The sequence below is a fragment of the Pogona vitticeps genome, chromosome 10 (genome assembly GCF_051106095.1).
Source record: "Pogona vitticeps strain Pit_001003342236 chromosome 10, PviZW2.1, whole genome shotgun sequence".
Taxonomy (NCBI): Eukaryota; Metazoa; Chordata; class Lepidosauria; order Squamata; family Agamidae; genus Pogona; species Pogona vitticeps.
The window spans coordinates 13,072,169-13,144,257 of NC_135792.1; the positions used below are offsets into that span (position 1 = coordinate 13,072,169).

General features: G+C 43.1%; 2 long non-coding RNA genes across 2 annotated transcripts; one reads left to right on the plus strand and one right to left on the minus strand.

Annotated features, from left to right (window-relative positions):
- Nucleotides 1-23,821: 23,821 nt before the first annotated feature.
- Nucleotides 23,822-52,695, plus strand: LOC140702179 (uncharacterized). The gene is made up of 2 exons (XR_013538545.1): nucleotides 23,822-23,981; nucleotides 51,506-52,695. It is a non-coding gene; the product is annotated as an uncharacterized LOC140702179 (long non-coding RNA).
- A 1,977-nt stretch (nucleotides 52,696-54,672) lies between these two features.
- On the minus strand, nucleotides 54,673-56,237 carry LOC144584350 (uncharacterized). The gene is made up of 2 exons (XR_013538546.1): nucleotides 55,693-56,237; nucleotides 54,673-55,548 (listed from the first exon to the last, which is right to left on the minus strand). It is a non-coding gene; the product is annotated as an uncharacterized LOC144584350 (long non-coding RNA).
- Nucleotides 56,238-72,089: the final 15,852 nt, after the last annotated feature.

The window sequence follows — 72,089 nt, forward strand, 5'->3', positions numbered from 1 at the left end:
GGAGGAGGCAATGACGACTCTTTGTTAGTACTGCACAGTAGGTGGCAATGGTAAACCCCTGCTGAACTTTCTGAAGTTTCTCTACTTTATGATGAGACAGTTGAAAACAAGGGATAGTGCTGAAAACAAGGGATAGGGCTGAAAGATGAGACGTCTAGGTTGGAAAGCACTTAATCAGCTGCAAAGGCTGAGCAGAGCTGTTGAGGCCAGGACACTCGGGAGATTGTAAATTCATAGGATCACCATAAGTTAGAGGCAATTTGACAGCATGAAACAACAATGGCTATAAGCAGAACAGAAATGGTGGAACTGAAAAACAATTGATGGATCAAAGTTCCAAAAGTGGGGTGCCACCACCAAGAAACCCCTGCTTTTCTGGGAATGAAACAACTGCTTTAGGCAACAGATTCCAGCAGACAGCAAAATATCTTGACTTGGCCCTTGCTCATTCCTTTTCCCCTCCCCCCAAAACCTTCCAAACAGAGGAAGTAAAGAAGAAGTTTACAAGTTTGCAAGTTCTGCCAGAAGATGAAAAACCTTCTAAATGGAGGAGCAGTACTGCCACCTCATTGCCATCACCTGTCATCTAGGTTAAGCCTAGATTCATCATCACATGTCCATTTTTAAAGTGGACAGTCCTCCACTTGAAAGATTGGCCAGAGGACTATTCCCCTTTGGAAAGTGCTCTCCATTTCATGGGCTGTCCAGATCAAGTCTGATTTAAAGGTAAGGAATCATAAGGGACCTTGACAATACTCAATCACATTGAACACCTGGACAGCAGATCCATCAGACATATAGGTTAAGGAATTCATTAGAGGCCTGTAAAATGATCTCCTCCTTTTGGATTTGTAGGGTGAACCCATTTGTAGAGTGAACCAGTCTGGTAAGATATGTGGCATCAGGGTACTTTACAGCTTATGTTCATAGTCACCCATCAAGCATTCCATGCCAATGCATAAGCTGGGAAGCACAGAAAATGAACCTTCATGCAATTAAGATTAGAATATGAATAATTTATTGCTTTTTATTAAAACCAATGGGAGGATAACTCAAAGAATACCAGAGGAACTCTGTTGGGGTGCATCCAAAGTCAATCTAGGCCACAGGAGATCGAAGTGTGAGTCTCTCTTAGCTACCCTTCTGTGCAGTGCCACTTGCAAAAAAAAAGGCCCCAAACTACAAATTCCTGTTCCTGGAAGCCTCCAAGATATGTGATTTTACTGGAATATAAAGTGCCACCCCTGCTTGAGGCTTATTTTGCCCACCCCACACAATGTGAACGGTAGACATGGGTTTTATGTGTGTCAGAACCTGGTTTGTTCCAAAGAAGAAAAGGGAAACAAGGAGCCATCTTATGTTTCTGGTCTTCAGGTCCCACCATTCCTCATCTTTAGCTCTGCACGCAAACACTGCTGGAAGTTGCAATCCGACAAGTATTTGGAGGGCTGCAATTTGCACAACCCAAGCTATACAAGAGGCTTTCAAAGGTCCGTCCTGTATTGGAAGGTCCTCTTTGGAGGGCTGGTCTATCCACATTCAGTTTTGAAGCAAGGAACTCCACAAAAGAACCTTAACATTGCCCTAGACAGCAGGGACACTAGGCTGAGACGTGATGTACTTCTATTTCAGTGATAGCCCTCTCTTCCAATTTCACATTCATACAAAAAGGTTGTGACATGCACATTTTATTCGAACCTGTATCCCCATTTGTCTTTTTAGGTCATTTATTTCCACTTCTTTGCTGACTTGTAAGTAGCCATCCTCTTTGGAGGGCACAGAAGGGGCCAGAGTGCTAGAACTAATGGCAGGCATGGCCAACCACAGGCTTCACAATTGTTGGAGGGATTTGGAACATATTTGTAGTGCAAACAAAAAACTCTTCACATCCCTTTCCTTGGGAAAGGAAAAATGATCAGCCTGGATGCTTTTTTGGTTAAAGGAAACAAATAAATTTTAACTTACATATGGCTTCGTTCATTTATATATTCATATCTATTTTTGAAAACAAAAAAATTCAATTTTTGTAAATGTGGGATATTGTCCTTCTCTATCCATGATTCGAAATGCCAGGAAATGACCCATTAATGGTGAAAAATGTCATGCCTATGTTGCCTTTAGAAAAAGAGATGCCAAGCTTCACATAGCAAAGGGCAGCCTGAATGTTGACAACACCAGTGGCACTTGGACTTCAACTCCCAGAAATCCTGCCCAGCAGAAGTGGTGGTGAAGGCTTCTGGGAGCTGTAGTCCAAGAACATCTGGAGGCCCAAGGTTGGGGACCACTGCTCTACAGGATACCCTCTTCTGCTCATGACCATTCACTCTAACTAACAACAAGCAAGGGGAAATCCCAAAAGCTGATTTCTTTTTTCATCAGTTAACCACCAGATTGGCTGTCCCACAGATAGGATCTCGTTCAATGCAGTTGGGGTGAAAAACAAAAGGAACATAGTAGCTGGAGTCCACAACTGACCACAAAATCAAGGAGAAGATGCAGATAAAACTTTTGAAAAACAAACTGCAAGCCGCCCCGAGTAGACATGGTCTAGAGGGGCGGGGTATAAATTTAATAAATAAATAAATAAATAAGCATTTCAAAGGACATGATACAGTAATGATGGGAGATATCAATTATCCTAGTATCAGTTGGGAGGCAAATTCTGCCAAGTATGATCCTTCCTAGAAAGAAACTAGAAGACTAGCTATCCTGGACTTGATTCTAACCAATAGAGATGACTTGGTGGAGGAAGTGGGTGTAAGGGGAACTCTGGGCGAGAGTAACCATGTTACTAGAATTCTTGATTTCAAAGAAAACCAAAGCAGAGTGTAGCCACACATATATGCTGGATTTTTAAAAAGCCACTTTTTAATGAACTCAGAACAAGGATAAGTAAGTTCTCATGGCAGGAGATTCTAATAAGAAAAGGAGTCCAAGAAGGGCGGATGCTTTTAAAAAAGGAAATTCTAAAGACACAACTACAAATAATTCCAATGAGCAACAAAGGCGGAAGACAGCAAAAAAATAATAATAAAAAAAAAACAGGAGCAGCTTCAGAAAAAGCTCAGAGAGGACCTGAGAATCAAAAAAGGACACTTATAGGAAGTGGAAGGAAGTCCAGGCCATCAAGGAGGAGTACAAATAAGTAGCAAGAAATTGCAGGGATGGCATTAGAAAGGCAAAAGCTGAGAATAAGCTAAGGTTAGCTAGAGGCACTAAAAGCAATAAAAAAGCAAAAGAGAAAGAAAATAAACAGTGGCTCAGCTACACAATGGAGATGGGGAAAGGATAACAGATTACAAAGAAAAGACAGAAGTGCTCAATTCCTATTTTAGCTCAATCCTTTCCCATAGGACAGACTATGAACCTCCAAACAAATGTGAAGTTCAAGTGGAGGGGACAGGACTGAACCTGGACATTGATGAACAAATAATCAAGGAATACCTTACCACCTTGAACGAGCTCAGATCTCCAGGAACATGAGAGGAACTGCTTCCAAGAATATTGAAGAAGCTGGCTGAAAAGCTCTCAGAATCATTATCCATTATTTTCTTGAAATCATGGGATATGGGGAGGTACCAGATCACTGGAGAAGAGCTAATGGTTTCCTATCTTCAAAAAGGGCAAAAAGGAGGCAACTGGGAACTATAGACCAGTCAGCCTGGCATCAATCCCAGGGAAAATTCTGGAACAGAATTAGAAAACAATGCATTAATAAGTAGAAGCCTAAATAGAGTTGTCAAAAACAAATCTTGACAGCCAAATCTGATTTCATTTTTTATCAGGTAACCTCCCTGATAGACAGAGGGAATGCTGTGGACATTGTACATTTTGACTTCAGCAAAGTTTTTTTACAAAGTGCCCCATGATATTCTGATTAGCAAGCTAACTAGGTGTGGGATGCTTAAAATAACTGTCAGTTGGTTACAGAATCGTACTCAGAGGGTGATGATTAATTAAAGGAGATAACAAATGGGGTACCCCAGGGCTCAGTCCTGGGTCCAGTGTTCTTCGACATTTTTATTAATGACTTGGATCAGGGGGTACAGGAAATGCAAATCAAATTTGCAGATGACACAAAATTGGGTAGAATAGCTAATATCCCAGAAGACAAAAACAAAATTCAAAATGATCTAGGCAGGCTCGAACACTACGCTGAAAAGAACAGAATGAGATTCAACAGGGATAAATGCAAAATACTGCACCTAGAAAAAAGAAACCAAGCCCAGAGTTACAAGACGAGGGATACCCGGCTCAGCAACACTATAAGAGAGAATTATCTTGGAATCATCATACAACACAAGCTGAATATAAGCCAACAGTGTGATGTGGCTACAAATAAATGCTATTTTAGATTGCATTAAAAGAAGCAGTCTCCAAATCCTGCAAGGTACTAGTTCCTCTCTGTTTAGCACTGGTTAGGCCTCTGTGTCCAGTTTTGGACACCACACTTCAAGAAGGATGCTGAGAAACTGGAACAAGTTCAGAGGAGTGCAACAAGAATGATTAGAGGGCTGGAAACCAAGCCCTATGAGGAAAGACTGGAAGAACTGGGCATATATAACCTTGAGAAAAGAAGCCAGAAGGGAGATAAGATACCACTTTTCAAATATTTGAAAGGCTGTCATACAGAGGAGGGCCTGGATCTGTTGTTGATCATCCCAGAGTGCAGGACAGAAAGTACAGAAAGCCAGATTTCAGTTGAATATCAAGATAAACTTCCGAAATGCTGGAGCAGTATGACAATGGAGTCAATTACCTCCAGTGTTGGTGACTGTTCCAACACTGGAGGGATTCAAGAGAAATTTAGACATCCATCTGGCAGATATCCTTTGATTTGTATTCCTGCCCTGAGCAAGAGGTTGGACTCGATGGCCTTATTAATCCCTTCCAATTCTATGATTCTATAATTCTCACCCAAACACAAAGCAACTGTCATGGCTATTTTTTGACAACTGTGATGGTAGTTTCACACAATTCTGAGGCCACCCAGATTGACCATACCTTCAACTGCCATTTGTTCCTCTGCAGGTTAATTGGTGTCCCTTCATTTATTTCCCTTTGCAAACATGCCAGTACGAATATTTTTTTCTTCCCACAGCCCTGCAAGTTCACTCCAAAATCACTGTTAGAAAAACAACAGACTGAGCTACAACAGTGAACAAACAGGGGACAGGAAAGAGCTGTTCACATTTTAATTGGATCAATTAATGTCTCTGAAAGGAAACAGTATGGGGGGGATTTTGCTTTGAGGCTAAGCAGCCTTCAGAGGTTGGGCTCTTCCCAACATAGAGCATATTTCTCGTGTCTGTGCATGTACCATCCTGTGCCATGCGGAACCTTGAATCTGTTTTGTTTGTTTGTTTGTTTCTTTGTTTGTTTGCAAACTATCTTGGTTAGTTGTTTTGGGGGAAAACAATTTCTGATAATGGCACAGAACACTCTGGAAAAATGATGGTGGCTTCAATCAGCAGCTGAAGCTCTTTAGAAGGTCCTCCAGTCACCAAGTAGTGACTCATGACTATCCCAACCAACTTCCTTTCTCACCTGCTTCATCCCATTGCTTATTCTTTCCTGAAAAGACATTTGTTCCTTTACTCGTTACAGTGTTTGAAAACTACCTTGATTTTGTTAATCACAGCATTCAACCTCTCCTATCATCCTCATCTACGAGAACCAGGAACTGAAGAATTATTCTTATCCAAGAGCAGGAGAAAATGTTTTGTCATTTCAACAAGGCAAGAGAACAAGAATGAGAAAGATTATTTGTGCAAGCTAAGCAAAATTCTGTTTGCTTTTTGTTTGCTGACTCCTAACAGAGCACAGAAGAGGAATATAACTGAGACAGACCCCCGGGAGCAAGTGGCCAGAGCAAATGAACAGGGAGAGCTAACAGGAGTTTGGCAGGGGAGACCGGGGGGGGGGGGCAACATGTTTGGTTTCTGGATATAGTTACATATTAGCGGAGTTTTCCAGCATCTTTCGAGGCAAAGAAGACAAAAGAAAAGGTACTCAAAGAAAAGCACAAGAAATAAAAAGGGAACAGGAATTAAGGAGTAAAGAGGTGCTTCACAGTTGGTGATCTGCAAAATGTGTGTAACATCTGTCATCATGCCTGAGAACAACACAAGCCGCAAGTACAAACTGGTAGCACACGTGAAAGAAAAAGTGAATAAAAACTGGGCCAGCCATTGCCCATGCTTGCTGTGAGAGAAGATGAAGAGTACATAGACAGAACTCTTGAGTAGCAGCAACCAAGATATGTACTGAACGTGGAAGAACAGCATGACAAAACAGAGGAGGAGAGTGCCGAAGACAGAAGAAACTTTGTGGAGGATACACCTTGGAAAAGTTGGTCACAGTTAGGAGCCAAAGAAGGAGATGACATTCTTCACCAGTAGAATTGCAAAACCGCTTGCAGATTCTTGAAGAGGGGTCAGGTAGACAGCATGCAAAAGGAGACCTGCAGGAAACCCTGCAGGAGGACATGGGAGGGGGTGAACGTCAAGTCGAGTAGAGTCACTGAACCCACACTTTCCAAAAAGAAGAAGAGAAGAGTAGCTGCAGTAGGAGACTCTCTAATGCTGGGATAGAAACTGAAATACACTAGCAAGAAGTTGGACCCACCAGGTACATTATCTCCTATAGATTCAGGATGTGGCAGAAGGATTGCCAGTGCTCATAAAAAGCACAAATACATATCCTTTTCTTCTCATCACGTGGGAACAAATGACACAGCCAAGAGGAAGTACAAATAAATCACATCAGACTTTGAACCTCTGGGAAAGAAACTCAAAGACCTTGGGGCCCAAATAGTCTTTTCGTCCATCCTGCCAATATTCAGATGAGAAAAAGAAAGGGAAAGGGAAACACTCCAGGTGAATGAGTTGCATCTCACAAGGACTGGGAAGAATGTGTTTAGCCACAGCATGAAGAACTACATCAGGAGGGTTTTAAACTGAATTGGAAGGTGCAAGCTCAGAGATGAGGATCGATGAAGGCTTATGCACAATAAGAGAAATAGACCAAGCAGTTCAATCATCATTTTCAGAAAAAAAGTACAAAAGAAAGCAGGCCACTAATTATACACTCTCTGGTGTCTCCCGCACAGAAATACAGGAGATTGAGCTTCACTGTCCCATCAAGAGCATCTAGATTAATATAATCAGCCCAAAAAACAAAAGGAACATTGTAGTTGGAGTCTACTACTGACTGCCCAATCAAGGAGAAGATGTGGATGAAATCTTTGAAAAATAAATTACAAGAATTTCAAGAGAGACCATGTAGTAGTATTGGGGGATTTCAGTTATCCTGATATCTGTTGGAAGAAAATTCAGCCAAACATGGCCCTTCTAAGAAATTGTTAGATTGTGGATAATTTTCTCCTACAAAAAGTGGATGAAGAAACTAGATGATTAGCTTTCACTTGATTCTAATCAATAGGCATGACTTAGTGGAAGAAGTGGCTGTAAGTAAGGGGAACGCAGGTGGAAAGTGTCTGTGTTCTACTTCAAAGAAAACAGAAGCAGAGTGTAGCTGTACGTGTACACTGAATTTTAGGAAAGCAATTTCCAATATAAACAATGATATGTTAAGTCCCATGGAAGGAGAGCCTAACAGGAAAAGAAAATTCTAAACAACTGCAAAACAATGCCAACAAGAAAAAAAGGTGAAATATAGCAAAGACGAATCTGACTGCACAAAAAGCTCAAACAGAACCTGACAACAAAAAAGGACACGTATAGGAAGAAAGGCAAGGCCACAAAGGAAAAGTAGCTAAGAATTTCAGGGATGAAATTAGGAATGCAAAAGCTGAGAATGAGCTAAGGTTGGCAAGAGAAACCTTCTTCAGGTACGTGCACAGCGAAAGACAGAGAAAAGAAATAGTGGTTCAGCTACTCAGTGGGGATGGTAAAATGATAACAGATAACAAAGAAAAGGTAGAAGTGCTCAATTCCTACTTTAGCTCAGCCTTCAGTCTATGACTAGACAAATGGGAAGTACAATCGGAGGGGACAGGATTACAGCTTTAGACTGATACACAAATAGTCAAGGAATATCTTATTATTTTGAATGAGTTCAAATCTCCAGGGCCCAGTGAACTGCATAAAAATGAAGAATTTAGTTACTATTTTTTATACTTGTCATCAGTATGTTGAAAAAGAAATAAATTGAATTACTAGTTATGTACTACATTACCAGTTATACTAGTTGCAATGCTAGTTCTCTTCTGGATTCTACTACTTAAGACAAATCTTTAGAGCTGATGTGAAGGGAAAACTTGAAAACTTCCTATTAAGATTCTTCTTTATAATGCCTTGTATTCCCGCTTCAAATATAGGTTTGAAAAGTAACTAGAGAATGCTATTAAGTACCCCAGTAACTGGATGTTGTTCCTGCTGCACTGGAGCATCAGGGCACAGTGGCTAAACTGCAGTACTGCAGCCAAAACTCTGCTCACAATCTGGGTTCAATCCCAGGTAGCCAGCTCGAAAGTGACTCAGGCTTCCATCCTTCCAAGGTTGGTAAATTGAATACCCAGTGTATTGGGGGGGGGGCAATGTGTAGCCTGCATAATAAAAGTGTAAACTTCCCAGAGAGTGTATATAGGGCAGTATATAAGCCACTATATGCCACTACAGGACAGTATATAAGCACCACACTTTGCTTTACTTATGTTTCTTGTGAAATGTAGCTTTGTGACACACCTAATAATCTCCCCAAAATTAGTTATAATATTGCCTGTAACTCTGTACTTTCTTACAATTCTTCAATATCCTTCCTAATCCTACATGTTCTTTTCCACTCCTATCTTTTCCCTATTTTTATAATAATCATGGATCATTAAACCGTAAATAGTAGCTTCAATTCAAGATGTCACTCAAGCTCATTTACTGGTCTTTCCTAAGATTAAAATGGTGTGTGTGTATTATGTGCCAGCAAGTCAATTCATAATGACTCCTTCAGGGTTTTCAAAGTTCATGAGAGATTTTTCTTTCTTTCTTTCTTTCTTTCTTTCTTTCTTTCTTTCTTTCTTTCTTTCTTTCTTTCTTTCTTTCTTTCTTTCTTTCTTTCTTTCTTTCTTTCTTTCTTTCTTTCTTCATATCAGTGTTACAAAATTTTAAATCATGCATATATACCATGAAATACAGGTAAAATTAAAACTGAATTAAAATGTTAAGATAATTAAACTAGCTTTGACCTGAAATAGGCTCTTTTAATAGTGTTATCTCAGCCATTTGCTAGATTGTCTTTTATACATGTATGTGGTAGGGCATAAATAACATGTACACAAATGCTGCATTGATTGATTTTCTCCAGTCACAGAAAATTTGTCCTGTATCTAAGTAGCTGCATTTTACTTAATTGTTATTTGATCCTTCAGCATAGACTAAAGCATACTCATAGTACCCATTTTTAAAAACGAGACCCACACATCCCAGGAAATTACCATCCAATTAATCTGCCGTCTATCGTGTGGAAACTCTGCGTAAGGCATTTATCAGACAATTGTCAGCCTGGATGGACAATCAAAAGATCCTTGGACCGGAACAGATCGGCTTTTGTAAAAACAAACACCCACTGTGTGGTATTAGCACATCTGGCAGAGAAGTACAACACCATCGGTAGGAGAAGACTGTTTGCAGCTTTCTTTGACCTGAAAGGGGCCTTTGATTCAATTCCAAAGAAATTACTGTGGGTCAAACTGGAAAAGTCCCCAATAGATAGGAGACTCCTGTCTCTTATTCAAAAGCTATACCTACATACAAGCTGTCGGGTCCATTATGGTCCTGCAGATGAACTGATCTGGAGTAACAAGGGAGTCAAGCAGGGATGTATCTTGGCTCCCTCTCTATTCATTAATGATTTGGGTAATTCCTTGAAACAAGCTTAGGGCCATTTCCCCCCCCCCCCAAGCTTGGCTCCCACCAAATTCCATTACTGCTATACGCAGATGATGCTGCAGTCCTATCTTTAACTCTACTGGGACTAAAGAGGTTCTTAGCTGCCTTTGTTACCAACTGTGATAACAACTGTCTGCCCAAAAGCCAAAGATCCTAGTATTTTCCAAGAGGTGGAAAAGACTGTGTTGGTCCTTACAGAATGACGTTTTGGAATAGGTCAAAGAATACAGTGGTGCCTCGCATAGCGAGGTTAATCCGTTCCGGATTAACCTTCGCTATGCGAAAACATCGCTGTACGGATCAAAAAAAGCCATTGGAACGCATTAAACATTGTTTAATGCGTTCCAAATTGGCAGAAAACTCACCGTACAGCGATGTTTTCCGGGTCCGGCAGCCATTTTCGCGCCCTCATTAAGCGAGGGGAGGGCGCAAAAACGCTGCGCGTGGCCATTTTGGCCGCAGCGAGACCGTGGATCAGCTGTTCGGCGGGTCCAAAATGGCCGCCGGAACACCCGAAATGGCCGCGCACAGCATTTTCGCACCCTCCCCTCGCTTACCAAGGGTGCGAAAATGCTGCCCGTGGCCATTTCGGGTGTTCCAGTGGCCATTTTTGACCCGCTGAACAGCTGATCCGCGGGTCGCAAAGCGAAGGTCGGTAAGCGAAAGGCTTACCGATCTTCGCTATGCGAATTTCGCCCATTGGGGACAACGCGATGCCTTCGCATTAGCGATCCCAGAAAAGGGATCGCTATGCGAATTCATCGCTGTACGGGGCGCTCGTTAAGCGAGGCACCACTGTATAAGTATCTGGGGATAAGCTTCAGATATAACATGAGTTGGGTTGCCCACTGTAAATATGCTCTTAATCTTGCCAAATGCAGTTCACTAGCGGTGGCCTGGTTTTTCTACAGAACCTGTGGCTATCATATCCCTTCAGCCACCCATGTCTCCCAAGCAAAAACAAGGGCACAAGTATTATATGGCACCCCCATCTGGATCACTGCATATAATCCCAAAGTTGAAAGAATACAATCCATGTTTTGCGCCGTATTTTGGTAGTCCCCAGTTGTGTAGCTTATGCAGCCCTATGCCCTGAAGGTAGGGGTAGGCTGACTGGAAACAAACACTTGTAGTCAGACCCTAAAGTATTGGCTTAGTTTACTTTTTTCAGCAGATCAACTGGGATATGTGCACTATATGCTACTTGATTCCCACCACAATCGGTGGCAATCTTTCATCCAACAAAAAATAAAGTCCACAGGTATCCCCCTTGCACATATTCTGACACTTAGGTAGAAACAGGCCCTAAGAGTTCTCACCCAGAAGCTACACGACATACCGTGTTTCCCCGAAAATAAGACAGGGTCTTATATTATTTTTTGCTTTAAAAAATGCATTAGGGCTTATTTTGGGGAGATGTTTTATTTTTTTCAAGAACAACAATCTGCATTTATTCAATTACCATCATTTATTTTTATTTATTATTATTAATTTATCCCCGTTCTCCTTCCCCTTCTTTAAATGTACCTGATGCCACTTCCTCCAGAGGTGCCTCTGCCAGGAGGTGCCACAGTGGTGGCGTGGGTTCCTCCAGTGGCAGTGCCCAGGCTGAGGCTCCCGTTGGGGCTGGCGGGGGCTGGGTTTGTTTTGAGGGAAACAATGGCAGCAGTGAAGGGGGAGGTGTTGGTGTGGAAGGGGGGCGGGGTCCGAAGCCCGCGAGCCCAGTTGAGGAAAGGGTGGCGGCTGCTTCAACATGTGGCCCTGCCAGCAGCACCCAGCACCGAAGAGGTCGCTGAACAAGGGGATGGTTAAAAGAGTTATGATAGGAGAAAGAGGGGAGGGGGGAAATAAAGGCAAGGTGGGGGCAGGCGGGCGGGTGGGGGCTGGAGCTCCGAAATCGCCTCCCCCTCTCCAACCTTGTGCTTTGTTAGCCTCATCTGGGTGCACACTGGGGGGGGAGTGCGCGCACTGCAAAGGTGTGAGCCCCAAGAGCCGTTTGGGAACTTAGCAGCCAAGAAGCAAGTTCCTGGCAGTGCGCAGCTCCTTCCTCCCTGGCTGCGCAGCCCCTCTGTGAGCGAGGGAAGTGGGAGAGGAGGGGAAGAAGTTTTAAGTCCCTCTTGAGGGCTTGGGAGGATCCCGGTGAGTCCCCGATGGAGGGCAGGGTTTCACTTAACTAGGGTTTATTTTTGGGGTAGGGCTTATATTAAAATCATCTTGAAAAATCATACTAGGGCTTATTTTCAGGGTAGAGCTTATTTTCGGGGAAACATAGTAGAAAAGCAGGAACTCTTTTCCCAGGCAAACAGAACATGCTCCCCTTTTTCACATGGTGTTTTGCCCCACCATATAGAACCCCTGTGGGCTACCTAACCTCATTCTGCTCACTGCAGGCCTGCACAGCATTCATGCTGGCCAGACTGAATGTGCTCTCCCCAGCCCTTCTTCAAGGCAGACTTAAGAGAATCCCACACCAAGAAAGATTCTGCCCATGTAGAAAAGGGTCCCCTGAATTTCTTGCACGTACGCTTTTATATTGCCCATTTTATGAACAAATCAGGAATAACCTAATCTCCCTATTGTTGAACATGTTCCAAGGCTACCCTTCTAGTTGGTTGGTAAAATACACCCTGTTAGACCATAAACCTTATACCACAGCACAGGTAGCAAAGTTTTTCCAAGCTGCAATGCACAAGAAGGTGGAGCTTGTCCCGATTACCAAATCTCTCAATGCACCTATCTCCCTGTCGTCCCTCTCATTGTTTTTACTGTATGGGTCATATAACCGCAATAAACTTCTTTGTATTTGTATTATTCTTTGATCTTCCTGCTTTGCTTTGAAGTCTATTAAGTGACTTCCAGATGATCCAGCTGGTCTTGTCCTGGTGGAAGGCACTCTTTAGAGTTCATCCATTCGGCAAAGTGTATTGTTTTTGTGCTCCAGCAGTAAGTACTTCTAGAAGTGAGATGTTTAAGGAGTGATTTTACCAGCTCCGCTACCACCACATGTTTCCATGGCCACGGAAGGGATTCAAACAAATGTCTCCTTCACTCTACCCATAACCCCACATTTGGCATACAATTTAAAAAGTGTATGTGAAATTTAAGAATCACTAAACCAGCACAATTATCCTATTTATTTATTTATTTATTTATTTATTTGTTTGTTTGTTTGTTTGTTTGTTTGTTTGTTTGTTTGTGTATGTGTGTGTATGTATGTATATATAGTGGAATGCCCCTCTCAGAGAGGCTCACCATCTCCCTAGATTATGTTTTTTCAGTTACAAGTGAGCAATTTTTAGCATCTCAAGCACGTTGGGAATCTTTTCTTCTTCTTCCTGAGGTTTAATTATTGTATATTGGATCTAACCAGTGTATAGGTGTAGCTGGTTGGAGGTGTTCATGTAATCTCCCTCAGAGAAACCAGTGATGGAGATTGTGTTAGAACACAGAGGTGGCAACCCTAGATTTTCTTTTGTTCACATCATCATATTTCCAATATGCATATATTTTGTGTGCAGACCAGTCCATCCAATTTCTGCATTGGCTTGTGAATGGTTAAAACCTAAACCATAGCTTCTGCTCAAGTTTATTCACGTGTGAAACCCAAAAACTGTTAAAATGACATGATTGCTTACTTTTATACTCCACATTTGTCCCTCCATGTAAAGTTTCTTCTCTGCTTAAAACTGCTTACAAACTTAAATTTTAGTTTCATATTTGCATAATAACTGGTCAGAAAGAATTACAAATAACTAGTTAATATGCCAAGAGGTGTTAATTTGAACCCTGCCCAAAAGCGTTTGTAAATTTGTTTTAGTAGTAGATGTGAAAATGTAATGCAGTGTAAATTAGAGAGATTAAACCATTTTTTTAAGTTTACAGGAAATTACTGAAAAGAAGGAGTCCCTCACCACCTTGAACATGCCTGGAATCTCGAGGCTGGTACTGAAACTTAAAAGCAAGAACATGTTTTCATGGACACATAAGAAAATGTCAAGAATGAAAACAAGGGAAACTGAGCAGCATAAATGTTTGCTCTGCCACTGAAGTCTCTGTTTTCTATCTTTACAGTGGTGCCCCGCATGACGACAATAATCCATTCCGTTAAAATCACTGTACAGCAAAATTGTCATCATGCGAAAAAAACCCCATTGAAATGCACTGAAAACCAGTTAATGCATTCCAATGGGGGAAATATCTGATTGTCCTGTGAAGATCCTCCATAGGGTGGCCATTTTGCGATCACTGTCTTGTGAAAATCGGTCCAGAAAACAGCAGGGAGCCATTTTGCGAACCACCAATCAGCTGTTTTAAATAATCATCTTGTGAACAATTGGTTCACGAAGCACGGACCTAACTGTCATTAAATGAAAATCCCCCATAGGAAGCATCGTTTTGTGATCGCTATAGCGATTGCAAAAAAGTCATCATCAAGCAATTTCGTCATCATGCGGGGTAAGCATCTTGCGAGGCACCACTGTAATGGCTTGGCAAATCTGTCTAGGGCCTGCAGGTTGTCCTCCAAGCATATCTGCTCAAAGTGGCTTGGGAGACTTGTAAGAGAAAGGGTCTTTTCGGTGGTGGCACCCCACCAGTGATATGGTCATCCCAGAGAGGCTCAGCTGGTTCTTCAAATATGGTCTTTCTGGCACCAGGTGAAAATACAGTGGTGCCTCGACTTACAAACGTCCCTACTTATGACCACTTTGAGTTACGACCGGCTCCGGCGGCGAAATTTTGCTTCTACTTGCGATTGGAGCTTCCACTTATGAACAGAAAAAGGCAGGGGGGGAAAGGCAGGAAATTCAAATTTCTAACTATAGGTCATGATGAGGCTGCTTCTTTGTAGCTCTTTCACCCCAGCAGTTAGAGAATGTGCGCCGTCGTTGGAGGCTTGGGACTGCCTCCTTCTGCTTCTGAGTGTGTGTGTGTGTATTTGCAGGGAGGCTTTGGGCTGCCTTGTAAGGTAAGGTGCTGTTTTCTGCTTTTAAAAAACTGTTCCAGGTGTTTTTGCAGCATGGTTTTGAGCTGGGGAATTATGTTTCTGTGCTGTGATGGGTCTTGGGGGGTTTGTTTGTTGGTTGGTTGGTTGGTTTTTTTTCCCCCCATTTCCGATGGGTCTTGGAGGGTTTTGTTGCTTTTTGGAGTGTTTTTCCCCCATTTCTGATGGGTCTTGGGGGGTTTGCTGGTTTTTTGGTCCCCCCTGTGACAAACCCAGACCTACTGGGATCTGCCACACATTAACTAAGCTGCCACCAACCATTCCCTATAAGAAGTCACACAGACCAGGGATGGATTTTTAAACAAATAAAAGAACAAGGTTTATTTAAATCACACACAGGGAAAATAAAATGATCAGGTGAATAAGATATAGTAACGTGGCTTAATCTCATTCATACATGCATACAGTTTGGTTCACACAGAACCCTTAACTTGAAGCACAGACCCTGAACCTATCAGTTCTGGCTAACCATACAGACACCTGAACCTATCAGGTTGGTACTCTGACACACAGTAGTACCCTGTCTGACACACAGACTCCCACACCAGCTTCTTCTTCCCAGCTGCTGCTTCTTCACATCCCAGCGTCTCCTGAACTTCACCACACAGGCTTCACATATATATACAGTACAGCCCCTCCTCCTGATGTCCCGCCTTCCACTCCCCATAGGATGGAACTTTCCCTCCAAACCCATGACAGACAGGTAACATCAGTGCTGTATGTAACACCTCCCCTCTTTATAAGTTGTTTTGTAGGGGGAAAGCTAAGGTGCTTTTTCCCAAAAAAACAACCTGGATAAAACACACAACAACAGTTATACATACCATATCATACATACTTATACTTACATTCTAAGTTAACCATAGCAATTAGGCATTTAAACATTTACCATATACATTACATCAAGTTACCTTTATTCATACAAACCAAATTCAAAAAACAGATACATTTAACTTTTTGTCATCAATATATATACATAGTCCATGTTTCTTTCGCCGTCTTCATTCTTCAGGTCTTCTTGACAAGGCATCAGCAACACAGTTCACTGACCCTCTGACCACCTTCACTTCAAAGTCATAGTCCTGTAGGTTTAAAGCCCACCTCATAAGTTTGCTATTGTGGGTTTTCATTGTCTTTAACCATTGCAGTGGTGAATGGTCAGTGCACAGAACAAAATGTCTTCCCCAGATGTAAGGCTTGGCCTTCTGGATCGCGTAGACTATGGCCAAACACTCCTTCTCCACGGTTGCCAAATGTCTCTCACCTTTCTGGAGTTTCCTACTCAGGTAGGACACTGGATGCTGGTCACCATTCTCATCCTCCTGGCACAGAACTGCTCCTACCCCGCTGTTAGACGCATCGGTGTAGACGATGAACTCCCGGTCGAAGTCTGGAGCCCGCAGCACTGGATAGTTGATGAGCGCCTGCTTCAACCTCTGGAACGCCTCCTCACAGTCGCTGGTCCACGGGATGCGGTCATCAGCCTTCTTCCTCGTCAGATCGGTCAGCGGAGCCGCAATCTCGCTAAACCTCGGGATGAACTTTCTGTAGTAGCCCACCAACCCAAGAAATGATTTGACTTTTTTCTTGGTGTTGGGTCTAGGCCAATCACGAACTGCTTCTATTTTGGCCTCTAGGGGTTTTATCACTCCTCCCCCTACCATGTGACCCAAGTATTTTATTTCTGGGCTACCCAGCTGACACTTGCTCTCTTTGCAGGGCCTAGGCCAAAGCACTCCCTCCCCTGGGTTAAAGTGCCTCTCCCTGCCTTCCTGGTCATCCCAAGCTTTCTTTCTGACCTTTTGAGCTTGCAGGTTTTCTGCTGCCAGCTCTAGATTTCTCTTTAGGTCATTCATCAAGGTGTCTATGTATGTCACAACGTCTTGTGGGTCATCCTGGGTGATCTGCTCCCAATTTTGTTTGATCAAATCAAGGGGCCCTTTCACCCTTCTCCCAAATAAAAGTTCAAACGGACTGAACCCGGTACTGGCTTGTGGCCCTGATCGATAAGCAAACAAAAGGGATTGCAGCTTCTGGTCCCAATTGTTTGGATTCTCTGCCAAGTAAGCCCTAATCATGCGCATTAGAGTCCCATTGAACTTCTCAGTTAACCCATTACTTTCAGGATGATAGGCAGTAGTTTCCTTGTGCTTAATTCCACAGATTTGCCATAAGCGTTTCATGAGCTTTGATGTGAACGATGCGCCCAAATCTGTGATTATTTCTGAGGCAAATCCCATCCTGGACATGTACCCCACCAAGGCATCTGCCACTGTGTTAGTTTCAATGTTAGTCAAGGGTATGGCTTCAGGGTACCTCGTGGCATGGTCCACAATGGTGAGAATGAACCTGTTCCCCCTCTTTGTGGCCTTGGGCAAAGGTCCCACAATATCCACCCCTATGCATTTGAACGGAGTGTCAATCACAGGCAAAGGGCACAACTTTGCTTTGGTCCTGTCACGGCTATTCCCCTGCCTTTGACACACATCACATTGTTTACAGAACTCCCTGATCTGCTTCCCTATGTCAGGCCAGTAAAAATTCTGTGTGATTCTCTGCTGTGCTTTGTTCACCCCTAAGTGTGCAGCAAACATGTCAGAGTGCCCCCTTTGTAAGATCATGGGGCGATACTTTTCAGGCACCACTAGCTGACTTCGGATCCCATCTCCCCCTTTTGAGATATTCCTCAGGGTCTCTCTATACAAAATCCCCTTTTCCTCTAGAAATCTCACTGGGGTTTCAGGTGTTAGCTGGGCGTCAGTCACCTGTTCAAAACACTTTTGGAGAGTGGCGTCTGCCTTTTGCTCTTGTCCAAATCTGCTGTCTGTGGTTAAGGTTTCCACCACAGCTTCTGAACTCCCCTCTGCTTCCGTCTCTGGCTCATCATTACCCCCTTGAACTGTCCCCGTGGTGGCTTGTGAACGTGTAATCACTAGCACCCGTTTCACATGTTCAGCCAGGTCATTTCCCACGAGCACGGCTGCTGGCAGAGTCGATGAAATTGCTAGCCGCCAAACTCCCCTCCAGCCTTGAAAGTTCACAGGTACCTCCGCTACTGGCAGAGAGATCACCTGTCCCTCAATCCCTGCCACCTTCATGCTCTCATTTGGGATCACATATTCCCTAGGAATAATATCTGGATGGCACAGGGTTACCTGGGAACAAGTGTCCCGCAGCCCCCGATACTGATGGTCAAGTATTCCTACGTCCACCCCTGCTGTCTCAAACAACGGAGAATCTGTTCTCACCAGCAGGCAGCGCCTGACCTCTACAAGAGGACCATTTTCCTCAGCCTGATCAGCAGATGTAGCTGTTCCAGATTGAGTAGCCATGGCAACAGGCTCCCTCAGTGACAATGCGCCTTGCTCTTTCTGGACACAGAACACAGCTTTTGGCTTGGTTCCACTCGAATCCTGAGGCACAATTCCTTTTAGCTGCTTTAATTTCTCACACTCTGAGATTAGATGGCCCTTTCCCTGACAGAAATAACATTTTCTGGTGTATTTTGAGTCTCTCTCATCTTGTTTTGGTTTTCCCTCCAAAATCTGAGGTCTTGGTTTCATGTCTGAGGGCTTCCCTTCACCATGGGCCCCTCCCCCTTGCTGGCTTTTCCCTGGTCCCTGAGAGTACTTGCTGTAGGTTTCTTTGGGTTTACCTACAGATTTCCCCTCACCCAAGGGCTTTCTTATTTGGGAAATAAAATCTGCGATCTCGGCTGCTTCTGCCACAGATTTCGGTTTCTTTTCTAGCTCCTTTTGCTTAGCCTCAAACTCAGCCCTGATCTGTAAACTTTCTTCCTCAGCCCTAGCTTTTATCTCTTTTACTTTTTCTTCAGTCTTATCTCTGATTTCTTTTAACTTAATGTCTTTTTGCTGATTATATTTTTCAAAATCTTGCTCACTTTGTCTGACCTGAGCCTCATACTTTTCTCTTTCCGAAATTTCTTCAACTGATAAATTGTTATTTTTCTTATTTAGGAATGTTAATTTTAATTGTGCCATTCTCATTCTGTGTTCCAGTTCTATCAAGTCTTTAAGCTGCTGGTAGGTCTCTGTCCCCTCCTGAGATAGCCATTTCTCAAGCAGCCTCACCAATTGAGCCCCCACTTGGGTAAAAGTCTGCTCTGGTTTCTTTGTGAGGGACCTGAATCTTTGCCTCAGCTGTTCCGCATTTATCCCATGTCTTGCAAACACCAGTTTTTTAAACTCTGCAAAATCTCTCATCAGTTCCTGTGGCATCTCTGAATAAACCTCAGCCAGGCTACCACTGATTAAAGATCGCATGATGGTCATCTTCTCAGTTTCCCTCACTGAGAAGTCCACAAACGCTCTTTCCACTAAGGAAAAGAACACCTCAGGACAATCTCCCTTGTGGTACACAGGGAATTTCTTCAGGTCAGCTTTAGACAATTGGCCTCCCTCAGAATCCCTATTGTTATTATTGTTCTGGTTCATCATTTCCAATTTCCTTAATTCAAACGCCATCCTTTCTTTTTCCAGAGCAATTTTCTCTCTCTCTAATCTTTCTTCTCTTTCCAATCTCTCTATTTCAAATTGCCTTTTTTCTCTCTCTAATCTTTCTTCTCTTTCCCTTTCCTCCATTTCAAATTGCCTCATCCTCAGTTCATGCTGTTGGGCTAGGAGCAATTTTCTGAGTTCTGGGTTCTGCTCTCCTGTGCTGTCACCTTGCACTGAGCCAAATTCATCCTCAGAACCTTGGTCAACCTGGGGGTCTTTCACTTCACCCATTTCTGCCATTTGGCTTCGAGTCAAGGGCATACTCCCCCCCAGAACAGGCTGCTTTAAAAAGTCAAGCCTCAAAATAAAACGACCACTTTTTTTTTCTTTTGCCTCAGAACCAGCTTTCCCTATAGATTGCTGCTGTCCTTCAGCACTACTTGCAACTGTAGCCAGCCGGAGTCTACCCCCCTCTGCTGGGCCTCTCAGCAGGCAGGCTAGATCACTGTTACTTTACAGTTTTGCCTCAGCTTTTTCCCGCCAAAACAGGCTGCCTCAGAGCACCCTAATCTAGTCCCCAATCTGAGGTTACACGTTCTTCTACTAGTGCACCCCCCCGTGAGGCACACCTAGAAGATTACCTACGCGCTCTCAGATTGTCCCTGACTAGACCCCCGTTGCTCTGGGCACACTTGCCAAGGCTTTGCTGGACCACTGGACAACTGGACCAGTCGTATCCCACACGCTGGACACCAATCAATGTGACAAACCCAGACCTACTGGGATCTGCCACACGTTAACTAAGCTGCCACCAACCATTCCCTATAAGAAGTCACACAGACCAGGGATGGATTTTTAAACAAATAAAAGAACAAGGTTTATTTAAATCACACACAGGGAAAATAAAATGATCAGGTGAATAAGATATAGTAACGTGGTTTAATCTCATTCATACATGCATACAGTTTGGTTCACACAGAACCCTTAACTTGAAGCACAGACCCTGAACCTATCAGTTCTGGCTAACCATACAGACACCTGAACCTATCAGGTTGGTACTCTGACACACAGTAGTACCCTGTCTGACACACAGACTCCCACACCAGCTTCTTCTTCCCAGCTGCTGCTTCTTCACATCCCAGCGTCTCCTGAACTTCACCACACAGGCTTCACATATATATACAGTACAGCCCCTCCTCCTGATGTCCCGCCTTCCACTCCCCATAGGATGGAACTTTCCCTCCAAACCCATGACAGACAGGTAACATCAGTGCTGTATGTAACACCCCCCATTTCCAATGGGTCTTGGGGGTTTGGTTGATTTTTGTGTGTTTTTTTTTTCCCATTTCCAATGGGTCTTGGGGGTTTGTTTTTTGCCATTTTCTCCCCGTTTCCAATGAGTCTTGGGGGTTTGGTTGCTTTTTGGGGGGGTTCCCCATTTTCAATGGGTCTTGGGGAGTTGTTTGTTTTTGGCTCCCCCATTTCTGATGGGTCTTGGGAGGTTGGGTTGCTTTGGGGGGGTTCCCCATTTCCGATGGGTCCTGCATGCTTCCCTTGCTTTTTCCTACATTTTCTCTGTATTTCCGACCTGTCCCCTTTGTTCTCTGTGCATTTCTGATCTGCTCCGTTTGTTTTCTGTGCATTTTCAATGGGTCTTGCACACGTGATTGCTTCCCCCCCCCCTTCGGCCGGAAGGGATTAATCACGCTTCCAATGAGTCTTGCAGTGAATTTTTTGTGTTTTTTCTTCTTTGATTGGAATGGATTAATTGCATTTCAATGCATTAGTATGGGAAATGGTGCTTCAATTTACGACCATTTTGAGTTACGTCAATCTTCTGGAACGGATTATGGTCATAAGTCAAGGCAACACTGTATTTTTATCCTTTCCGGCACTGTAAGTACTGTTTTTTCAAGTGTAATTATTATAAAGTCAATGTACAGTTGCCAATGTAGTTAAGGAATGGAAGGTTACCATCTTATCTCCCTCACAGAAAGTAGTAGTGGAGATGATATGAGGAAAAAGAGGTGATAGCTTTAGGTAATCTGTACCATTGCATGCTCAAGATTGCATGCATTTTGCATTTGTTCATTCTTAAGCCTTTTCTTTCCTGTTCTTTCATCAGTCCCTGATTTTAAAAAACAAAACAAATTTGCTCAGTTTCCCCAACATGTATGAATTTCGACTAGCAGAAACATGCTTTTGCTTGGTATATTCTGGCATATGCACACTTTATTTATTTTATTAGATTTATACCCCGCCCATCTACACTGGGTCTATTCATTTCTGTATTGAGCAGAGAAGGCCATTGCAAAATTCAGAAAACTGCACCCAAAGAGTGATGCAGTTCAGATTTGTATTAGTCTGCCATAGTTCTGTACAAATCCTTTCAATCCACAATAACCGCTTGCCTATGATGGATGGGAGTTGTAGTCCACAATTTTTAAGGACACGAGGGTAAGGAAACACTCTGCTCTAAAATGCTCACACTCTACAGAAGGGCACGGCATGCACTATAATCCATCTCACTTCTGCTTTCTTCAAATGCAATGTTGATTTTAGCTGAAATGTAATCTGCAATACACTAGAGCAAGAATAATATCCACTGGAGTATCAGGGATTAGTTCATTAATGGGTGCAAGCAACTACCATGCATCAGCATAACATTAAGAGCTAACTGATTTCCCAGCGTAAACCACTTACCCATCAAGCATTTGCGGATCATCTCAAGACCCAAGTCATAGCAAGAGATGGCAGTGTTAAAAATACATTTTTCATTTATTCTAACAGTATTATTGAATGTGCTAGGCTGCAGACAATTAAAAAGAGAGAGAGAGGCTGTCTTTTTTCCTCCTGCTTATTTACTCCTTCTGGGCACACACAATTATTTATAGACAATAAGTTTCTGTTCTTAGTTATGCTGAGGCACTTCTACAAAGTGTCCAGGGCCGACATGCAATTACCTCGTCATCAACTTGCTCTAAGCAATTGGTAAGTCCAGGAATGAATAAAGGAGATCTCCCAAGGAGATTTCTCGCACCAATGTGTCTGCTTCAAACCCCAAAGGTTGCAGAGCAGGCCTAAGACTTTTGCTACGGGAGGCAGAGGAAAAGCTTTAGTCTTTAGTCATGTGCTTTTTGTCTGGGACATGCAAACTATGTCATTTCTTTTTAAAAACATAGGCCAAGCACAATTCTCTTCCATGTCAATATGCAACAAACCACAGAACACACTTGTGCTCATGACTCTCCAAACCATAATCCTTTAGTGTTGCAGAAGCAAGCCAGGTGATAGTCGAATCTTATTTCAGGGCCAATTACGGGATGTCCTCAGACGAGAGAATTCCTGATGGGACGTCTGGTTGTCCCAGAGGGAGGTTGTTACATCACCCATACTTTGCCAATTAGCCTGCTTATGTTTTGTGATTGGACAGTGAAGAGATCAGTCAGGCTTCATCTGCAAGTATGACTGGATAGTGAGTCGGGAAGATCTGAAGATCTGCCTGCATCCCATCTTTGAAACACTAATTGCTTTCAACTGCTAATAATGGGCTATCTGTAATAGTCTCCTGGGGTTAGGGGACATATATATGCTACCTACCAGGATATGCATGGAAACTATTCCTAACTTCCTTGTAACTTTATCCCAAAGCTCACATTAAAATACAGCAGTTAGTCTTTAAGGTGACGCAACATTTTTGCTTCTTGTTCTTTTCCTTTTGTTTTGTGTTGCTGCTGCTGCTGTTGTCTGATACCTCCTCTTTGTAACCTCTTTTCATGTCATCACAAATCCTTTCCTAATTCAAAGAACCCCTCCTGTCAAAGCTCTGGATCAAATTGCTTCTTCTCAGCATACAGCTGACAATGAGAATATTCTCTCCTGGGAAGAGATGGCTCAGGACTGGGACCGGCAAGCCACCTCCCTTGCAATTTTGGGCTGAGCTCCAGGCCACGAACTGGCGCTGCTTATCTGTGGTAAATAGATGCAACATACTTTTTTGTTCTCGCCGTTCGACTACTTTAAACACACAGTTTTTGTCAGATTGGGGAAGCTGAGCACAGACAGGCATGGCTAGTCTCTGGATAGGAGGCCATCAGGGAAGGGCAGAGGTCTCCAGGAAGGAAAGGAGGGGAGGGGAAGGCGTCCTGAAATCCAGCTGTTGCCCATCACAGGTGACATTATTGGGCTGGAAAGAGCCAAGGATCTGATCTAAGGCAGCTTCCTATATTCCTGTTTCTTTTTTTAAGAAAAACACCAAATACACACATACCTAAGTACATCGCCCCTTCAATCCTTTCCTACCTGGTGTATGAATATTTCATCAGGAGTCACATAACTTTTCCTTGTCTTCTGAACAGCTCGGCTCTTCTCCTTTCCTCCTCCCCCCCTCCACCTCACCACCCCCCCCCCGCCAGCCACTTTCCATTTTATATTTGCTCACTTGACAACTTGTCACTAGCCCGTCACTGCCACACGGGCTGTCCTTGAAACCTGACCTCTGCAGCTTGTTGCGCCCAGTGGTCATGACGTCCTTGTCTCACTCCAACCACTTTTGACAGGAGACATGCCGATTTGAACAGCACGGCCTGGCACCGGGGACACCCTGGGATTACACAGGTAAACCAAAGTATTCCGTGTTGTCTCCTAGCTAACAACAGAGGGAAGGAGGGGGGGAGAGGAGGAAAACATGACATCTGAAAATAGCAGGTCTTAGATTCACATATTCAAAAGATTCCATCATGCTTTTTACAAGCAGATTTCCCCCTTGGCACTACAGGGCAAATGATCCAACAATATATTTTACATGCAAAGTGGAATGACACGGGGGAGGAGGGAGAAGATGCCCTATTTTGTGCTGGGAGAACTGGTGTTGTTTTTAAAACACATTTGAAAGCTGGACCAGCCTTTGATTTTTTTTAAGTGTAAATTTATCACCAAGTCTTAATTAAATCCATTTCAATTACATCCTAATCAAAAGAATTGTTGCCTTTTTATTTATTTATTCTTTTTTTAAATCCAACTCCGTTTTCCTAGGGAAATATGTTATTTTTATCCTCAATATTGCAATATACCTGTGCACAGAGAGTGTTTTAGTTGTAGAGAAAGGGAACGCTTCCTTTTAAAATGACATGTTTTTACTCTTTTTGAAGTGTCAGCGTAGAGGAAGAACGTGAAGTATTTTGACTGAAATAAATGCTTTCACGGAAAATAGCAACCCTAGAGATTATTCCGATACTTGAAGAACTTCATACTGTTTTAAGCAGGTGACAGTAAAGCCATTGACGGGAGAGGGAGGTGTTGTTCCCAGACATGTACAGCCAGAAAAGGAAAGTTGTGTATTAGAGAGAAACTTAAAAACGCTACAGAAGGACAGAATTCTTTTGCAAAATCTTTTCAATCAATACGCATCTGCTGCAAACCCACGTGATATTTTTCTAGGCAAACATTTCACACTTGCAGTAACTAGCATTTGTCCTAAATCTAAAAAACAGTCTAGAGCAGCAATCCGGACCCATATTGGACAGATATGTCAGACTAAAGCTCCCATCATCCTAAACCAGCTTTGCTGTGAGTGATGGGAGGTGTCATCCAAAATATTTGGAGGAAAGTTGGTTGGAGAAGGCTGTCCTAAAACAAATGAATATTTTAGCACAAGGGGAAAGGGTTCTAAAGCCCTCTAAAATGGGAAGTGAGGGCTTCCCACTGCTAAAGTGGGAAGCCCTCACTGAACCTATTGTTGTGCTTTTTTCAGGTAAATCAAAGAAATGTCCCCTAGTTTGGCAGTGCCATAATACATAATGCCTTTTCAGTGGTTTTTCAACACACCTTACAAAAATGGCTTTCATTTGCCCTCAATGACAACATTGTTCACAGTGACTAGGTGGGATCAGACACATGAGTAAAATTCCTAAGAACGAGGGAGCAGGAATGGGAGGAAGGTCCCCATTTGAGTTGGAGACTTGAACCTGGACATCTCAGTTCTTTGCTCTAACCACTACACAACACATAATTTCCAGACTCGCTTCTGGCATTACACTCGCCTTGTTCCTCAGATACCCTGAACCAAATGAGCGCTAGCTTATCCTTCTTGCTGGAGCAAATAGACTAGAGGATTGCTCAGCCTTGTGAAATTCATGTGTCAATAATTCACTTAATGTTCTTAAATAAGTGGATCACCTATGTGGCACAAAGGCGTTTCATTTTCCATTAAAAATTAAAAGAGAGACATTACTCTAATGAGCCTCATGCAGGCCGTGTTAATGATGTTCAATATGACATTCGCTTTTAATAGTATGCGGAATACACCCATCTACTTTTGTAGTCAATTATAAATGCATGTGTTTTGCACGTATGTGTTTATTTCCACCATTTCACATCAAGAATTACACGAGCCAGTACATACAAGTGTACAGGAAGACCTTAACCTATTTCATTTTATGCTGTTCATTAAGTAAAAATACTTCGCTCTGGAGATTTATCACATTAATTAGCTCCGAAATTACTCATAGCAATTAAGTATATTGTTCTTAAACTCTTCAGAGATTATTGAAATACTTTTGTTGCTTCTGTAGGGAAGCATAAATAATAGGCGCAAATGTTGCTTCCTAGGGGCAGGGAGGGGAGAAACCCACTATCTCCATAGCCTTTAAATCTTCTAATCTTGCCGCGGCTAGGAACTTTGCACCCATCCTGCTGAAGGAAACTCTTTCACAAATGGAAGATCTGGCTGTAAGATAACAAAGCGCCCCAAAAACCTATGGAATGAGAGCTCCCAAGCAGCCTCACCAAGATGCTGATAATTTGGCATTTGCTCTTCCATGGATACAGGGATTTGTTAACCGGCAGCACTTCAAGGTGCTCTGCGTCACACCTTATGCCTCTGTATATGAACACGGTAGGCTAATGTGTAACTGCTTCAGAGCGCTGATCCGACTAGCCCAGATTTTGTGATCAGGCTGGTGTGGAGAAGCCACTGTGCAAGATGACAGAAAGGGCAGCGACAAGCTCCAATGGTGGCTGACTAAGGATTCTTACACTGCTGCCTCCAGAATCCAAGCTATTCTCTCCATATAAAGGTAAAGGTTCCCCTTGACATTTTTAGTCCAGCCCTGTCCGACTCTAGGGGGCGGTGCTCATCCCGCTTTTCAAGCCGTAGAGCCAGCACTTGTTCAAAGACAGTTTCCATTGTCATGTGGCCAGCATGACTAGGGAACACTGTTTTACCTTCCCACCGAGGTGGTACCTATCTACCCGCATTTACATGCTTTCAAACTGCTGGGTTGGCAAGGAGCTGGGACAACACAACAGGAGCTCACTCCGTCGAGTGGGTTCGATCTTACAACTGCTGGTCTTCTGACCCTGCAGCACAGAGGCTTCTGCGGTTTAGCCTGCAGCACCACCATATAGGAAGACTTAAACTAGGGATGGGTAGAGGTCACATGCAACTCCAACATCTGCTTTTGAAGTCCATCAGGTGTCCACAGAGCACCTCAAGGCCCTGCTTTCAGCAGGGAAAAAATATGGATATTTCATTTCAATTGTTTGCCCAAAAAAGAGTGATTTTTCCGACCCAGGAGGCATCCAGGAGTAGTGGTTCTTAAATGCCGGGGGTGGGGGCACATTTAAATATCTCGAGGAATTTTAATCAAATATATCATTTATGTTACTTGTTTGCACTGGGGGATTTTAATGTTTATTTTTTTTCCATTTTAATCTATCCATTAGAGTGGAAAATCTCTTCTCCCTAAAACAACAGATGGACACTAATTTAGCAGAACTGAAGTAGGAGGTCAAGATCTTTCCAGATGACACGGAGACAAAGACTGGGAGGGGCAGAACCCTCCCAAATCCAAACAGACCCTTTTGGATCTAAAAGCACTGCGGGTCATCTATGCTATTAATCTCAGAAACTTGGTAGCAAGGTATTAAAAATCCTCAGTTTCAAACCTCAAAGCTGAACAGATTTTTAAAGTATATATGAACTGAGGTGCACGGCTTGAATTCCTCAAGCTTGACATCCCATCGGGCGGATGCGTCATGTCCCCTTTTTGTTGGCCTGTCTCGTCACACAGTGTAATGTGGCATTTCAGTGTAACAGGCTGAGACACGCCATGCCAATGCCATGTCAAGCTTGTGAATTTCAAAAAGACACAGTTCAATGGAAAACATGGGTTTCTAAGTGCCCTGGAGGTTTTAAAATCTTGGGAACACTCCTCCCCACCCGTATATTCATATATATCTGTGTGTGTGTATATACACACACACACACACACACACACACACACACACACAAACATATGCATATTAAAATACTATTTCTTGTTCAGCACTTTTGCTTCTGGATATTATGCAGCATTAACTTAGGGCAGTGGTGGTACTGCCTTTGTGTGTTTTTCTTTTGTTTGTGTGGGTACCCATGAAATAGGGACTGCGGATCCTATACACATTTAAGGTGCACAGCAGGGGAAATACAGCTTGATTTACTGTGATTTGTACCAGTGCTTAATTGCCTTTGCATGAGTGAAATTGCTGCAGCCATCCAGACAGGTTGCAGGAGGTCCCAGGATGTCCCCAGAAGGAGGGAAGAGCAAACCACTTCAGAATTATACTCTACCTAGAAAACCCTGGAAAAGGATACAATAAATCAGAATTGACTTGATGACACGTGATTATTATGGTATTTCTGTTAAATGCCTTATAAGCTGACAAGCCTCTTTTATGTCTTTCCCAATGAATGTCTATGAAGAAGGATGCCGGTCCCAGGTCCGTTGTTTCCTTAAGGTAAGAGGAACCCCAGAAAGAAAATCAAGGCTTCTAACTTCAGCAGGTCCAATGGCTCGTTTTCTAACCTCAGGATGCTCACGTTTCTGCACAGACCACAAAAAATGCCCCCTAATCCCTCCCCTGCCAAAAATTGGTATTTTAGGGTGTTCTTGAAGTTTCCAAAAGCTACCATTCATCCTTCCTTTCCTTCCCCCTCTCTTTTGCTGGGGATCTGTTCAACTTCATTTGCCTGAGAATTGGATGCAGAATTTTGGGCACACCTGTAGGTCCATTATTAAATATTTTAAATATTCCCGAAGGAAGAAGTGACCTTTCTTTCTCTATTGGGCAGCTCTGTTGTTACCTTCGTTTTTATTTTCAGTTCATTTAAACATTTCAGATCACTTCTCCTTCTCTTTGGAATGTCAGGGCTGTGAAATTAAAATGCAATAATAAAATGGCATCTAAATCCTTAATTCTGAGAACATTCACAAGTTGAAATGCGTAGATCAAAGAAGATATTGGTGAATGATGAGGTGAATATATCACATGGTTAGTCTTGTGACACCAGACATACACACATACGGCCATCGCCACCGCCCCGCCCCCCGAAACACATTGCTGAAATTCAGTGGCAAAATGTTCCAGCCAATTTTGGCAGCAAAGTTGACCATCCCAGGATTTTTTTGCAGTTTGGCAGCAAGCTGAACTCTCTTTAGAACAAAACATGTCCTGTTTGTTTTAAAGAAATATTTCCAATTTGCTACTGAAATTCATAAGCATGGTCGCATTGCAGTCCATGGTAGATTGCTGGGGAAGAATGAGCTCCTAGAACCAATGAAGGTTGCCCCACATGGCTTGGTAGGGGAGCCTCGAATAGTAAAATTTAGACCAGGGGTGTCCAACCTTTCACCTCCCCTGGGCCACATTAGAAGATGAAAATTTGGTTTGGACCGCACATACATTTGGTTTGGGCCACATGGGGGGAGCAGACCTAGCCATCCTCCGCAGCTCCACTCCAAGCACGCTTACTGGCAGCTGCGATCTCAGACAGCAGAGGCTGCCAGCTTCGACTCCTGTGGCCTTATGGGGCCGGGAGGGGGTCCACCTATTGACGGGGACAGCACAATGCAGTCACGCAGCTCCCCTGTCCCCTCCCCTCACACTCCTTCCTTCCTTCCCTCTTTCCCCCTCTACTGTTGTGACATGCCCTGGCCACATTCCAGGCGCAAGCGCCGGCAGTGTAACTTGAAACTTTGGAATTTCTTTAAAAATAAAAAATTGCACTGGGCCGCATTATGAGCTGACCTGGGTCGCATGTGGCCCTCGGGCCGCAGGTTGGACAAGCCTGCGCTAAAGGTTTCTTTGGGTATTGTTACGAAGGCTGGTTGTGGAGCAAGAGGTTGGGAGTTTACCACTGTGCCCTCAGGGAGGAAGAGCTGGCAGTTAACAATCAGGCTGAGGCTTCAACTGGTCAGGGTGGATCTTCCTGTTAGGTCAAGATGAGGGTTGAAGGTGGGCTTCATGACCTGTTAACAGCTATGGTGTCATAGTGGATAATGTGTCAGGCAGGAATTCAGGAGGCCTTGAGTGAGGAACCTAGAGGAGTGGAGAGGAGCTTAGAATATAACTTTATACTGAAAAGATTCAAGGCCCCCTTGTGCTAATAGTCAGCTACCCATTTTCTTTAAAACTGCTCCTGAAATTATTAATACCCGAGTGTCAATTAAGCTATTGATAGGCAAAATATGTCCTGTGACTGAGCATTTCACACTTCAGGGCACGAGTGATCCTCAGGGTTTGAGATCTGTGTCTGCTTTTCTACTGGAAGCAGGCTTTCGGGTCACGCTAAAGATTTCTTTGGGTATTGTTACGAAGGCTTCTTGGGAAGTCAGAAGTTGGGAGTTGGATTTTTCTTCAAAGAGGAAGGGCTGGCCAGTGTCGCCTTGGGCAAGCTCATGACATGCCAAGCAGAGATTAATAAAGTTGCTTTCTATGACTGCAGCTCCCACTATTCTCCCAACCTGCCTAGCCATTGCTCAGAATCCTTCAATGTCAGAATGAGGTCACAATCTGGTCTGTATCTCTGCAAACTGAGAGGCAGTTAACAGTCAGGCTGAGCCTTCAACTGGTCAGGGTGGATCTTCCTGTTAGGTCAAGGTGAGGGTTGAAGGTGGGCTTCATGACCTGTTAACAGCTATGGTGTCATAGTGGATAATGTGTCAGGCAGGAATTCAGGAGGCCTTGAGTGAGGAACCTAGAGGAGTGGAGCATAGAATATAACTTTATACTGAAAGGATTCAAGGCCCCCTTGTACTAATAGTCAGCTACCCATTTTCTTTAAAGATGCTCCTGAAATTATTAATACCCGAGTGTCAATTAAGCTATTGATAGGCAAAATATGTCCTGTGACTGAGCATTTCACACTTCAGGGCACGAGTGATCCTCAGGGTTTGAGATCTGTGTCTGCTTTTCTACTGGAAGCAGGCTTTCGGGTCACGCTAAAGATTTCTTTGGGTATTGTTACGAAGGCTTCTTGGGAAGTCAGAAGTTGGGAGTTGGATTTTTCTTCAAAGAGGAAGGGCTGGCCAGTGTCGCCTTGGGCAAGCTCATGACATGCCAAGCAGAGATTAATAAAGTTGCTTTCTATGACTGCAGCTCCCACTATTCTCCCAACCTGCCTAGCCATTGCTCAGAATCCTTCAATGTCAGAATGAGGTCACAATCTGGTCTGTATCTCTGCAAACTGAGAGGCAGTTAACAGTCAGGCTGAGCCTTCAACTGGTCAGGGTGGATCTTCCTGTTAGGTCAAGGTGAGGGTTGAAGGTGGGCTTCATGACCTGTTAACAGCTATGGTGTCATAGTGGATAATGTGTCAGGCAGGAATTCAGGAGGCCTTGAGTGAGGAACCTAGAGGAGTGGAGCTTAGAATATAACTTTATACTGAAAGGATTCAAGGCCCCCTTGTACTAATAGTCAGCTACCCATTTTCTTTAAAGATGCTCCTGAAATTATTAATACCTGAGTGTCAATTAAGCTATTGATAGGCAAAATATGTCCTGTGACTGAGGATTTCACACTTCAGGGCACGAGTGATCCTCAGGGTTTGGGATCTGTGTCTTTGCTTTTCTACTGGAAGTAGGCTTTTGGGTCATGCTAAAAGTTTCTTTGGGTATTGTCAAGAAGGCTGGTTGCGGAGCAAAGGTAGGGAGATTTCGCACTGTGCCTTCAGGGAGGAAGAGCTGGCCTGTGTCGCCTTGGGCAAGCTCATGACATGCCAAGCAGAGATTGATAAAGTTGCTTTCTTTGACTGCAGCTCCCACTATTCTCCCAACCTGCCTAGCCATTGCTCAGAATCCTTCAATGTCAGAATGAGGTCACAATCTGGTCTGTATCTCTGCAAACTGAGAGGCAGTTAACAGTCAGGCTGAGCCTTCAACTGGTCAGGGTGGATCTTCCTGTTAGGTCAAGGTGAGGGTTGAAGGTGGGCTTCATGACCTGTTAACAGCTATGGTGTCATAGTGGATAATGTGTCAGGCAGGAATTCAGGAGGCCTTGAGTGAGGAACCTAGAGGAGTGGAGCTTAGAATATAACTTTATACTGAAAGGATTCAAGGCCCCCTTGTACTAATAGTCAGCTACCCATTTTCTTTAAAGATGCTCCTGAAATTATTAATACCCGAGTGTCAATTAAGCTATTGATAGGCAAAATATGTCCTGTGACTGAGCATTTCACACTTCAGGGCACGAGTGATCCTCAGGGTTTGAGATCTGTGTCTGCTTTTCTACTGGAAGCAGGCTTTCGGGTCACGCTAAAGATTTCTTTGGGTATTGTTACGAAGGCTTCTTGGGAAGTCAGAAGTTGGGAGTTGGATTTTTCTTCAAAGAGGAAGGGCTGGCCAGTGTCGCCTTGGGCAAGCTCATGACATGCCAAGCAGAGATTAATAAAGTTGCTTTCTTTGACTGCAGCTCCCACTATTCTCCCAACCTGCCTAGCCATTGCTCAGAATCCTTCAATGTCAGAATGAGGTCACAATCTGGTCTGTATCTCTGCAAACTGAGAGGCAGTTAACAGTCAGGCTGAGCCTTCAACTGGTCAGGGTGGATCTTCCTGTTAGGTCAAGGTGAGGGTTGAAGGTGGGCTTCATGACCTGTTAACAGCTATGGTGTCATAGTGGATAATGTGTCAGGCAGGAATTCAGGAGGCCTTGAGTGAGGAACCTAGAGGAGTGGAGCATAGAATATAACTTTATACTGAAAGGATTCAAGGCCCCCTTGTACTAATAGTCAGCTACCCATTTTCTTTAAAGATGCTCCTGAAATTATTAATACCTGAGTGTCAATTAAGCTATTGATAGGCAAAATATGTCCTGTGACTGAGGATTTCACACTTCAGGGCACGAGTGATCCTCAGGGTTTGGGATCTGTGTTTTTGCTTTTCTACTGGAAGTAGGCTTTTGGGTCATGCTAAAAGTTTCTTTGGGTATTGTCAAGAAGGCTGGTTGCGGAGCAAAGGTAGGGAGATTTCGCACTGTGCCTTCAGGGAGGAAGAGTTGGCCTGTGTCGCCTTGGGCAAGCTCATGACATGCCAAGCAGAGATTGATAAAGTTGCTTTCTTTGACTGCAGCTCCCACTATTCTCCCAACCTGCCTAGCCATTGCTCAGAATCCTTCAATGTCAGAATGAGGTCACAATCTGGTCTGTATCTCTGCAAACTGAGAGGCAGTTAACAGTCACGCTGAGCCTTCAACTGGTCAGGATGGATCTTCCTGTTAGGTCAAGATGAGGGTTGAAGGTGGGCTTCATGACCTGTTAACAGCTATGGTGTTATAGTGGATAATGTGTCCGGCAGGAATTCAGGAGGCCTTGAGTGAGGAACCTAGAGGAGTGGATAGGAGCTTAAAATATAACTTTATACTGAAAGGATTCAAGGCCCTCTTGTACTAATAGTCAGCTACCCATTTTCTTTAAGGATACTCCTGAAATTATTAATACCTGAGTGTCAGTTAAGCTATTGATAGGCAAAATATGTCCTGTGACTGAGGATTTCACACTTCAGGGCACGAGTGATCCTCAGGGTTTGGGATCTGTGTCTTTGCTATTCTATTGGAAGCAGGCTTTCGGGTCACGCTAAGGTACTTGAAATCTAGAGGCAAATCTACTAGTGAGTGTAAAATAAATAGCAATATCTTTTGACATTATTCAGTTTCCTTTTCTGGAAGCTTACACTTTGTCTTTCTTTTTGGGAGGTGGGCGGGAGATGACGCCATTTGCCCCAGGTGCCAAAATGGCTATTTATGGCTCTGGCTTGAGCCCCACTGAGGAAATACCTGTATCTGATGAATGACCCCATTGCTCCCATTCCAGTCTGGAATAACAATTATCGCTTCATTCAATATGGACTGAGTTGGAGTTGCAAACAGGAGAAGAAAGCATTTTCACTCTCCACTGCACTCAACCGTTGGAGAATTTGGCTTCCTTCCAGAACACGTTGGACAAACAGTTTTCACATACACCCAATTTTACTGTCAGCAGATGGTACAGAGAATTGTAGCATGGCCATTTTCAACAAAAGTAACAAGCAGTTTGTACATGAGAGGGAATGGCCATCTAATAATATCTAATTATATCTTTTCTCCCCCAGCATTCCTGTAATTACTTTGATTTATTTATTTATTTGATATATATACCGTCCCATTAGTGCCAAAGCACTATTCTGGGCAGTTTACAGTTTACACAAAGCAATAAACACTAGATACAATATAAATACCAAAAGCATAATCTAAAAAACTTAATAGTACAAACTAATTTTCAGAGAGAAGTGAGACTGGAGGCATGGTATTCAACCGGGGTTGGTGTGAAAGGCCTCCCTGAAAAGTAGAGGGAGGGGGCCAGGTGTAGCTCCTCTGGAAGTTGATTCCATAATCTCGGTGCCACCACCAAGAAGGCCCTACCTCTAAGTATATGATTTTGGGGCCTCTCTCAAGGTGGCTACATGGAGAAGCCTGGCTTAAGAAGATCTGGTGGGTTGGTCAGATGACATAGAGAAAAGACACCCCAACAGGTAATGTGCTCTCAAGCTGTGAAGGGCTTTATATGTGAGTGTCAGATCCTTGAACCTGATCTGGGACACAATGGGTAAGTAGTAAAAGCTGGCCAGCACTAGGGGGATGTGATCAAATTTAATCACACCAGCCACCAATCCAGCTGCCATATTCTGGACCCACTATAATTTCCTGGTTAGCTTCAAGAGAAGTCCCACATTGCAGTAGTCAATCCAGGTGTTGACCAGTGCCCACACCAACATCCTGAGGGAGTCCTTGTCTACATAGGGGCAAAGCTGGGCAATAAGCCTAGGCTGCAATCTGGGAACCCCAAGAAAGAGCTGGGTCCAGAAGAACACTCAAATTACAAACTTGATCCCTAAATGGAAGGGCAGCACTTTTGAAGTGGTCCCCCAGGAATAAAATCTCAGTTTTGTCCGGATTCAGTTTGAGCCTGTTCACCCTGGTCCATTCTAGCAACAAAGCCAGGCATCAGTCAAGCATCTGGATGGCCTTCATTGCAGAGGTGGTAAAGGAAAGACAGAGTTGCATGTCATCAGCATACTGATGACATTTTACTCTGAATCTCCTGATGACCTCCCCCAGTGAATTAATATATATATTAAACAGCACTAGGGATATTGATGACCCCTGGGGCATCCCACAATTGACGGTCCAAGGGGCCGACAACTCATCCCCAAGCTGAACTCTCCAGACACAGTTTTTGAGGAAGGATGGGAGCCAGCTCAATGCCAGGCTTAAGATCCCAATCTCCAACAACCTGCCAGAGGATACCATGATCAATGGTATCAAAAGCCGCTGAGAGAACTCCTGTTGGCTTCCTTTAAAAGGTCATTGTGCAGTGCGACCAGGGTCATCTCAGTACCCTGCTGCAGCCTGAATCTGGACTGGAATGAGTCAAGGCAATCCTGCTCCTCCAGGTATGTCTGAAGCCACTTGATCACTTTGCCAATAAAAGGTATGTCTTCCCACCTGGAAGCATGGAAGTATAAATCTCTTGTTGAATGGATAAATGCTGAAGAGAGTCTCCCGTGAAGAGGAGACTCTAGCTGGAGCATCTGAAAGTCACTTAATAGACTTCAACGGGAAGTAGGAAGAACGAAGAATAATTATGTAAAATCGAGCTACCTGGATCCAGGACATTTTTTTTCTGGGACTGTGGAAAAATTCAATTAATGGAACACCTAGGTGCATGCAATTTATGCCCTGCCATCTTACAAAAGAAGATCTAGCAAATGGCCAAGATAACACTTTGAAAGTAGCCCAAAAAGTAAAATTAACATTTTAATTTGTTTTTAATTTTACTATATTTCAAATATGTCCATAACTCTCAATTGTGCAATGCTACTGTAGGTAGGTAGGTAGGTAGGTAGGTAGGTAGGTAGGTAGGTAGGTAGGTAGGTAGGTAGGTCGGTCGGTCGGTCGGTCGGTCGGTCGGTCGGTCGGTCGGTCGGTCGGTCGGTCGGTCGGTAGGAAGGAAGGAAGGAAGGAAGGAAGGAAGGAAGGAAGGAAGGAAAAGCATAGCAATTCCTTCAGACTGCATTCAGTTCTCTGAGAGTTGGTAACCCTATAATTGCCTGAGAGAGAAGATTTGAGAACAGCTGTGCCAGCCCTCCAACAGTTCCTTCTGAGCCCTTTGTGCCCCACAACCAGCTCCGTATGCCCCCGCATCAGCTTTGTGCCTTCAAGTGTGCTGAGGCACCTTATTCCACAGCCATTCCAGTCAGCCATTCTGGCCCTAAAAGTGCATAAATATCATGGTTTTAACATGACTTTTTTCCTGTTATGATACAGGCAGATATATCTATCATGTATGATGTCTCATCAGGTCAGTACCTCAGACAATAAAGGCGGGAAGGGAACTGTCCATTAATATTTTTATCCTCACAATTTAGGCAATTAACCTAGAACTCTTTCCCAATTTGTATATAAAAACAACCCTCAGGGCTTGGACTTCAGTGGCAGTTTTAAACCTAGAGTGAATCAGTGTGAATTATAAACCCCTGGCAAACGGGGGGGGGGGGGATGTTTTATAATAGAATCACTGACAGACCCTTAACTACAGTGGCGCTAGCGGGCACCACTGTAAGACAGGAATAAAACTAAATTACATCACTTGTCATCATTAAGAAAAAATTTTCATCTCAGCTCTTCATTTGAAAAGCACTGTAGTTAATGAACGATTACTGAGCCATGACACCAAAATGGCTAAAATATAGGAATTAAGGGGAGGTCAACTCAAGTATTTTTAAACTATGAAATTAAGGTTCCCATTCACATTGCTAGGAGGTAGCCACCGGACATTGTGTTGCTTTACAATGCTTGCCTTTAAGTCAACAAGAAAGGCCTGAATTTCTTTAAAAATGAAATGTGAATGGAACAGCAAAACCCCGTGTGTGTTTAAGAAGACACCCAATGCGTTTTCCATGTGGCCCTCGTACATCTCCAAATTTTCTTTAATTCCACTGGTAACAAGGAATTTCAGGAGACTGGATCTTTTTGGAGTTCACAAAGATCCAATCTCCTGAAACTCCTACTTACCAACAAAATGTCCTAAACCGTAACTGTCAGACTAAAGGCTAAATTAGATTTTAGTTTTTATTCAAATAAACCCATACAACGTGCACTGCACCTTGCTGTGTATTCTCAGTTCCTCTGTACAGCAGTAGACACGTGCTCCTATAGAAATGATAAAAGCATATGAAATGTGGATTTGATTCAGGATGCTAATAATTTATTTCCTTTCTTGGATGCACATCTTAACGTGGTGAGGGGGTTTTAATGTGTAAGAGAAGCTGAAAGCAATACCATCCATTATAAGCTGAACTCCTCTAACAATATCAGCCATTGCAGAATGTTCACAGCTGAGGCGCCAGACTATGATGCAAAACATCTAAAGGGCAGTTACTGCACAGCAGTGGTAGATGATAAAAATTGGAAGGCTCTAATACTGAGGCTAGATGTAGCAACAGGCTGTTAAGGGCTACAACACGTCTGAAAGAAAAATCTTCATTAGAATTCTTTGAAAACCCATAATTATCATTCAAGTCTATGCTCCAACTACAGAGGCTGAAGAAGATGAAACTGAAAGCTTTTACACAAGCATCCAGGAAGAAACTGATCACACGCCAAAACAAGACATGCCTATAATCATAGGTGAGTGAAACACAAAAGTAGGAAACAAAGCAGAACCAAATGTGATTGGAAAGTTTGGTCTGGGAGTCAGAAATGAAGCAGGAAAACAACTCATAGAGTTTTGTGAAGCCAACAATCTGTTTATCACAAGTATATGCTTCAAGCAACTAAGCAGACAACTGTACACATGGACTTCACCAGATGGGCAATAAAAAATCAAGTAGACTACATAACTGGAAGCAGGAGATGGACAAAATGTATTATCTTTGCCAAAACAGGACCAGAAACGGTTTGTAATACTGAGTGTGAATTGTTAATATCAAACATTATAGTAAACCTGAACAACCCTAAGGAACAGATTTGCACCACTGAAATCAAAGGATTATGAACCAGAACAACTGTAAATTGAAACCAGAGATATTAGGGAAAAATGCAGCAAGACAAATTCTGTGGTAAAAAGAAAAAACTAGGTTGTTGACTGCTGATAATACAGAAATTGAAATTGTTAAAGATTTTGTGCCCCCAATCTCTGGAATAAGCTTCCACCGGAGGTATGCCAGGCTCCTTCCCTCATGACATTCAGGAAATTAGTGAAGACAGAAATCTACACAGCTGTCTTCAGTAACTTATCCCAAGATGCTGTTAATAATATTTCTTTTCTCGTACTTTCTCTTTTGTTTTAATTTTAGATCTAGATCACTGAACCACCATATTGATGCATCATTATTGGGGTCAGGTGAAGCTCTGAGTTTTTAATCTGTAAATCACCCAGAGTTGTATGTCCCATTAGAGGGGTGGTATATCAATCCAACAAACATCTGGGTTCAATCATCAATCCAAAGACTGCAGCAAAGAAAACAAAAAAGACTGATTCTTGGACAGGTAGCAATGAAGGAACTATAAAAGATCATGAAGTGTAAGGATATGTCACTGAAGAACAAGGCCAAGCACGTCTGCACTCTTGTATTCCCAATTACTACGTACAGGAGTGAAACCTGCATGGTGAAGAACGCTGACAGAAGGAAAAATTATTCATTTGCAATATGACACAGGAAGAGATCACTGCGGATACTCTGAACTGCCAGAAAGATGAGCACATTGGTGCCAAAGCAAATCAGGCCTGAACCTTCTCTGGAGGCAAAAATGACAAAACTGAGGCTGTCATAGTTTGGGCACATCACAAGAAGGCAGGATGCTCTGGAAAAAGACAATAATGCAAGGAAAGGCTGAAACCAGCAGGAAAAGAAGACCAAATATGAAACAGATTCACTCCATAACAGAAGGTTTGAGTTCACAAGAGCTGAGCTGAGCTGCTGAGGGCAGGACATTTTAGAGATTGCTCATTCAGTCAATCACCATAGATCAGAAGCAATCAGACGGCAGATAACAACAATAATTTGTTGGATTCAGAGGATGACTAGCAAAAAAGTGCTAGGCAAATAGCTAAATACCTAGAAATCCCCAAACCCATAAAATTTTGAAGGTTAGAATATGTAAATCTTTGCGTTGACATGGGGAGATACTGTATATGGACATATATCCTAGTCCCCAGATGTGTAGGGCCCTGCAGGTTACTGTGTTATTGTCAAGTGCCATCAAAAGAAATTTCAAGGTATATGACATATTGAAAGAGTGGTTTTACCAGCGCTACTCCGCTATTGAACTTCCATGGCCAAGCAGCAGTTTGAACCCAGGTCTCCTGAGTTCTACTCCATCACTTATTCCACTACACCACATTGGCTTCACTGGTTAGTGTACTTTATCATAATATCAAAGTTATTTAACCTTGCACAGCACTTAAACCAGCCTGCAGACACTTGAGAAAAAGTTTCCCAGACTTCTTTCAGTAGGGCTTCACACCATGTTCAGAGGACCAAACTGGCCTTGGTTGTCCAGATAAATAAATTTTCTGGCCAATGCACAGGAGGAATATGCCTCTATGACTTTTGAAATCTTTGTCCTTGGACGTCATTGATCATGATATCCTAGTGGACCACAGCTATGCAGTAGCTGACAGTGCAGTAAAATTGGTTTTTACATATACAGTGGTGCCCCGCATGACAACCATAATCCGTCCGGGGAAAACCGCTGTTTAGCGAAATCGTCGTCAGGCGAAAACCCTTTCTCTATTGGAATGCATTGAAACCCGGTTTAATGTGTTCCAATAGGGAAAATACCTCGTCGTCCAGCAAAGATCGCCCATAGGGAAGCCATTTTGCGAGCACTGATTAGCTGTAAAAATGGCTGCCCTGTGAGGCATGGGTCCGGAAAACACAGAGCAGCCATTTTGCGAAGCCCAAAAAATATCATCATCTTGCGAACAAACGGTTTGTGAAGCACAGACCTAACTGACGTCCAGCGAAAATCCCCCATTGGAATTACTGTTTTGCGAATCGCTATAGCGATCGCAAAAAGTCATCATCATGCGGATTCGTAGTTTAGCTGGGTCATTGTTTAGCGAGGTACCACTGTACTTTTTACATAAATGATGTAAAATCATGAATTTTGGCATGCTGGCTAGAGGATTCTGGGAGTTATAGTCCCCAAAATTAAGCTTTACAAGCACTATACGCTCCCAAGGACCAAGACCATTAGTAACCTGGAAGGGGAAGTATAGACACATAGCACTTTGAATGGTGCAGGAGTAACCAGTTCCATCAATACACCATCCATTCATTCCTGGCCTGTGACCTGATATTACATCCCAAGACATGGAGGCCATTTCAAAGGATTCAGAATTCTGCCTGAAAGGCATGCTTATTTCAAAGCTGGTTTCCACCACACCCCCTTTAATAAGCCATTGGAATAAGTAATTGCCACACCATGTGCCTGCCTATCATTAAAATGATAGGTTTGTCAGTGGTTGCAAGGATCTTTTTTCCCCACTCCTCCTCCTCCTCCACCTCTGCATGTACATGCTTCTAAGCAAGCACTTGAAAAAGGCATGCAAAGCTATGTGGAAACACTGCTCTTTGATTTCGGTGCTAAAACGAGTAAGTGGAAGTGAAGCTTCCCAAATTAAAACCGATGAATATCGGCTGCAGCATTGTCACCTCGCTCTTTCGCTCGTGTGGGCTGCGTGACTGATGACAGCTGCAGATGCCGATAGATTTTTGACCTGTTCCAGAAATCTGGCACTCTGGAAGAAAAGGGGGATGGGGTGGGGAAACGGGCAAAAAAGTAAACTCTGCAGTCTGCAGAGAAAGAAGAGGAGAGAGAGAGAGCTGACAGCTCAAGCGGAGGAGGAAAATTAGAAAGGAAGGCCGGCGCATGAGCACCATATGTGCTCAGAGCATCTCGGGACAGCTGGAAGATGCAGCGCATTTCCCGTTTGCATGTCCAAGATTGTGATACTTCGTTTTAATACGGCTATCAATAATGCTGAATGATTAACACCAAGGATTTATGTTAATTTCATTATAAGCTTTATTTGTTGCCTGGCGTTGAATTAAGACTGTCAAATCATCCTTCTTCTGCATTGCGAAGGACTTTTAAAATGCAAGTCTAACACATAACATCTGATCATTAATATGTTAATAACACTCCTGTTTTCATAGATATACCAGAGACACAAGGGCTGAGATCTGTCTGAAGGAAGGGGACTACAGCAGCAATCAGCTCCCAGGGCGACATCTTTCAATGAATAAAAGGGGGTAGCTTTCAAAATAGCTCATTTTTGAGGGAAGAAAAGATTATTTGCTGTTCTTCCATGTTCCTCTGTCATTTCAGGCACATCCACAGCGCAGTTTGGGAAGAGGGTGGATGCACGGCAGGCAGGCACCTGGTTTTTCCCTTGGAGAGCTTGTGGATTGCATTTCATAATAGCAAGCGCAGCATCAACACAAGGGCTAAAAGAATCAACCTAATTTAGTCTGTGTCATTTTCACATAAATTCACTTGTTAAGTCTGTGCTATGCTATTGCAGTGCCAATCTCTGAATTCCACTGCCCCCAAAAACCACAGTGGTTTTAGTACCCAATTTTTGCCTAGCCTACATATGTATTTGTATGCAATTTTTCCTACAATGTATATTGCTATTTTGGAACTGAGTTACAAGATTTGGAGAAGTATGCAGTGGGAAGAATAATGCTTCAGTAAGACCTATTGTGACCCACACACTTTCTGATCCAAGTTGGAGTTCCAAATATTTAGAAGTCACATTCGTTTGAATGAGGACAAGAAAATGGTCGCAGCTTTGGTGGCTTGTTCATCGCCATGAAAAGACTCACTGTGCCAAATCACAAAAAAGGCAGCTCTTTTTTAGGTTTGGAGATTTCTCCAGGACTTTTCCACCCAATTTGATCCTCTTATCTATTTTCCCCTCAGTTTGTTTTTAAAGCTCCTGCTCCTGCCAGGACAGGAGGGGGAATTCTTCATACTGAAGTATGTCTGTCTCCCATACAGTACATACTGCTCATACTCCCATACACATTTCATGCAGCACCAAAAAGACCCCACCCAGGGGTGTAGCAAATGGGAGACATACTTGCTCTGTCCTAAATCAAAGTGAAACTAAATAAGCCCAGGAGAGCAACTATTCTAACCTAGTTAACACTTAAGTCCTTCCTTTTCACTGGGAAGAGGGGTGACAATGTCAGTTAGCAAAGTCCTGTTCTTCCCATTTTTGTCATCTCATGCCACTTCAGTATTTGCCTTATATGGTATTCCATCCTTTCGTTTCCTTTTCCCTGCTTTTAAGCATATATATTTTTTAAAAAATTAACTTTTTGAATGCTGAATTTTCCCCCCAGTAAGCTGCTGAAAAGGCCCTTGTGATCCACACTGAAACTGGATTGGAATTGTCTGTTTTCAGCTCAGGCATACCTATAAAAATAGCCCAGATTCAACCTAGAATTCCCCATTAAGCCAAATATAGTGCACAGTTCTAGTATCAACAATGGCAAAGAACAGAGAGAACAATAGTCCCAAAAACATAACTGAGGATTTCCACAGTACAATTCCTACTCTTTCCCAAAGTACCTGCAAAGAACTGCAATGTCATTTTAAAAAAAAATAGTATGATATCAGAAATGTGTTTAAGCAAATCCATAAATGATAACAAGATAATAAAAGCAGCATTGGAAAGCCGTGCAAATGTTCAGATTCTAGAATTCCAGTGCTGGCCCTCTCATTAGGCAGAGTGAACCAGCTACCACAGGCAGATGATTTTGAGTGTCATGAAACACCAGCAGTCTTTTATATTTGATTTATTATTACTCTATTTTTACTGTCAATGGATTTTTACTGCCAATGAATGGCAAGAAATGCTTGAGGAAGGTGGAAAATGAACTGACTGAACTGAAAGAGCAATACAGATCCTACAGTATTTTTTTTAATCCATAGGAGGAATGGTCAAACCTGTCAATTTCCCCAAATTCAAATTTTGGAAGGTGTGGGCAAACCAGTTGTGGAGTGCAGCCAGAGTTGAAGACTCGGGTTCTTCTGAGCAGGAGGGAGTAAAACATCATCTACCACAGTGGTCCCCAACCTCAGGCCTCCAGATGTTCTTGGACTACAACTCCCAGAAGCCTTCACCACCATCTCTGCTAGCCGGGATTTCTGGGAGTTGAAGTCCAAGAACATCTGGAGGCCCAAGGCTGGGGACCACTGATCTACCATACTCCTCAGGCTTTCCTGTTCTCTCTGAGTTTTGTTACACAGTAGGTGGGAAAGAAATGCATTTTCCCAAGAGAAATATATTGTTGCGGATTATCCCTGCTGTAACGCAAAGTATTTGAAAGTGGCCAAGGATTTTGAACGGGCAGCTAAGATTCCATGTCTTGATGTGGACTTGATCCAGAAGTCGGCCCTTTTGGACCTCCGTTATGGAGGGGGACTCGCTATGGAGACTATCATAATGAGAAGCTGTATTTCTACATTTATTACTATGCCACTGTGAAGAAACACAACAGAAATCTTACTGTGAGCTATCCCTTTCATAAAGGAAAATAATTGGAATAGTGTGGTTTTGAATGGGTAGTTAAAACCCCCTAACTTTACAAAAGACCTACTCTGTATGTCAATAAAAGCAGTTTGAACTGGTTTGTCAAAACGGGTCAAGATGCCTACCTACCTTTTTGGACTTTCTTGGGACCATGGCTGGTGAAGGGCTGTCACAATGGACACCTTCAAAATGTTTCACAATTAGACACGGGAGCTTCCTATTCATCTCGCGGGAGAGGCAAATGCAAGGCTTGCCAGCGCAAGTGTCCCAGTAGTCCTTCCCTGTCCCCCAGAACCAGCTCAGTCCACTTACTGGACTCCTTGACATATGCGTAGTCCCGCTGGTGCTGCCCTGCCTCTCCCGGCAGCCAGCCACGACAGCAAGGAGGCAGGAAGACTGTCGAGCTGGCTGAGGGGAGAGGCAGGGAAGCGCCAGTGGGACTATGTCTGTGATTGGCATTATGATGTTGTCGCCACCACCAGGCGCACATGCACCGAGGAGCCCAGTAAGTGGACCGGGCTGGTTCGGGGGGGGGGGAAGAACCATCGGGACACCTGTGCTTGTGGGCTTTGTTTTTGTCTTCCCTGGGAGAAATACAAATGCAAAGCTCCCATGTCTACTCACAATGCCAATAGCCAGAAATCCTGGTTTAAACCCTGATGTGAATGGCATGTTTGCTTCAGCTTCTCCCCTCCCTTTCTGCAACTCAGTAAACCACCCAAACAGGGATTTGCATGGCATTCGGCTCCAGGAATATATATTTAGGAAAGTAGCACAAGAGAAACCAGAAGCCTTGGAATCCCAAAGGAAAGCCTTTGAGCAGGAATCCATTAGAAATGTTAATACCGTACACTTTCTCTAGGCTTTAACAAAGACAATGGTTCCTTTTTCGTTATATATACTATTCTAATCATGCCAACATTAAAACAAACTAACTAAATAACAAGAGAACCGCCACTTCATTCATCTGAAAAAGTGTACTTGGCCACACAAAAGCTCATGAAAAATAAAAAATAGGCTTTGATTTCTTTGAGCTAGAGCAGACTAACATGGCTACCAACTAGATCAGTTGAAGAAGGTAGGTTTCATCAGCCAACAAATAATCCTGGAATGAATCTGTCCTGGCTCCTGAGGGTATACTTAACCATAATCCCAAGTACAAACACTGCACAAACCTATTCCCTTCCTGGTTAGTTTACCTACTCATGCAAAGTGCAAGCAAACAAGCTGTGTGCATCAGTGCATGTCATGTTCATATTGTCATTGATGTCCCAAGACACTTTGCTACCTCAGACAAAGGCTATGTCTGTACTCCCAGATCATGTACAGAACCCACAGATACAAATCCTTTCTTTTCCTCACCTGCAAAACTGGAGAGTATGAAATTATTCTACATGCCCACAAGTAAGTGAGGTGGGGGTTTTTTGGTCAACCTTGATGAAAGTTCTCACCTTGGTAACAAAAATGTTTGTGCACATTGTCTATCTCCATTCGTTGTAGAGACTTCTAAGAATTAGAAGAGATTGGACGCCATTTTTAACAATCAGCTGTCCTATGTTTTCTCTACCTATGCACTTTGCTTCTCAGAGAAATCAGTTTTTCACTAGTAAAAAACAAGATTAGTGAGCCTTTAATTAGATTATTAACATCTCACAAGCAGGTTAGCTTTTGAGTCCTACAGAACTGTTCATCAGTGTGGCCATTGCAGAGCTGGAAAGAGGAGAAACAAGCTATCTTGTTAAGATGGCTGTTGTAGGGTTTCGGGCTTGTTTGGCCATGTTCTGAAGGTTTTTCTTCCTAACATTTTGCCAGTCTCTGTGGCCAGCATCTTCAGAGGACAGGAGCTAGAACTCTGTGTTCTGATGTAATTTGTGGGATAGCTGAGTATTTGTAGCTGTAGGATCAGCTTTTTTCTTCTTTTTAGGAGACTGGGTGATTATGGTGATCAGGGTGTTATGGGTGTATTGTTGTGATAAGGGGGAGATGATCAGTCACTGTGATTGATGGGTGTCGGTAGCTAGTCTTTTGTGTGCAGTGATCACCAGTCCATGTGGCTGAGTAGAGTTCGTTGACCTTGTGAAATCACAAGAGCCATCAAACCGAGAACAAAATAACAAAAAACACCCTGATCACCATAATCACCGAATGTCCTGAAAAGGACAAAAAGCTAGTCCCACCTTTCGGCTGCTGCTGCTGCTTCTTTCTGCCTTTTTGAATTTTGCAGATGGACCACATGGCTTTTTAATATTTTGATAGTTTTGCACAGAATCAATCTGCACAGATTACAGAAACCTTGATAAGAAAACATAAGCCCACTTGTCTCACTCTCATACTGGGGCTGAGAAATCTCACAGCCCTTAAAAATATTCATCCAGATGTCCTGACCTATCTTGTTCACATGTTTAACCGAAACACAGACAGAAAATTGTCAAATGATTCTTACTTCTGGCTACCTTACAGTGCATTAGAACAACAGAGTAGCTTAGGGCAGAGGTCCCCGACCCCTGGTCCGTAGCCCGGTGCCGGTCTGTGGCAGAAGCTGGACTGAGCCATGGAGACAGACCTACCCACCCACTATGCACTCCCTCCCCCCACACAGGCCCTTTGCGCCTGTGTGCACGCATGTTCCCATGCAAGTGCTCCCCACCCCTTTGTGCATGCATATGAGTGCCCCCCACATGCCACACCACCTTTTGTGCATGCGCACGAGCGCCACCCTTTGCACATATGCATGAGCAAGCGCACACCCGCACAATCTCCTTGGCGCATGAGCACAAGCAAGGGCAGTGCCCTGCCTTCCCCAACCAGTCTGCAGGTTTAAAAAGTTGGGGACCACTGGCTTAGGGGATGCCAGGAAAGCTGTAGGACCACAGTTGGCAGTTCTCAGGATGCTGGCTGAAATCTCAGGAAATTAATATGCCTCCTTGATTCTCCAGGAGAGGAGACAAATCTTAGAGGAGGGAAAGGGTTGATTTTCATTTTTGTGGTGACTTGAATACCTGTGTTCTCATCTTCTTCTCACACCCAAACAGCACCAGGGATCTCTGGTGTTTGCATGTGGAATACAGGAAACCCTCAAAATGTCACACAGACACACACATTCACACACATGAATATTATTTTACAGTTGTTAACAAAGGACTCACCTGCTATGACACCAAAAAGAACTTGTCTCCTCATCTCAGGGTTTTGCCCTGAAATGTCAGGTTATAAGAAACTGTTTCTCAGGCAGTCCTATGTGTGGAACATATATCACTAGGTCTGCCAAAGTTTTACTGCCATTATTCACTGCTATCCACCAGACCTGTTCTCTGTGGCAGCTGCCTCACTCTGCCTAATGGTACAGCCCCCTCTGCACATCCTGGTTTATTAGTAAGTTTGTTTCATCTCTACTGAAGTAGGATCCAAAGTAATGGATTAAAATTATGATAAAGGAGATTTCGCACAAACATTACAAAGAACTTCTTGACAGTAAGAGTTGTTTGACAGAGGGTGGCTAGGCTCTCCCTTGTTGGAGGTTTCCAGACAGACAGAGATTACATCAGGGATGCTTTATCTGTGGATCTCCTGCTTTGACAGGAGATTTGATGCTCCAAGGGATCTCTGCAGTTCTATGATTCTATACTGAAGCAGACACCCTGCACTGCCAGAAAGATGAACAAGGGGGGTCCTAGAGGAAATCAAGCCTGGAGGCAAAATTGACAAAAACTGAGGCTGTTCTACTTTGGACACATCATGAGAAGCCAAGATTCACTGGAAAAGACAATAATGCTGGGAAAGGTTGAAGGCATCGGGAAAAGAGGAAGACCCAATAGGAGATGGTTTGACTCCCTAAAGGAAGCCACAGCCTTGAGTTTACAAGAGTTGAGCAGGGCTGTTGGGGACAGGCTATGCTGGAGGTCACTCTTTCACAGGGTTGCAATAAGTCGGAGGCGACTTACACATTAACAGCAACAACTATATATTTAAGCGAGGATTCCTGACTCCTTGCTACACATGAATGCATGGTCTGTAATTTGTTCAAGCTCACCCACTGGGTTTTTTGGCTTAATTGGGATTTCCTTATTTCTGCATCCCTCTGCTCAAATACTCTAACTCCCGCATGACATATCTTCGTGTAACCAAAGTGCAGCTCTGCAACTTCAGGCACAATGTTTACCTCAAAATTTAATGCACTCAAGTCCCTGCTTCTCTCACTGGGTTCTCTCGTCCATTACTTGTAGGTGGTATATTCCCAGCCACCCACCCTCAAACCTAGAATATATGTGGTTTTGGCCAAAAAAGGAAATTTTCTATTTACTCCTTCTGGGGCTTTGATGATAGAACTCTAGTTTGGCTGGTTTGGTCTGGGCTATACAGCTAGCAAATGTCAAAACATATGGACCACCCCATTTATCAAATAATCTACTCTTTGACTAGATAGGCACTATCAGCGATCTGGTATTGATCTTTGCAGGCCACAGCTATTGTTCATCTGAGCATACAGCATGGCAGCAAGAATTAATGAAAGAAACAAAACAATGCATACAAAATCACAGCACCCAACTTTTTGTTTGAGTTTGGTCAAGTTTTTATGTAGTATCAAGAACCTATTACTAAGTACAAAAAGGAATCTGGCGGTAGGTGGGAGTCTATGCACATTTTTTCCTCTGGAAAGGACAAACAGAACTGAGGGGCAAAAGGAGTAACCTGAAATAGTTTTGTTCTTAACTTGGTTTTCAGACTAAATTTATGTATATTCTTAGTTCAGTTTCGATCCAGTTCCTCAAAGGCTGGAGGCTGGATCACACTCTGTTGGTTCCCCTGCAGCCAGACCCTGAATCTAGCATCACCAGAACAACAGGTTACTCACCTACAACTGTAGTTCAAGTGGACCTCTGTGATTCACGCCCTGGGTGCCTCATCGGAAGATTCTAGAGTTTCTGTGGTAGCAAAAAACACACATTAGAATAGAGCCCCCTCCATATAAGTACCTTGGCACCAATACTCTCCCTTCAGTTACGTCAACTGCCAGAACAAAGAGATCTGCGTGGAATGATAGTGGGATGTGTGAATCACAGAGGTCCACCTGAAGAACTACAATTACAGGTGAGTACCCTATTCTTCTTCTTTGTGGTCTGTGTGAATCACACCGTGGGTGACTAACAAGCTGTCTTACCCGGAGGTAGGGTGTCACGCCAAGGTGGAAGCCAAAACAGCATGTCCAAATGCCACATCAGACTTCTGCCAAACATCCAGTCTATAGTGCCGGATAAAAGTAGATGGTTGTGCCCATGTAGCCAAAGCACAGACATCGGGAAGAGGCACACCCCGGAGGAATGCTGTAGAGGCTGCAAGCTCTCTGGTGGAATGAAGGCGAATCACCTGAGGGACAGGCTGTCGAGCAAACTCATATGCAAAGTGAATGGTAGAAGCAACTCATCGAGAAACTGTTTGTGAAGTTACCTGCAAACCCTTCGTATGAGAGTGATGGCTGACAAAAAGGCACAGTGAATGCCGAAAGGGTTGTGTAAGAGAAAGGTAAAAGGCAAGGGCTCTTTTGACATCCAAAGTACAGAGGAGTCATTCTTGAGTGGAAGATGGTGATGGAAAGAAGGAAGGAAGGACCAAAGGTTGAGAAAGATGAAATTGAGATACAACTTTAGGGAGAAAAGAAATGTCCACAAATAGTTTGACTTTATCAGGGAAAAACTGTATACAGTATAAGGATAGTCATGCTGCAAAGCCGCTAAATCACTTGCTCGACGAGTTGATGTGATTGCTACAAGGAAGACTGTTTTGAAAGTAAGCAGGTGAAGGTCCGTTGAAGCTAATGGCTCAAAAGGAGGCCTAGTGAGCTGTTGCAGGACAAGGGTCAAAGACCATTGCGGAGAAGGTGGATGAACATCTAGGTAGGCATGTGATAAACCTTTTAGAAAGCATTTGAGTGTGGGATGTCAGAAAAAACACGCCGCTGGAGAAGTCAGCAGTTGGCAGGACGATTGCTGAGAGGTAAACTCTCAGAGAGGAAAGGGAAAGACCTGTAGCAGGAATCAGAGGACTGTGGAAAGAGATGGGTTCATGGCAGGCAGCGAAGCAACTAGTGAAAGATTGAAATTTTTTCCACTTTTACAAATAGGCCCTTTTGGTTGAAGGCTTTTTCACCTGACGGAAAACATCCATCAAGGAGAAAAAATACTCCACACTGCCAGGTGCAGAGCAGGTAAATCTGGATGAAATATCTGGGAGTTGTTTTGTGTGAGAAGGTGTGGCAAATGGGGGAGGTGATAAATGTCTGATGATAGGTTGTGCAGGACCAGGAACCAAGGTTGTCCCGGCCAACACGGGGCTATGACAATGGCATTGGGTTTGTCCTGCTGTAGATGGACAACTATGTTGTGGAGGAGCGGGAAGGGTGGGAAGAGGTACGTGAGAGTCCTGGGCCAACAGCCAATGAACGCATCTCCCTGGGAGTGTCTCCCAACTCCGGCATGGGAGCAATAGCACCTGCACTTCGTAGTTTTGTGAGTCAAAGAGGTCGAGAGTTGGCTTGCCCTGCTTTTTGCAGAGGTAGAGGAAGATCGTTTGGTCCAATTCCCACTCATGAGGTTGGGAGTTTGTACGACTGAGGAGGTCTGCCAGGTTGTTGTCCTGGCCTGCAATGTGTAGAGCTGTCAGGCAAACGTGATGTGAGAGACACCATTCCCATAGGTCTACCACCAAAGAGAGGAGGCTTGGGGAGTGGGTACCACCTTGTTTGAGGATGAAGTACATAGCTGTAGTGTTGTTGGTGGCAATCTGCACCATTTTGCCAATCAGGATGTTTCTGAAGGCTCTGCAAGCCTTTATGACTACAAGGAGTTCCAGCTCGTTTATGTGGAGGGAACGTTCTCTGTGGGACCAGTTGGCATGGATCTTGAGAGAGCCACGATGCGTTCCCCAGCCCGTAAGGCTGGTGTTGGTCGTGACCTGTATTTGAGGACGTGGTTGCTGGAAGGAACATCCTACTGAAAGGTTCGGGATGAAACGCCACCATTGAAGTTGGGAGGCGAATTGGGGGTGAGTCTCAACAGAGTGAGAGGAGGATTGAAGAGGGTGAGAAACCACAATTCTAGGGACCTCATCTTTAGACCTACGTATTGCACGACCGAGGTCATAGAAGCCATGGTGCCTGTGGCGTTTGAACCTCGTGGCCCCTGCCTGACTCCCCAAACACAGAACACACAAAGGCAAACAATATTCTTTTTCACACGCTGCCACCAGTTGATCACTAAATCAACATACTTTACTTATGGAAGGATGAAGATGAAGGTCCAAACTTCACTGTCTTTTAAATAAAACAAATTTATTGATTACAGATGTTTGACAGTTAATCATAAGTATCTTCTTCAGGTTTATTTATCATCAATCACAATCTTCTATTTGAGCTTCCAGTTACTATTCACTCTTCTGACTAAACACACCTCAGATCTCCCTAAATACCACACTCTATCTCCCTCTCCACTCTCATCTCCCTGTTGACTCTGACTGACTCACTCTCTGACTCCGCCTCTTTCTACATATCTCTCAGCTCCGCCTCCCAGCAACATTAGCCTGCAACATGAATATGCATGACTACTTAACATAATAAGGGTGAACACTACAGTGCCTAACATGCATTGCACCAGTAGGGCAGGTACCAGAGCATGGGGAGTGAAATTATGCAGCAAAGAGATGAGGTTCTGTTGCCTGTCTGGGGGAATGAATGTGCAGGCTTGGATAGAGTCTGTGCGAGCCCCGATGTACTGAATGACCTTTGTAGGGCTCAGTTTGGATTTTTGCATGTAGACCATGAGACCGAGATTGTGAAGGAGGGATAAGGTGAAATGGGTAAGTGGCTACTGGGGCCATACATTTGGTGAAGATTCTGGGAGCTGTTGCAAGCCCAAAGGGAAGTCTTTTGAATTGATAGGCTCAAGATTGGAATCAAAGGTACTGCCTGTGGGAGGAGTGGATGGAGATGTGGAAGTACATGTCTCTTAGATCTATAACTGTGAACCAGTTTTTTTCCTGAGGAAGGGTACAAGCGACTCGAGGGTCACAATACGAGACTTGGTGGTGATGTCATACTGGTTGAGCTCTCTGAGGTCTAAAATAGGGCGAAGACCGCTGTCCTTTTGGGGGACAGTGAAATAGCGAGAGAAAAAACTGTTGTTGTTTTGCTGTATCAGTTGTACGGCATCCTTGAGAAGTGAATGTTCTATTTCTTCTTGTAGAGTTTGAGACAGTGGTGTAATGACGTGAAGTGGCGGAGGGAGCTGATGGAAATGGATGCCAAATCCACTTCAGACGATGGACAGAACCCAGACATCGGTGGTGATGGACTCCGAGGCAGGTAAGTGTTTCCACAGAAAAGGTGGGGAATGGTGAGTTGCGATCTCAGTCAGGAAGATGTCAAACATGATGTTTGGGTTTGCGGTCGTTGCACCTCTAGATAGGTTATTGGCGGAGTTTAGATTTGTATTGTTGCTGCTTAAAATAAGGCGGGTAGGATGCCTGGCGTTGGGGCTCGTGTTGGAACCTCTGGTAAGAATTGTAGGGACACTTCCATTGGTTACGTTGAGGGTGTTGCTAACAGGCAGGATAGATGCCCCAGCGTTTGGCAGCTGAACGTTTCTTTTGGTCGTTTTCTAAGATGTCATCTGTTTCAGCTGTTCGTAACCAGGAAAAATGTCTCAATGCCACAGAGGTAGCCATGGATTTTGCCATTGCATCTACAGTGTGCTAAGCTGAAAACATCTGTTGTTTGGCAACAGAGAGGCCTTATTGTTGGAAGGTTTGCACTAGTACCTTTTTATCCTCTGGCAAGAAATCAACAAAAGTGGCCATATTGTCCCAAAGAAAGCGTTGATACAGTCCCACAGCTCCTTGGTAGTTTGCTATTCTCAGAGAGAAAGTCGCTGAGGAGTAAACCCACCTGCCCATAGAGTCGATTCTCCAACTGTCTTTGTTGGGTGGAATAAGGATCTGCCAATGTCGAGACCGAGACTGTGAGGCTTCAACGAATATCAAATTCGGGGCTGGTTGCTTTTGAAGAAAAAGTGCTTCAGGGTGATGTATTCGGTAAAGGTTGCCAATTCATTTCAAGATCGAATGAGAGGAGGCTAGTTTAGTCCAAGACTCTGAGCAGTGCTGAGAAGGGATGGTAGCATGGAAATATGGACTGAAGTAGTTGTGTCTTTCGAAATGGGATCATAAAGGTGATCCACTGCTTCAGTTGTGGGGCAGTGGATCTGTAGCTCCAAAGACTTAGCCATGCGCACCATGAGTTGAGCATATGTTCAAAAATCTTCTGCTGATGATGGAGGATCTACATCTGCCAGGTCAGAATCTGGTGATGTGAGTAGCAAAGATGGAGTTTGTGGCTGAGATCTGAGATTTTGGGGTCAGGTCTGGAGTCGACCACGCGTCGATCGACTTCAGTGTTGAGAGGTTGTGGGTCATAGTAGTGCCCTTGGTGGCTGCCACCGAAGGAGGTGGCATGTCCATGGACATCTGTTGCCGTCAAGGATCATCAGCTGCTATTGATGTCATGCTGTGTCCGTGGGCAGAGGTAAAAATCCTGGAACCTCGGTATCATAGTCGACATCTTGGTACTGACGGACTACATGTTTAGGTAGGTGTCACTGTTGAGAGTCAGCAATCAGCAAAGAGTGAACTGCAGCATCCATGGACCAGGATGGATAGCGAGAGTCATCGATACCGGAACCAGTATCTCTATGATGTCAAAAAGGAGGTTGTGGCCAATTCAATGGACCTGTTGGGAGGCCTGTCGAATAGATCGAGGTCAGGGATGCCGAGTGGGAGGAATGGTCTCCATCATTTTGAGGAGCTGGAAAATATCGGCTGAGAGGAGCTGCAAATGCTTCATGACTGGAAGTGTGTCTCTCAACTGCCTTGAGCTTTTGAGGTAGCTGGTGAACAGCCATCTGATGACCGCATGGATCTGGATGGCAAGCTTGCTTCGACACCGAAAGCTGTTGAGATGGAGGTCTCTGATGTAATGCTGTTGTGGGACCAGACAGAACAACCGGTTGAGCACCTCTGGCAGACTGGTTAGTAGAGCACTGATCGAAGCAAATGGCTACCCGATGAGAGTGCTGAGTGTGGTTCTGGCCTGCGCATGCTGGCGGAATTGCCTCATAAGCTTGATGCACATGGTAGCACGCAGGTGGCCATGGTGTTACAGGATAGGGCACAGTGTATGGCTGAGGCTATGATTACACTGTCTCCGGTGAAGCGTCTATGGAGGGGTTACTAGGAGAGATAGATTTCTGGGGACTAGCAGGTGAGGACGTAAGGTGATCTACTTGATCATCCGATTCCAGCAACTGAGAAGTCGGCTGGTGTGGTGGGATCCCTTTGTTGTCAGAAAGTGAGCCAACACAAATCAAATCTCCAGATTTGGAAAGCTGCGGCAGAGTGATCACAGGAGCTTTAGTTTTGGTTTGTTTAGACCTCTTGGGTTGAGGAGGATCTGGAACCAAAGAGATCTCGGGAGACAGGACTTTGATGTCAAACTTTTCGACGTCGAGTGTTTTGGTCTGTGTCCCTTAGAGGTTCTCGACAAAGTCCAAGGGGCATCAGAGTGAGATGGTGTGGCCGAAGGGTGCTGTTTAGATGATTCTGCAATGGCTTTCTCTGTGGCTTTAGCTTGTGCAGTGGCCTTACACTAAGCCATGACTTTAACAGGTTGTAAACACTGTTCCCAAAGATGGAGTTTAAGTCTGGAAAACCGAGAACAGAGGAATCCCCACTTGAAATTTTTACAATGAGGAGGTTTGATGTGACTTGCCTAGGCAAAAAAGGCACTTTGAGTGGCTGTCTGAAAGTGATATTTTATTATTGCAAACCACGCAGTGCTTAAATGGGCCCAAATGGGCCATGAACAATTAAAGAAAAATACATTTCAATTAGGAAAAACAAAAGTGGAGGTGGTGACGGCTGGAGGCCAAGGCACGTTAAAAAAAAGATAAAAGTTTGTATTAGTGATATTTTCATGCATCAGCAGGAAAAAGAAAATATTTAGTAATCAAGAGTAAAAAAAACCCTCTCTTTCACTTTTAACTCACAGAAGCTAGAAGTATGAGGCTCTTCAATGTGGCAGTTGAAAGAAACTGATGGGAGAGTCTTGGCGCCAAGGTACAGTGGCACCTCGACTTACGAACTTAATCCGTTTTGGAACGGTGTTCGTACGTTGAAAAGTTCACAAGTCGAAGTACCATTTTCCATTGAAATGCATGGGAACAGAATTAATCCATTTCAGCATTTCAAAAAATTACCTTCGGAGCTCTCAAAGAGTTTCCTCTGATGTTGGGGGGAAAGCCCTTTGAGAGCTCCGAAGGTGCCGATCGCGGCAGCGGGGACCCCCAGGTAGGTCTCCAAGTACCTCTATTTCTGCCAAAGTAGAATTCACAACCCCAACTCCACCCCAGCAGGGCTATCTAGGCTACAGTTTGGGATGAAGGTGGATTTCAGCATCATTCATTAGTTATTTGATTACATGTACTGTATACCCCACCTATTCTCCACTGTTTCAGGGCTCCATAAGGATTTGTGTCCAGAGACTGTTTCAGACCATCCACGCTGTCATACAGATCAGATGCTTCACATACCTGACACTTCATTTCTGCACATAAACATTCTGACTTGTTCCATGTAGATCTAGGTGATAAAATAGAGACTTGTAGAACACCATAGAACAATTGTTAAGGAAGAGAGCAATTCTCCATTGCCATGTTCTAGAATCCATCATCCAAATGGGAAGGTAGTGCCATATGGTACCACCAACACCCAACTCCAACAGTATATCCAAAACCCACACTAAAGAGTATTAAAATGAGCCGAGACACCCAAAACCACCCAGACACTGCCTCTCTCCACTATTTCAAACCTGGGCATGAAGTTTAACTGAAACAGGCCAAGGTCACCCACGCTAGACATTTTTCCCAACAAGGGCGTGTTAATAACAAACTTGCAATTGTCCATATCTTCTGGATCTAAATTAGGTTTGTTCAAGAGCAATCCAATTACAGCCTCTTTCAAAGAAACTAAGGGTCAAACTGGATGATATATTTATCACGTCTTTGGAGAGTCCCTCAAATGATGAAAGACATATCTTTAACAAAGCATGTAGTTTTCCTCATCTATGTATCTTGAATTTACCATGTACCGTTTTATGCTTGCTCTTTGGAATGAAACCACAGGCTGGCTCTGCTCACAGGAGACACAATGGGGAATCAGACTTCCAATTAGATACCTCAACCAGTGGTTCTTAACCTTTGTTACTCAGATGCTTTTGAACTGCAACTCCCAGAAACCCCAGTCAGCATAGTTGGTGGTGAAGGCTTCTGAGAGTTGCAGTCCAAAACTCCTGAGTAACTCAAGGTTAAGAACCAGTGACCTAAACCACTGAGTTATCCAACTAGTACAAATGTAATAATCAAAGGTTGATTCTGACTTATGGCGACTTTCCAGGGTTTTCTAGGTAAAGAATACATAGAAATTGTTTGTCATTCCTATTTTCTGGGGGTGCCCTTGGATTGTAGCACAAAACTCCTGATTGTTAAAGCAGCCACAGCCACCATCTCAGATATTATTACTCCTTAAACATCCATATAAAATAACACGCATCATGTTATCTGCACTAAATTGTTCCTTGCATCCAAAGATTATTTTCTCTTGAATGCCTCCAGTGCGTGAACACTCACCACCTCCAGAGGTAACTGGTTTCACTGTCACACTGCTCCAACAGTTACGTTTTTCCTGATACTCAACTGAAATCTGGCTTCCTATAACTTGAATTCTTTATTACGTCTCCTGCACTCCAGGATAATCAAAAATAGATCCTGTGCCTCCTCTATCTTTCAAGTATTTGAAAAGTGCTATCATATCTCCCCCCAATCTTCATTTCTGAACTGGGCTGCGGACACGGATATCCGGCCCCCCCCACATGCACGCACAGTGGGCGTGTCGTACTCGCAGGTGGGCGTCCTCGACGAGTGTGACATGCCCCTCCACAAGCACGACATGCCCCTCTACAAGCATGACATGCCCCTCTGCAAATGCGACACGCCCACCCGCAAGCTCACGAAGCCCACACACCCCAACCGGTCTGCGGTCCAAAAACGGTTGGGGACCGCTGTTAAAGTACAGTGTCCAGAACTACAGACAGTACTCAATATGAGGCCTAACTATGGGAGGGAATGGAAGGGAACTAGTACTTCATAGGATTTGGAGACTATATTTCTGTAAAAAGGTAAATGTTCCCCTTGACATCCAGTCGTGTCCAACTCTAGGGTGCGGTGCTCATCCCCGTCTCCAAGCTGTAGAGCCAGCGTTTGATCGACGACCGTTTCCGTGGTCACGTGGCCAGCACGACTAGACACGGAACGCCGTTACCTTCCCACTGAGGTAGTACCTATTTATCTACTCGCATTTTTACATGCTTTTGAACTGCTGGGTTAGTATTTCTGTTAATGCAGCCTAAAATCACATTTGCCTTTTTTGCCACCACATTTTTGCAGCACTGTTGGCTACAACAATTCCAAAATCCTTCTCACTTGTAATATTACTGAGCCGAATATCCCCATCTTGTAACTGTGCATTTGTTCTCTGCCCCCCAAAAGATTTGCACTTATCCCTGTTGAATTTCATTCTGTTGTTTTCAGCCAGTACTCAAGCTATTATTTTTTAATTTTGTTTGTGTCTTCCAGAGTATTGGGTATTTCCACCTATTTCTGTGTCATCCACAAACTTGATAAGTATTCCCTGCACTCCCTCATCCAAGTAATTAACAAAAAGGTTGAACAGGACCAGGAGTATGTCCTGTAGTACCCCCTTGTCTCCTACCAGTCTGAGAAGGAGCTGTTGATAAGCACCCTTTGAGTATGATTCTGTAACCACCTGTGTTTCTACCCGATAGCTCTTCTGTCCAGCCCACACCTCGCTAGTTTGCTAATTAGAATATTGTGGGGTGCTTTGTCAAAGGCTTTGTTGAAGTCAAGATTTATTATATCTACAGCATTCCCACCATCTACCAGGGAGTCTCAAGTACTTGAGATAATATTAGTCTGACAGGGTTTGTTCTTGAGAAATCTGCGTTGGCTTCTAGTTATTACTGCATTGTTTTCAAGGTGCTTGAAGACTGACTGTTTTATAATCTGCTCCAGAATTTTCCCTGGGATTGATGTCAGGCTGACTGGTCTGTAGTTTCCAGGTTCCTCCTTTTTCCCCTTTTTGAAAACAGGGACAATGTTAGCTCTCCACCAATCATCCAGCAGTTCACCAATTCTCTGTGATATCAAAAAAATAATAGTATTTCTGAGATTCTTGAGCCAGTTCCTTCAATACACTTGGATGCAGTTCATCTGGCCTTGGAGATTTGAACTTGTTCAAAGTAATAAGGTATTCCTTGTAATTAATTCCCAACAAGGAACCTCTTGTAGGGAATTAATTACAAGGAACACATATTCCCCCAAATGTCTAGTTTGACTCTGAAATACTACTTGATCTCTCAAGGAAGATTTTAGAATCTCTTGGACTTCTGCACTGGCATAGACTGAAAGAAAAGAAAAAAAACAGGACAAAAAGAAAACAAACAGAAACACTGGATGTTATGTTTTAAGGTTTCATGCATATCAAACTGACGGTTGATGCATAAAGATTCAGGGGTTTTCTGAGCCTGAGAAGAAGACCTCTGAGCGCATTCCAACAGTCCTTATTGATTCCAAAAAAGTATTGCTGGTGCAGACCACAGACAAAATCTAACAAAGGCATGTGTGCTGTCTGCTCAGCAAACAAAAAAACTTCCCTATTTGTTCAAGCTTCAACACTTCACCAACAGCTGAACTTCTCTTTATTAAATGCCACATTATTAATCAAGAAAGATGGACTCTTTTCAATTGCCAAGAACCAAGCAAATGATTCAAAACTTAGTAGACTGGCAAATATTTTAAGCTGGAAGAATGGAAAAGGGAAATATCTATCGGAAGCAAAAATGACTGGTGCTATAGCAGTGTGGAAGGGGAAAAACAATTTTTTTCATTGACTAAGGCAACAGAAGTCAAAAGAACACAAATTCAACAGTATATCCATTAAGTGGATGACAAGAAACAGCACTCGCATCCACTTACTAAACTGTTTTTGATTCTTTAGTACCAAGATGCAGAATGATTCTTGCATTATGGTGCCAAGGAAAACCTTAAAATCCATTTATTTCATAATGTAGCTTTCTTGCATTATCATAATAGAGCCATCACTGTTTGCAGCAAACACTATGGGGTCTCAAACACCTAAACACAGCCATTAAATTGGGCATTTGTTACAAAGTGGGCACGTTAAGCTTCCTGAATGATTTGTGCTGCTTGGCAAACGCCCAGCAGGAGCAATCCATTGTGCTAGTTTACAAGCGGGGAACACAGAATTGTCTGCTGAAAGGGGATACCCACAGTGAAGTAACACCTAAAATCTACAACTAGCCGCATTCAACTACTGCTTGAAATCAGTCTCATCACAAACTGCCTCCCTGAGCTGTTCAGCATGAAAGGGCCTTAAAGGTTCAATATCTGACAGGACAGTACTATGCCAAGGCTTGGATGTTGACCTTATGCCAACCAGTTGTGGCTGAGTCCTCAAGCACTATCTTGGCTTGCAAAAAATCCAGAACAAGCATCTCTCAGCTGGGAAAGGCCTTGGTTCTAAAACTTTGGATAGCTAATCACCAGTCTAGAAGGACTGGGCTGCGCAGTCTTTGGTGACCCTAGATCAGCGATGGTGAACCTATGGCATGCGTGCCACAGCTGGCACACAGAGCCCTTCCTGCGGGCACATGAGCCATAAGTTGCTGGATCACTACTCCCCCCCCCCTTGCACAGCCATACCTGAGAAGGCGGCTGCAGCCACGGTGCTGGTGCTTCGACAGGTGGCTCCAGAGCAGCTGGTGGCAGATCCGGAGTGGGGTCTTGAGGCACCTCTGTGCCCGGGATTCCCCCTTACACCGCCACTTCCGGTTCCGCCACCATCACTTCTGGTTCCTCTGCCGCCGCGCTGCCACGGCATGCTGTCCACTGGGTTCTCCCCCCCCCCCCCCCAGTTTGGAACACAAACACAAAAAAGTTCGCCGCCACTGCCCTAGATCAAATCTCTAATGTTTACTCAAGGATCAGGGATCACATGCAAACACATCTATACATGTGTTGTGGGAATATTACATCATCTGCTTCCTATTTCCCAAGAGTTCATGGCAAAATCTGAGGCCAAGGGAAAGGTTATTGTGCTGTCAAGGGGGAGAACTTATGATGTTATTTCAGAGAGGATATGCTGCAAAACAATAGCCCAGATCCTCTTCCCTAGTTTCACTAGCAGAGCACAAACAATGTAATTTCTGGAGGTGAATTGCCCCAAGTTAAGAAATCACCTTAGACATTATCAAACTGAATTGCATGACTCAGCATGCAACTGATAATTTCTACAGTGATTTAACTTGGGGGCAGTTTGCTCAAAAAGTTATTTGATTTGCATAGCTAAGCAAGAGGATTTTGGCCAATATGTATGTTTTTGTGTGTGTGCAAGCATTTAACAGTGACACAGAAAATATGGGAAAAAAATTTTGCACTAATTTCTAGACAAATCTTATGTGCTCAACAAACATACAGATCTTTGAGTTTAGTCTGTGAGCCCTTGGGGCAGTTGGATGTAGAAAGGAAATTAAGGTCATCACACATGTGAAAATCAAATCTTCTCCTCTTCCAGCACTCTTAGGTCTGAGATTTTGTCTCCTTGCCTGGAGATGCAGGGAAACACAGCAGCAGTTCCCAGAATCTTCAGCCAGCACCGAGATCTGCCAACCCTCGTGTACATACATACATGTGCACAAATGCATCTACATGCACATACACACATTCTAGCAAACCTGACATATATCTAGAGATATTATTTTACTTAGGATGAGACCAGTACCAGGCGACTGGGCGTATAAGACGACCCCCCCCAACATTTCCACTCAAAATGTAGAGTTCGTTATATACTTGCCATATAAGACTACCCCCTCTTCCGCATGCGTGATTCTGCTTTGGCTGCATCATGGGGAGATTTCGTTTTGCCGCTTTTGGTTCCTTTCGCTGGGAGAGAGCGAGGGTTTGCTGGAAGAAGGACAGCATCGGCGCTGAACAGCTGACTGTCAGGAACCAGCAGAGAGGCGGCAGCCATCTTGGAGAGGCAGCAGCCATTTTGAGAGGCAGCAGCCATGTGGTCGCATCTCAAAATGGCTGCCGCCTCTCTGCTGGTTCCCAACAGTCAGCTGTTCGGTGCTAGAGTCAGGCTGTTCCCAGGCTACCAAGGAGGAGCTCGGTCTACTTGGTCTTACTACCAGGTAAGTGACTTCGCTGGGAGAGAGGGAGGGTTTGCTGGAAGTGCACTTGGCATATAAGATGCCCCCCCACTTGGAGGCATGTTTTTCAGGGCCAAAAAGTCATCTTGTACGCCGGCAAATACGGTAACTGTTTGGCCTTCCATTCTTGTAATTAATCTGCTAAACACCTATATTTCTAGACTTTAGAGAAGATTTCTATGGCTAATTCTCCTTAGAAAAAGAACACTTTAGGAGGTGCTGCAAGATCGGTCTTTATATAATTCTGTGCCATCAAATCAATTCTGACATGGCAACCTTTTTCAGTGTTTTTTTTAAGTTGAGATAACTTCAAAGTGATTTACCGTTCTCTTCTTTTGAGGTGCCCTGGGACTGTGCTACTTACCCAAGGCCACACAGGCTGGCTCTTCTGGGGTGCACAGTGGGGAACTGAACTCCCAAGCTAACTCAGTGAGCTATCCATATATATCTCTATATATCTCTATATTTATTCGCAGTGTCAAAGCCAGCTTTGGATAATCTTTTAAGGCTCCTATGTGGTCACAGAGATTAATGGGGTATCAGGGTAAAGCACAGTGTTGCCAAAAAGAGCAGTTTTGCCAATCCCCACAATCCAAAAAAAATCTGCAGGGGGAGCCCATCAATCCAGCTTCCAGTTTTTGAACTCTTTGTTACCTATTGGTTTTAAGTGCATTATTTCCGTTGAGAGAAAGGAATGCTACATAGTTACCTGCTTAGGTGCAGAGGAGTTAGGGAATATTTAGAAATGCTGCAACTGCTCAGGATGTGAACATGTGTTGAACCACTCTACAAATATGCTATAAAGTACCAAAAGCAGCAATGTTCATCAAAGCAGTGCTGTTTGCGAAGAAAGGGCATTTAACTTTTGTTGGTCCTGGTGTATTCGAATCAAATCTGCTTCCTGCCCAAAGCTGCAGGACAGCAGGTGGGTATGGGACCTTTACTTCTTCTTGTCTAGCGCTAACAGTAGGGAGAAGACAAATTAGATGTGAGAAGCAATATAGGGACCAAAATATGAAACTGTCCTTGGGTACTGCTCCAATAAAAATTCCCAGCCCACCAAGACTGCCATGACATTTCACCAAAATTCTGTCCATCGTGTCTATTGGGGATGAACTATTTGGATTTGGGGGGGGGGGACTTCAGCTCTCAGAATTCTCAAAGCATTCCTCAGACAGAGTTCTGGGAATTCAGTCTGACGACCCACATCTTCAGACACCTAATCTTCAGTAGAGCTTACTCTTCCAAGGTTGCATTTTAGGCCTTCCTTTCCTGCCACAATGTATCATGGGAGGAAGCTGCCATAGTGCTTCCTAGGTATCATGGATATTTGGGGAGCACTCTGCAAAGCAGTGGTTCCCAACCTTAGGTTATCCAGGTATTCTTGAACTGCAGTTTCCAGAAGTCTTCAGCTATGCTGGATGGAGTTCCTGGGAGTTGCAGTGCAATAATACCTGAACTACCCAAAGTAGAACCACTGCTCTAAAGGGCAGTGAGACTAGGACAGAGAGCAACATTTTCTAATGTGCTCAATAAGTTACTTTCCAATGGCATTTAAAAGCATTTTATGGGCATTTTGAAGTTTCCACCCCCTCAGGTTTTATGCCACTCTCTTACCAGTCCTAAGCTGTTTTTTTAATTAAAAAAAACATAACAAAAAGCAATGAGCAGCACTCGTTGCAATGAGGTTTTTCTTCCAAGTACAAAAGACGAATGCCAAAGGGTTACTTTGCAAATACTACAAAGAGAAACAGGAACTGATCTCTCCATGATGTTTTTCTGCATCAAAAAGAGAATGGCAAAATTCTAAATCCTTTCAACACTGAACTCCATGTATGGTTGCCTCCACAATGTTAGAGGTAAATTAAAAAACAAATGCCCAAATGAGATAATTCCTACAGAATATTTTATAATACACAAATAAGGAGCTGACTCTCTGTCTCAATTAGATTGAATATCTTGAAATCCCACCTGCATTCTCTTCTCGTGTCATATCGTGTTGTAGGATTTGGAGAAGTGGTGGGGGTTCTTTCTGTGCTCATTTCGAACATATATGTTTACCATATTTTTCCAGGTATAAAACATCCCCACGTATAAGACGCCTCCCACTTTTCTAACCCAAAGTTAAGAAATCAGTGTTTTAAACAGAAAACATTTTACTTAGTAATTAGGTAACATTTACATAACAATACTGTCATATTAATAAAAGGAACAACAGATAAAAAGAACAACAGGTAAGTTTGGCCCTGGAGTTCAAAACTAAGCAGGACAAAGGCTAATAGAGTTTTGTCAAGAGAACAAGCTGGTCATCACAAACACTCTCTTCCAACAACACAAGAGGCGACTCTACACATGGACATCACCAGATGGGCAATACCAAAATCAGATTGATTATGTTCTTGTTGGTTTGTTCAGCATCAGCTGATGTCACTTACATAAGCCTCATGATTAGAGGAAGCCTGTTTGCAAAGGCCAGGTATGGGCAGTTTCGCAATTGCATGGTTCTCTCCTCGGCTTACTTCCATGTATAAGACGACCCTCAATTTTTAGTCTAAAGATTTTAGACAAAAGCATCATCTTACACATGGAAAAATACGGTACTTCCATGTTCTTCATAGTTCGTACTAGAGCCAGGCACAAACCAGCAGTTCGGTGGTTTGTGCTAGTTTGGCTGATGGACACACAGCTAGCTGTTCTGTGGTTCAGTGTCCTACCCCTTCTGGCAGGTGCCCACTGACAAGTGCCTGTCAGCCAAAATGGCACAAACTGCTGAACTGGCAGTTTGTGCCCATCTCTGGTTCACACACTTTTCCCGTTGACTAACGTCTCTACACAATTTTTTTTTGAAAAAATACATGCTTCACTTGTGTGAATGGGTGTGAGCAGCCGTGTCTGCAGGAGAATGTGGAAGGAGAATAGATACAGATTATGGAACATTTTCTATACACAGAACACATATCCAGGTTTTGCAGCATGTTTCTACTGATTTCACTACTGCCACACATTTAGTGCTAGCTAAAGGTTTAATTCTTTGGGATTTTGCTGACCTTCATCATTCAGCTTTCCAGGTTCCTATTATTGGGAATCTTTCCTCGCCTCTTAATCCTTCTGAATTCACACTTGCACACATTTCTTGAACGGCAGCTTGCTTAATTTGTGCAAACTCCACTGTACAGCTTTCTTCTCTCCTCTTTTTTTTTAAACAATGCCACAAAATATCTCACCATGTTAAAGAACAAGGAGAATAATTTTGAGAATTTCCAGCCTGTCAAGGAAAGACAATGAAGGAAGTACAAAGCTATTCTTCTTCCATCTTGGCCCTATTTTTACAAGAGTGGCTTAGCCCAGTTGTTAGTGCCATTGTGTTAGCATTTTTGCCGTGCCATGTTCTTGCTTTACAGAGTGAGCATAAACAAGGAGGAGGCACTAAATTAAGCTCTGACAGCCAGTACTGGATGTAGCCACTTGGCCTATAAATAAGCAGTGATCACCTCCATTTTATTGAACTCATTTTCTAGGCAAGCAAAGACCACAAGATTCCCCAGCAAATTTTCCCTTTCCACTGGCTAGCAGTGCTGCAGGTGTCAGGCATGACAGATTTACAGTCTATTCATTCCTGGGAACAAAAACCCTGCCATAGCTGGTCATGGAACACACCACCAGTTAGGTGGGAAGATAACAGCAGCAATACCTCACTTCTCTATTCAGCTCTCTCAAGCAAACACTATATTGGAAGATAATAAATGTTCCTGGTTTGTATGTCATGAGTAATTTCTGAAAACATACCATGTTTCCCCGAAAATAAGATAGGGTCTTATATTAATTTTTGCTCCAAAAAAACGCTTTAGGGCTTATTTTCAGGGGATGTGTTATTGTTTTTTCATGTACAACAATCTACATTTATTCAAACACAGTCATGTCATCTTCTTTTGGTTGCGACACAATTCTGCAGAATGGTGGAGGGTGGGGTTTCAGTTAACTGGGGCTTATTTTCGGGGTAGGGCTTATATTACGAGCATCCTGAAAAATCATACTAGGGCTTATTTTCAGGTTAGGTCTCATTTTCAGGGAAACAGAATAGTCCACATTACAGCAGTTCTACGGCTGTGAAATTAAGAAGGATTAATGCAATCATAGCCATGCTTCGTCAGAATTAAGCCCCAGTGAATTTAATGCAAGGGTGGACCACCTGGTTTCTGTCGAAGGCCACAATCCCTCTGGAGGTTGTATACTAGCAGTAGATACACTGTCAGAAATGGAGGGAGACATGGCCGGTGCTTAGAGTGGCCAGAGCTGGCGAATATATGAGCATATTCTGTATCAGCGTTTTGGGATGGGGCGCATTGAATGTTTTACACATTATCAGTTTTGTATTAGGGAATAAAAACTTGACATTGCAGATGCTTCTAGCCTTTTAAATATCATTGCAGTGATCTGCAGTTCAGATGGTAGCCAGCATGCTCTTGAGGTACTCCATTGTTGGAAAGATGAACTACTGGATAGCTCAGTGTTTTATGAAGATACCTCAACCTACTTCTCTTTGTTTCATTTAAAAAAATACTGCCCCATAGTGAAAAGGAACTTTCTGAGTGGTGTACAAACAACCAGGATATAAAATTACAGACATCAACAACAAAATCAACAATTGAACTTAATAATAAGCATGAAATATATACAGTCAGCAAGAACAAGACCTGGAGCTGATTGTGGCTCTGATCATCAGCTTCTTATAGCAAAATTCAAACTTAAACTGAAGAAAGTAGAAAAAAACTACAGGACTAGTCAGGTACAGTATAATCTAAACCACATCCCTTATGAATACACAGTGGGAGTGAAGAACAGATTTAAGGAACTCAATTTGGTGGACAGAGTGCCTGAAGACCTATGGATGGAGGCTCATAACAGCAACAAAAACCATCCCAAAGAAAAGGAAATGCAGGAAAGCAAAGTGGCTGTCCAGCAAGGCCTTAGAAATAGCAGAGAAGAGAAGGGAAACAAAATGCAAGGGAGATAGGGAAAGTTACAGAAAATTGAATGCAGACTTCCAAAGAGACAAGAGGGCTTTTAAATCAATATTGCAAAGAAAAAGAGGATAATAATAGAAAGGGAAAAACCAGATATCTGTTCAAGAAAATTGGAGATATTAAAGGAACATTTCGTGCAAAGATGGACATGATAAAGGACAAAAATGTCAGGGACCTCAAAGAAGCAGAAGACATCAAGAAGAGGTGGCAGAAATACACAGAGGAATTATACCAGAAAGATCTGGATGTCCCGGACAACCCAGATAGTGTGGTTGCTGACCTAGAGCCAGACATCCTTGAGAGTAAAGTCAATTGGGCCTTAGAAAGCATGGCTAAAAACAAGGCCCGTGGAAGTGATGGCATTCCAGTTGAACTATTTAACATTTTAAAAGATGATGCTGTTAGGGTGCTACATTCAATATGCCAGCAAGTTTGGAAAACTCAACAGTGGCCAGAGGATTGGAAAAGATCAGTCTACATCCCAATCCCAAAGAAGGGCAGTGCCAAAGAATGCTCCAACTACCGTACAATTGCACTCATTTCACACGTTAGCAAGGTTATGCTCAGAATCCTCCAAGGCAGGCTTCAGCAATATGTGGATGGAGAACTCCCAGAAGTACAAGTTGGATTTCGAAGGGGCAGAGGAACTAGAGACCAAATTGTTGACATGCACTGGATTATGGAGAAAGCCAGAGAATTCTAGAAAAACATCTACTTCTGCTTCATTGACTATGCAAAAGCCTTTGATTGTGTGGACCACAGCAATCTATGGCAAATTCTTAAAGAAATGGGAGTGCTTGATCACCTTATCTATCTCTTGAGAAATCTGTATGTGGGACAGGAAGCAACAGTTAGAACTGGATATGGAACAACTGGTTGGTTCAAAATTGGGGAAAGAGTATGACAAGGCTGTATATTGTCTCCCTGCTTTTTTAACTTATATGCAGAATACATCATGTGAAAGGCAGGACTGGATGAATCCCAAGCTGGAATCAAGATGGCTTGAAGAAATATCAGCAACCTCAGATATGCAGATGATATCACTCTGATGGCAGAAAGTGAGGAGGAATTAAAGAACCTCTTAATGAGGGTGAAAGAGGAGAGGGCAAAAATAATCTGAAGCTCAACATCAAAACAACTAAGATCATGGCCACTGGTTCCATCACTTCCTGGCAAATAGAAGGGGAAGATATGGAGGCAGTGACAGATTTTACGTTCCTGGGCTCCATGATCACTGCAGCTGGTGACAGCAGCCATGAAATTAAAAGATGCCTTCTTCTTGGGAGGAAAGCGATGACAACCTAGACAGCATCTTAAAAAGCAGAGACATCACCTTGCTGACAAAGGTCCGCATAGTCAAAGCTATGGTTTTTCCAGTAGCGATGTATGGAGGTGAGAGCTGGACCATAAAGTAGGCTGCCTGCCAAAGAATAGATGCTTTTGAATTGTGGTGCTGGAGGAGACTCTTGAGAGTCCCCTGGACTGCAAGGAGAGCAAACCTATCAATTCTAAAGGAAATCAACCCTGAGTGCTCACTGGAAGGACAGATCCTAGAGCTGAGGCTCCAATACTTTGGCCATCTCATGAGAAGAGAAGACTCCCTGGAAAAGACCCTGATTTTGGGGAAAATGTGAAGGCAAGAGGAGAAGGGGACAACAGAGGACGAGATGGTTGGACTGTGTCACCGAAGCGACCAACATGAATTTGATCAAACTCCAGGAGGCAGTGGAAGACAGGAGGGCCTAGCGTGCTCTGGTCCATGGGGTCACGAAGAGTTGGACACAACTTAACGACTAAACAAAAAAAGCATGAAACTGACAGATATGGTAATAAAGATACAATATGTGGTTATAGGAAAAGGATCAGTTTTCCACTGCAATATTTTACATTGTGTGATGTAAACATGACAAAAATAGCTTGTTGCCCTACTTAAATACTGCAGGTGAAAACTTTTAATGGAGCTGGAGAATCCTCAGGATGCTTTCCTGCCATGCTGCAATGGTCTGAATTGGTAGGCTTTCTTAACATGCCTAGGCATATTTAACATTCTTAAGAGTCTTTTCCTTTAGGAAAACAAAAATACTCAGGATCTTACAGTTAAAACACAATCCTCTCCATAGCAGTAATAGATGTACTTACTGAATTCTGATTCTGCAGATGGTTGAGGATTTCTTTTGTCTGTTTGGATAAAAAATTCCAAGATTTGCAAAAAAAAAATTTCATACATTTGATGCAAAGAGCTTGAGTTGTTTTTTTTTTAATGCAAACATGAGGGAAACAACAGCAACAGATTAATCCTTCCGAAGCCATCCTCAATTGCTGACCCCCAGCTACTACATACACTTTCTGAATTTGTATATGCAGTTCCACTTCTATTGATAGACTCACCCTCCATGAATTTATCTAATTCCTTTTTCAAACCATCTAAGTGGCCATGTTGCCACCTCTTTGGGCCACAAATTCCATAAATTAATTACACATTGTAAGGCTTTTCACTTAATGCTCTTCCATTCAGTACATTTCCTAAAATGTCCCTGTTAGAGAAAGGCACTTAAAACAAAGCTAAAATTATTATCTCATACAACATTGAGCTAGGGATATATTGCGCCCGCATTGTTTTCATCACGGCTTCAAAGGCAAGCAGTCTTTTGAAAATTACTCCCAATAGCTCCATTTAATCGCCACGTTTTCTGACACGCAGGGAAAAACATTGCTTCCGTTAATCTACCTTGTTAAAGCTGGAGTAGCTTCACTCCAAACAGAAGCCGCTCCCTTGTCACCTTGCCCTCAGATAGCTACCCTTCATGAGAGGCAGGAATATTAACATTTCAATAGTACATAACACATTCAGCCAAATGTTCTGAGCTGCTCTCCACATTAGCTATATCTTTGCCACTTTAACATCCTCAATTACAGCAGCTCCACTGGCTGCCAATCCATTGCTGGGCAGAATTCAAAGTGTTGGTTCCAGCCTATAAAGCCCTGAACGGCTCAGGCTCCAGGTATCTCAAGGGCCACATCTCCCTTTATGAGCCTGCTTGGGTGTTAAGATCATCAGAAGAGGCCATTCTCTCGATCCTGCCATCTTCCCAGGTACATTTGGGAGAGGGCCTTCTCTGTTGCTGTTCCCAGACTTTGGCTGGCCCCATCTTTGCTGTCTTAAAGACCTTCAACTATATGGGGAAGTAAACATCAAAAGAGGAGTATTTCAGTGGGATTGGTGTTTAACATCTCACTAATCCCCATGTCAATCACCTTAAATAAAACTAGATTGAGCTACCATATATCAGAACAACCTGGAAAAGTCAATCATCTCTTATACATGGATGACCTAAAACTATATGCAAAAAGTTCCACAGAGACAGAATCACTGCTAAACACAGTGCAAAGTTTAGTGAAAATATCCAAATGAAATTTGGAATTGACAAATGTGCAGCTCTGTCTATGCACCGTGGCAAGATCCAAAAACTAGATGGAATAGAGTTTAAAAATGGCAATATTATAAAATCACTCTCAAGTGATGGAAAGTATAAATATCTTGGAATACTAGAAGCAGATAACATTGTGCACAGAAAATTTAAAGAACTGAGAGAAAGAGCATATATCAGAAGACTCTGGAAAATCTTAAAAATTAAAATTAAATGGGGAAATACAATCAAAGACATTAACACATGGGCCATTTCAGTAATTAGATACCCAGCTGGAATAATAGATCGGACTCAAAACAAATTAGAATTGGATTGAGAAACATGGAAACTAATGAACATGCATCACACACTACAAAAAGCAATGTGGACAGATTATATTTACCACAAAAAATTGGAAGACATCAATTACTGCAAATACAGCAGGTAGTAGAGGAAGAAAAAAGAATCCTAAATGATTATATCAGTACAAGCAGAGAAAAATTACTTAAGGCAGTGAAAATGGAGAATATTTTGAAAACAACAGAAACAAAGGCTCAATATAAGAAACAACAATTTCTAAATAAATTAAACAGCTGGTAAAATAAACCACAACATGGATAACACCTGAGAAGTATTGGTGGAAAAGATGATCATAATTTAACATGGGCATGGCTAAAACTGGGAACCCTTAAGAAGGAAAACGAAGGCTTGATTTTTGCTGCACAAGAACAAGCACTCTAAACCAATGTGATGAATGCTAAGATCCAAGGAATTAGTGCTAACAGCAAATGTTGACTCTGCCAAGAAAAAGATGAAACTGTGTCACACCTCATCTGTGAATGGCCAAAGACTGCACAAACAGATTACAAAGTTAGACATGATAGAGTGGCAAAGTTAGGGCACTGGTCATTATGCAAAAAAGATAACTTGCTGGCCTCCAAAAACCTGTGGGAACGTTAGGTAGAGAAAGTGTCAGAAAATGAGGAAGTCAAGATCTTGTGGGATTTTTGGATCCAAACTGATTGATACCTTGAACATAACACACCAGACGTAGTAGTAATATGATGAAGAAATGACCGGATCATTGACATTGCCATTCCAGGGGATGCCAGACTTGAAAATAAAGAACTGGAAAAGCTAACGAAGTACAAAGACCTGGCAATCGAAACATCTCGCCTCTGGAAGAAACACACTTCAGTGGTTTCTGTAGTCATTGCGGCTTTGGGAACAATATCAGGAAATTTCACACAGTACTATAAGCAGTTGCAGATTTCAGACATCACACCATCAGACATACAAAAAATGACAATATTAGGAACAGCATACATACTGCGCCAATATTTAACAGATACTTAGGTTTTTGGTTAAAACTTGTATCTGTTATATAGTACCAGTCACTGTTTTTATAATTTTGTCTGTACCTAGTGTTTTTAATAATAATAATAATAATAATAATAATAATAATAATAATAATAATAATAATAATAATAATAATAATAATAATAATAATAATAATAATAATAATAATAATCTGATTTATGCCAACCCTTTTCAGAATTTTCCAAGTATAAAATATTTGCAAGTGGTTATCATTCACTTCTTCTGGGGGCACCCAGGAACGGTACAGCTTGCCCAAGGTCACAAAGGCTGGCCCTATTTGGAAGAGGCCTAGTGGCAAATCATACTTCTGATTCCATAGCCAGATATCCAAACCACTGAGCTATCCATCTGCTTGCTGTTATAAGAGGCTTGGAAAAGTTTCCCTTTGGAACAACTCCAAGAATCTCCCAGGCATCATGACATGGTACAAAATAAAACTTTCCCAAGATCCCCAAATCAAGTCTGAGTGCACAGAAGGGGGTGGGAGTCTGTCTTGCAAAGTTGGTGTTAGAGCCCAATGTGAAGGAGATACTTTGTTTCAGAGTACTAAAAAAGTGAAATTTATTCACTTTAAAAATGTTGCACACACATTTAGGCCAATTTATTTTGTAGCTTTCTTCAAGAGCAATAGTTTTAGCAATGCATGTGAAGGTCTCTTACAATTTGTTTCCAAACTTCAGTGAACTCTTTTGTATTAAGTGAATAAATCCTGGTTTCAGCATCCTGAGACTTGGTATCTCCTAAGTTCCAGCAGACATTTTCCAGTTTTTTCTGGCTTTACAGTTCTTGTAGGGATACTTTCTGGCACTGCTCAAATGCACACACTTGCCCGGAACCCAGCTGCAGGATACCATCAGATGACACTGAGAACCCTCCCTAAAGGAAGAGGCATATGCCACCAGGGGACCCCTTCTAGCCTTGAGCCAGCGGAGGACATATTCAGAGAAACAGGAATTACCGGGTTTACATGCTGCAAACAGCCCCGCTCAACCAAGAAGGTCATTCTGGGTTGCATGCAGAAGCTAAATATGGTTCAGTTTAGGAACTCAGATTATGGGATGCCTCTAAATATATAAAAAAGTACACCCTGATTAATTAAATGTTAGATTTTGCATAATTGGTTTGTTTTAAAAGAGAATCAGGAAAAAAGCAACTTTAAAATGGTATTCTTCCAATATGACATGGGGATGTAATCCTATGGCGACTGACATATTTCAGGGCCTCAGCATGACTTGATCTGGTCTTCCACATAAAGCAATCAAGATGGTACTAGACAGGAAGAGCTGGTGTGTTCATTACAGCTGCTGCTCCTTATACATAAAAGGTTACAGACTTCAAAGATGCTGAGACAGACCTGTTGTCTGTCTTTCTTTACATACGCATGCTTCCTAGCACAAATGACTGATTTTCTAATATCTTCTTGCACAGTATAATACACCTCTCCTTGGGAAGGTAATACGACGGCTATTTTTTTAAAGGTGAAGGGTCAACCTCCAGGCACCTAGAAATATGAAACAACCTAAATAATGCAACATTTCAGTACATCCTCAAGCACCACATATGGGAAAATGCTTCAGATACTGAAAATGAAGGCAGAGAA